At 42.8% G+C, this 72,089-nt stretch overlaps 1 pseudogene; it reads left to right on the top strand.

Annotated features, from left to right (window-relative positions):
- Nucleotides 1-48,272: 48,272 nt before the first annotated feature.
- Nucleotides 48,273-48,390, top strand: LOC124725823 (annotated as a pseudogene).
- The last annotated feature ends 23,699 nt before the right edge of the window (nucleotides 48,391-72,089 follow it).

Genomic DNA, 72,089 nt, shown 5'->3' with positions numbered 1-72,089 from the left:
ATTTTGCCTTCTGGAAGCATTTTAGCGTATTGGCGTCTCAATTTTCAGACTGGATTCATTCCAGTCTGAACTTTTAATCTTTAGGCGTCCGACTATATTTTCGTCACCTGGTCTCACCTGTCAAATACAACACTGACGCCACCACTGCGAGTTAATAATTGCAGACAATATACGCCCAGAGTATGTACAAGAACACTGTGTCGACTGCCGGGTAACATTATATCTGGAGAGAGATCAGCCTCTCATACATGCATATATCATCGGCTCCGTCAAGTGGTGAGATAATTGGTTTATTCTCCCCACCCCTCATTCTTCCCTCCTACGAGCACAATTAGTGAGTCGTGAATATGTCCAATCAAATCGAAGCTGAGATTCATTTGTATTGATAATTTGTTAATAGTAATAATAACTGTAATAAGATATAAACATAGATGTTTCTTTGCTTCATCGAAAAATTTACGTTTTTATTACACTTTTGTACCTAGAATGGGGCCATTTGCATTTCAATTCTTCAATAAAAATTTGTAAGAAATTTTAGCTGTGTATGAATTATAAGAGTCGGTAATTGCCATATGTTACGGTTCAACTAAATTCCGTCGGTTTAAAGGTTTCGTGTGAATCCAAGATGAACTACAAATAATTTCAGAAAGCTTTCGACGAATAATAATTCAGAATTACACTGATCACAGTGAAATTTGTACTGTAACATTGCGAACTTTTACTTTTGGGATTAATATACATTTGAAATCACTGGAGACCGCTGTACAGTTATTTGGGAGGCATGCTAGGTACACGATCATAGCTTTCAATGTTATCACGTTTATCTGTATGTGAACTCTACTCCGAAAGTAAATAGATTCTGATTTTATTAATTAAATTTGAGACTCATAATATGACTGATATATACAACTGAAGCGTGTGTGGAAACTTAGTTTCCTGTATGCTATGTAGATCTGCACACATTTTTAATACTCAGAAGACAATTTAATGATTTAAGGATATTTTCCCTCACATCATTCGATACTTCATGTACCAACACACTGATTTTCTTCAGATACTAAGAAATTAACAAATGTTTCAGTACCAACACTTCTGATATCGAGGCAAAATTATCGATACTTCGTTATGAGGAATATTGGAAGTCCTCATTTGTTATTCCACAGCATACATATCCAAACGTAACATTCATATTTTACAGTACGTATACTTACCGTCTACCTATTGGAAAGACTTCTGAAATGCAACTAAGTTAAGCAGAGAAGCTGTAGGTATCGGTAGGGTAAAGTGTCAGACAGATTAGTTGTCATAAGTTTCAGTTCTCAGTCACTGCTGCTTGCTAGTTGTCTAAAGTAAAACCATAGAATGGCCACAATATTCTTAGCGGGCTATACCCCGTTTCTACTTCCTGGTGATCGTTTACTGAATTTTATAAGTGTTTTTATAAGTGTAAATATTCATTTATTCATATAGTCAACTTTAATTATCCTATCTGCATTCCACAAAGTATATATCGCAACCATATTCCATTATTTCATAAGAATGACACCATGTTGTTCTGTATCAGCGTTGATGTTAGATTCTAGATCTGCTTTCCGAGCTCTGTTTTTGTCTGAATAATCTCTTCGGAATTGGTTGTCTCAAGAATTTTGGTAATGTTTATCACATGTGGCAGGGTTTTTAGTCATTTTTCGGGTAAAGATATAGAGAAATCATAAAAATCACAAACCGAAGAGACGTCGCTACAAACATCATACTTGCAGCACTAAGGAAGGTAAGAAGGGAGGGATTATAAGTAGTTAAAGTTGCAGGTGATTATCAAACGTTATTTTCTAAATATAAAATCGTTTTTCTGATGTCAATGAGTAGGAATTACAGGAGTATGTTTTTCAAGCAGCTGTTGCTTTCAGCATTTTAACCCAAAAAATGGCTCTGAGCGCTATGAGACTTAACATCTCAGGTCATCAGTCCCCTAGAACTCAGAACTACTTAGACCTAACTAAGCTAACGACATCACACACATCCATGCCCGAGGCAGGATTCGAACCTGCGACCGTAGCAGTCGCGCGGTTCCGAACTGAAGTGCCTAGTACCGCTCGGCCACGGCGGCCGGCTTTAACACAAAAAGAAATAAAAATGTTGGCATAAGGTCTTTGACAGGCAAATTCTATTCAGTGCCCCTTTACCTTGGCAGGATAATAGATGTACCAAAGATGACAGCTTGACTGCGTTTTTAAAAAGACACTCATTTCTTTCATTACAAGAAGCAAAGGAGACTATTTTAGCATGTTTTACTAACGTCACCCGAATAAATGTGGAATCATTTTTCAATAATTTGACAACAGATCTCAGAAGAAGAATATTCAACCTCATGAAACTTGGAACATGGACGAAATGGACATTGCTTCTGTGCAGAGGACAGACAGAATTATTGCTAAAACAAAGCTAAAGGAAAAGGGAACCAGTGTGGCGTATAAAAGTGGGGCTCACAAATTATGTGCTACAAGACCAAATAACTTTTGTACATGCAGAAATTGTCAGAGTGCATTCGGAAGTGACTAGGTTGTTATAGGACATTTTCTTAAGTAATTACTTAATTACTATTTTAATGTCTAAATCTATCTTAAATATTTATTAGTGCTTTACGCTTATCGTTGTTTGATTAATCTATTTTGGATAAATATTTCTTTTTTACCATCTAAATGACCTGTGGCAACCAATCCCATTACACCGGTTACCGTGAGATCATCGAAGTTCACTGCTGTCGATCGTGGCCAGTACTTGGATGGGTGACCATCCAGGCCGCCATGCGCTGTTGCCATTTTTCGGGGTGCACTCAGCCTCGTGATGCCAGTTTAGGAGCTACTCGACCGATTAGTAGCGACTTCGGTCAAGAATACCATCATAACGACCGGGAGAGCGGTGTGCTTGCCCCAGGCCCCTCCTATCTGCATCATCCACTGAGGATGACACGGCGGTCGGATGGTCCCGGTAGGCCACTCGTGGGCTGAAGACGGAGTGTGTGTGTGTGTTAAAAAAACCAATCCCATTGTCTGTAAAAATCGACCAGGAGTCGGAACAGCTGTCACAAAATTTTACTGCATCAGAATTTCCTTTTCTGGGAAGCCCAATGATGCTGTGGTCTCACATTTATGGAAAAATATATCCAAGGATGCTGATTATAAGATATTCTAATGACAGAAAGGGAAAATGTAAACACTGGCTCTTCAAAAAGTAAAAATCATAAATTATTGCAACCTGCCCCGATCTCCAGTACAACACCATCGCCATGATTATTTGCGCAAGCTTTGAAGGACGCTGCGACAGCCAGTTCAGCAGGCGAGGCGGCCGTGCAGGTGCCACGGAGGATGCATGCTCGGGGAGGCGGACACCGGCGCTTGGCTAATCCGGCGTGGTCTCGTGGTAATTGCAGGAGGTAATGGTGCGGCCCACGCGCTGCCCCAGGAACCCGGCGGCGGCAGCAGAAGCTGCAGCAGCTCCGTCCACTGTGCGCTTCCAGAGAACAATAGAGACTGTCTCCCTGACAGAGCGACAGCGCACAGACACTCTGTAGAACAGCGGCAGAAGGAAGTGCAGTTGAGCTATTGTGAATTCCTCCAACCGTTGCACCCGTGTTACTGTGTAACGGCGAGTAATACTATGTAGCACGGCGCTTGGTCTTGCAGACAGACTCAGACCTCTGCCTCAGAGGATGTGATACCGTAAACAAATCGATGAAGGCTGCATGAGATACGCAGCACACAGACACAGAGTACGGAAGAGTGGAGGCGCCCTCTCCAAATCGCCGATGCTGTAGGGCTGGTGGCCGTAGGGTTTGAACAGCCAGAAGAGACGAAGCCATATTTTTGGGGAGCCATTGGCTTTGAGACAAATTTTGTCACTCGAGCTCCTTTACTCAGAACTGAGGATAGTGACGTAAAGACGTGGAAGACAGAAATTCTTCTGAAAACACCTTAAAAAGAGGGCATTAACCACAGCCGGCAATAATTTCTCGAAATTGGTGTCTCTCCACTGGCCATCTCCATGTCGTAAATTTTAGGAAAACAGTATTTATACTGGTATATAATAGTGAGACAGCACATCCCACCTCTAATGACAATACATGAGAAAAATAAAATCGATTAGTATCAATCAAGTTGTGCCTCCACAGATGAATAATGCAAATGTTAATGAAAACCATCACAGCTCTATATCAGGCGAGATTATTACCCCAAAACCGGTTCCATTCTAAACGAATATCTTGAGGTGCCCGAAATTCACCGCCAGTCTTCATAATTAAATCTCACAAAGCGGCAGAAATGTGCTGATGTCATAGTACAAAAATATCTAATGTATGGCGGTTACATATTTTTCAGTCATGACACAGGTAAATTTCAGCCAATTTGTGAGAGTTGGTTATGAACTCTGTTGGTAAAAATCGGACAGATGAAGATGTTTATTTAGAACGAAACCGGCTGTGGCGTAATAATTATAACTGAAATACAGGTGTGGTGATTTTTATTAACATTTAAAAAATCGAATATCCACCTATCACTTTATAAGGCATATACGGGGTGTTAAAGAAAGTATTTCATATTTTGAGAGGTTTTAGTCTGGACTAAAACAAGACAAAAATGCCTAGTAAACACGTTCACCAGAACGCATACTTTAAGATACATGAGCATTCGTTCATCTACGCCACTCTGAAACACTTATATTGAAAGCTTTTCGCTATCAGAAATGATCTACAAAAAGCAGTAGACAAATGAGGACACATTGTTACTGTGCATAGATACAGCATGTAGTAGATGTCTGTTAGGGTTACTGTAGACAGAATTCACAGTTCCGGCAAGTGCAGCGCACCCATTAGTTATAATGGAACCAGTTTATGTTGCGATAATTTTGTGATATGTCTTTGTCTTGTAGTTTTGTCTTTGTAACAGCGTTTCACGAATGATATGTTTTATCTTGTAGTTTCGTCTTTGTCACAGCATTTCACAAATAATATGTTGTTATCTTGTAGTTCTGGCTCTGTAACAGCATTTCACAAACTTATCAAAATGAAACCTCGTTCCACCAGAACTAATTTAAGTGCTGAACTGGTCTTGAGTGCGAATCTGGTTCCCAGTAACAACCCTAACAGATGACATAAACGTTTTCTGAGTACGGTAAAAAAAGAAAAAAATACTATACTGGATATCAGAAGAAGGCCACTGTAACCGTGGCCGAAATGCTATTTGTCCAGTACAGTTTTTTACATTCTGATGCTGGATCATATAAAAAAAAAAATAAACGTTTATGTCAACTGACTCTGGCGGCGGAAGCTTACGCAGCTATATTAACCTTAACGGGTGTTCACTGAATGCAGTATCTGTGAACAATAACAGAGGAATTTGTTCTTATTAGTTTGCTGCATTCTGTAGATCGTTCGTAGAAGCAAAGAGGTTGGAGTAGAAGAGATGTGTTGCACATTAGCTGAGATGAACGAGTGATCATAATTCTTTAGGTTTACATATTAATCCATTTTTGCTGTTTTTTTTTTCTGTTTTTGGCCATACTACCATCTCTCGAAACATGGAACACTTTCTTAGTACCTTCTGCAGAGTAAGGATATATTTTGAGTTACTTTACGCCAAGAGACTGGAAGAATCAGGGTAGAGTCACCAGCTATACCAAGTGATTCAGTTTCACTATTTCACTAAACAAGGGCGAAACGAAAATTCGTATCAATTGCTCCTAATTTGACTATTTTAGATTTATAGATGGCATAGGTTTATTTGCTCGAGTACAGAAATTGTGTTATATTGAACTGAATTCAGTGGAGATTGGGAATCATAATATTATGTACTTACTCGAGTAAGGAACTTACACGTAAGATTCTATAAATTTACAATTTCAGGTAAGTGAATAAAATGGACTTATACACATATAGACATGAAAACTTTAAGTCAGGCTTTGCCCAGAAACGAGCAACCGCCACAGCATTTCCTTGTGCCTTGAGCAACACCTCGTCGCAAGAATCAGGGCAACATTTACACAGCTGTTTCGTGGTCTGTACTTCTTCACAATCACTCATTTTTGATCCTTGTAAGTGTGAAAATTTCATTAGATTGTCCTTCAATCTGCTATTGCCCGCTCTCGACCTGTTCAGTGAGCTCCAAGTTGCGTCTGTCTGATAAGCATCCTGATGGCTTGCACCTGCTTGGAGGTGGCTTATTTTGGCTGCATAGAGTTGTTCTCTGGCTTCTTTGGCTGATGGATTTAGTGTAGATGTTGTCTGTAGAATGTTCTACCTGAACATCAACCTAGGTCTTGGTAGACTACGCCCGTGCATTAAGTGTAACTCATTTTCTTCAAGTTTCTTCCTTTCGTCCTTTGCAGCTACTTCCCAGCGTATGTCAAGAGGAGCAATGATACCATGTGCTACAGCACATCAGCACCAGTTGGTTTCAGACATCCAGTAATTTGCCTTGCTGTTTCATTAAGGGCTACATGTACTCCTTTCGTGTTGGCAGACTTCTAGCGCACTGAGATGAAGCAGATTTTTCTCCTACGTCCAAACGAACGTTCTGCAACCAAGAAAGGAATATGGAAGCAGTGGCATGCAGTAGTCAGTCGCAATCCAGTTAGTTTTTATTATGCTTGCAAATCAAGATTTCGGCTATAAACAGCCATCCTCAGTGTATTTTCATTACAATTCAACAGACTCGCGGCAGTTCATGTCACCATATGCTCTTACGGGTGTATAGGCAGAAGACGTCCATCTACCTATACATCTGTAAAATCATATAGTGACATGAGCTGCCGCGAGTTTGTTGATGTGTAACGAAAATGCACTGAGGATGGCTATTTACAACCGAAATCTTGATTTGAAAGCATAATAGAAATGGGATAGCGACTGGCCAGCCGGGGTGGCCGAGCGGTTCTAGGCGCTACAGTCTGGAACCGGCGACCACTACGGTCGTAGGTTCGAATCTTGCCTCGGGCATGGATGTGTGTGATGTCCTTAGGTTAGTTAGGTTTAAGTAGTTCTAAGTTCTAGGGGACTGATGACCTCAGAAGTTAAGTCCCATAGTGCTCAGAGCCATTTGAACCATTTGATTGCGACTGGCGGCTGTGTGCCACTGCGTTCACACAATCTACGGTCGCTGGGCACAACGGTTCCTGATGGAATCAAAAGTGGTTAAAAAAGGAATAAACTTTTAAGTTTTGTTACGAATTGCACAAAGCCGCGATGGAATTTTATACCATCCTGATCACAAACCTCGAGTGAAAAAAATGTATGTACGACTTTATAAAGTATTGTCTGGAGTGATAGAAATCTAGAATGAGATTTTCACTTTGCAGCGGAGTGTGCGCTGATATGAAACTTCCTGGCAGATTAAAACTGTGTGTCGGACCGAGAGTCGAACTCGGGACCATAGCCTTTCGCGGGCAAGTGCTCTACCCAAGCACGACTGACGCCCCGTCCTCACAGTTTTACTTCTGCCAGTACTTCGTCTCCTATCTTCCAAACTTTACAGAACCTTTACAGAAATCTGTTGATCGAGAGCGACGTTCGGGCCGATTGTCCAGAAGCAGAAGAGTAGACAAATCTGAGAAGTAATGACAGATAATGTCGCGAAATAGACGACTCTCAGGGAGATTCGTATCGGAAAATGTGGATTAAGCAAGTACTCTGTTCACGGCGTCATTCGCAAACTTCAATAAGCGGAAGCTCTGCGCACGAATTGTGCAACGTACTGGAAAAAGCCACAGTGATAACACCTACTGGAGATTTAATTGCACGTTGATCGAGATACAACTTTTCCTCAAATCACTGCCGAAGGGACGAACCTAGGTTCCAGGTGATCGGTCCATAGTATGACACACCAACATCGCGATTGCGCTGTGCAGCAGTCTGCCTCACATTTAGGTGGATATCCACAGACGTAATTTTTCGGCGTGTTCAAAAAAGATCTTTCGGTAATACTTTATGGCACATTTATAATAGCTGCCGTAAATGCAGTGCTGTCATTTCAGTTCATTATGAACGCAAATAATCATGTTTTCATTGTGTACCCTGTTTCATTTCGTTTTATCATACTACAAGAAATATTTTCATTTTATTTTTGCTGTTATGATGGAGTTCGCAGGAAATATATTGATGCGTAAAGCTGAAGGTTTTGCGATCGCACAACACCCCGAACAAGATAGCTCACTAGTCAAGAGACTGTGATAGTGGGCTTGAGAAATGTTCGAATCTCGTTTGACACCTTCTGTTTGTACACCTCGTTCTTAATCATATTTGAGTTCTTATTCCTGGGATCAGTCTTTTTTCCGTATGCCACGGACTTTTGGAAACTACTATGGTTCTTGTTAAGAGTAGACAAAGTCTTTCTATTTCTAATTTCCACAGTGTGCAGTGTCATGTGATGTCTCTACGAAAGTTTAATCATATTTGACCCAGTGAATTATTTGAAAAGCGAGTCTGCAATTAATACTAAGGCTTCAGCACGACGATCCAGGAAATGAATTTTGCTAAACATTTGTTCTTTATTCCACAAGCAGGGCTCTTTCCATCAGAGATTTCGGAGGGGATATAGGAAAATGGCGGAATGCACTTGGGGAGAGAACGAAGAGTGAATTGTATTGTACGAAACGAACACTTAAAACAATCAATAACATATTCCGAGCTATTATGCCGTGATCGAATGGATTTAATCTTAAATCCCAACGTTTCGTCCGATCTGCGAAGGACATTTTCAAGGGAGATCTAGCTGCTTTGAATGTCCGATCCACACCCTGATGCGCTACTGACTACAGCAAAATTTCACTTCTGCATGCTTCCGCGCAGTGGCGTGACATAATATGTTTCGAATACGCGAGCACGATTGGTCGTTGTCGACTGCCGTCGTTTGCTGTTGCTGTCGCCCCATGGTGGAAGACTAGTACACACCTTTTTCGGTAACGGAATCCAAACGTCATTCAATTTCACTCCGTCCTCCTACCTATTGAAATTCCTGCGGTGGTTTACCGTGTCTATGGCCTTGTAGCGATGCAAGGGGCACCAAATTTGTTATAAAAGTCAGTAAATTACTCAACGGACGGTACTTTTCAGTACAGGTATTACGTTCATTTCAAGCAAGTGTCGCTTCGTGACGTCATCGTCCAGACACGATCTGACTGTAACCTGAATCCGTTTTAGCAAACTAATAATTTCTCTCAGGAGATAAAATTTTATTATGAAATATAAGTTCTTGAAGTTCATTCAGAATCGGAAATATTTAGTTAGTAATTACATACCATAATTTATTTGTTTAATATAAAGGTGTTCTAAATTTTGTATGCATTAAAAAAAGTGTGAATTTATGTGCGGCTTTAACTCTCAGACGAGTTATCACTTAGAGTGCTAAAAGTGCGCGTGTGCAGTTGACTGACCTAAGTGGTGAATTTTATTTTGTGATCTTGACCCGAATGGAGAGTAAATCGAGTTTAATTTAAACTTTTCGTGAGATAGACACATCATGTTATTACAAAAGAGTCGTTTAGCCCATTAGGGAAAACTGAAAACTGCGCGCTCTATCTGAAGTACGGTACGCGCCAGTACGTGATCGAGCTGTCGAGTTAATAGTGCACATTAGTTACAAATGCGTTTGGACTTAATGCACGAAGTTGGAAATTAATTTTGAGACAGAATAAATATCAGCGCACACTCCGCTGCAGAGTGATAGTCTCATTCTGGAAGCATCCCCCGGGCTGTGGCTAAGCCATGTCTCCGCTATATCCTTTCTTTCAGGAGTGCTAGTTCTGCAAGGTTCGCAGGAGAGCTTCTGTAAAGTTTGGAAGGTAGGAGACGAGATACTGACAGAAGTAAAGGTGTGAGTACCGGCCGTGAGTCGTGCTTCGGTAGCTCAGATGGTAGAGCACTTGCCCGGGAAAGGCAAAGGTCCCGAGTTCGAGTCTCGGTCGGGCACACAGTTTTAATCTGCCAGGAAGTTTCAATTTTGAGACAAGTGCTGATCTTCACAAAAAAAAAGAAAAAAAATGAACCGAAAGTTTATTCAAAATATCTAGGTCCAGTTTTAATTGAGACACGTATCACCTTGTTGATTGCCGGCCGGTGTGGCCGATCGGTTCTAGGCACTTCAGTCTGGATCCGCGCAACCGCTACGGTCGCAGGTTCGAATCCTACCTCGGGCATGGATGCGTGTGATGTCTTTAGGTTAGTTAGGTTTAAGTAGCTCTAAGATCTAGGGGACTGATGATATCAGATGTTAAGTACCATAGTGCTCAGAGCCATTTGAACCATTTTTTAACCTTATTGATTACGTTGCCTAGCAACATTGTAAAGCAGCTTAATTAATTCTTTAGAAGAATTTGCGACGTAGTAAGGCCCATTACACGCACAAAATGTTACACGATGTTTGCTGACCGTATGCGAGGATGAGTGTGTTTTTCTGTTCATAAATGCCAATAAACCGGCAGTTTGTTAACTGCTGTGCAGCCGTTGATTATCCTAAGTATCGTGTCTCTTCACAAGAGATCTCAAGAAGCCGCGATAAACAACAAGAAGAAAAAGACTAAAGAAGAGGGATCGGTATAGCCTCTCTATATAGTCTTTCATGGTATCGGCTTGTGGCTGCCAGAACTTCACTCCTATCAAAATGAATGTGGTGTTCTCCTGGCTGCAAAGCACGTTCCGCAACAGGTAATCTGTCAATATCTCCTCTTCTGGAATTGACCTTGTGCTCTTCTAGTGGTTTCTCGATCGTTCTTTATGTAATACCCACGTACCACAACTACACGGAATCTTGTAAATTCGTACTTTTCCCAGCGGTTGTCGAGTATCCTTGGCCGATTTTAAGTGATCTTCTTCGTGAGTTTGTAGATTACCGTGATGTTCCGCTTTTTCAGGATTTTCACTGTGCGGTCAGCAACTTCCTTAACGAAAGGCAGGAAAACTTTCGATTTCACGGACGCTTGAGCATCGCTATAATTCCTACGCGATGGTCTTAACGCTCCTTTCACATCATCGAACGAATTACCATTGGTTCTCACATTTTTTCTTGCTCTAACCGCTAACGCTTTTATGATGCCTCGCTTCTGTGTGGGTGATTATCGCAGCTCATTCTCTTATATAGTCTACCCCCTCTTAAGCTAACTTAAATCTACTGAGCTCAGATGTATAAACTAAGGGACGAGGCAATGCAGCAGCACAAAACAATTAATACAAACAGCAATGACAAAAAAATGGAAATTGGCAAAGCAAGCAGCAGTAAATGTAATAACTTATATCTGAACATGACAAACCCACAAGCAGAAAAAATAGTACACTAAAGACAATAATGCAGATAAGGGAAATGTGTAATCACATCTTAATGTCTATGTAATTAAAGTGGTGCACCACAAAAACTAATTCTCCAAAAAATTACCAAGTACTTGAAAAGAAAATTATATATGCAGTTACTGTTATTTGTCCCTTCTTATTGTTCTTTCCATTCCAAGAGGTCCTTTTTCGAAGAATGTGGATGATAAAATAATTATTTAATAGATCTGTTGACAGAAAGTGTTCACATTAGCAAATGCATTTAAGTTTATTTTATAAAACCGATGCTGCAACACAGCTGGAAAACAGATATCAAATGAAATAAGCAATTACGCAAACCAAAGCATAAAAACGTCATTCAATAGCTATGTGGCATTTCGTAAGCCAGTAGCTCTCAACTCTCGTAGAAAGACACTTGTCATAATCAGGTTTGCAGATGTAAGAATATTTCCCATCAATTCATAAGGATTTCAGTAAGTAGCACAAAGTACGATATGTTTCCAAGTAATGAGCGTGTCGTATTTGCGATGCTTTCTGCAATGGAATGTCAATAGCGAGGTTAATGGTCTCCTTTTTTTCCACCCAATGGCTTTTTCTCCAGGCAACTCGCAGCCTGATAGGTTTGCAACACATCTAACTTACATGTAACACGATTACGATGTTAACTGACCAAAACTGCTTGCTAAACTGTCGTAGTCTTCCCTTGATTATGATAGTGTATGATAATCTACAGTTGTTTTACAACTCTAGACGAGACTCATTTGATAATTGTTTCAAGAATGATAAATCCTGTTATGTCTTTCATAGCCAGGGGGTACCAAGTGGCATATTACAGCACGATAATGCAAAACTCTCCACTGACGTTCACACCAGAAACGCGTTGCAGAATGTACGGGTTCTTGACGGGCCTGATGGATTCCGTAATTTGTCACGCATATAGCACGTCTAGAGCGCTGTGGGAAGACGTATACTTTCATACCTGCCGTCTGCCAACAACTTTCACGTTCTGACGCAGGTCGCGTTTGAGACATGAAATAATTTCTTTAGGGTGACATTTGGAGTCTGATTCCATGCCACAACGAGTAAAAGAGAATACTCGTGCCCACGGTGGCAAAACATTGTACAGTTGTTGCTTATGGACATCAGTTACGAATGGATTGAACCTAATCATTTAACATCCGTCATGTGATGAACTTCTCCACAAAGTTTGATGAATATCGGTCTGGTATTTCATTGTGTACCATTTACCGATTCCGTCGGTGTAGTTAGTGTAGTTTCCACCCAAATAATAGAGAGAAAATCCTTTTTCCCCTACTAGATTAGAACATTTGTGTGGAAGAGAATTGCTATAGCGTATGTTAGTGACATCGGCCTCTGGTTTAGCACGCAACGCAAGATGCACGTATTTTGAGTTTTCCCGAGACGACGCTAGTTAATAGCGTTGCCCCAGGGTCTTCTTTGAAACGGCTGCTGTGTGCGATACTGGAGGGGATGTGTGCTGTCGACACTGGCGCGCTTTGGCCTCTTTATCTGGTGCTGCCGACCTGGCAGCGACACGGAGTGGACGGACGTACAGCGAAATGAATTTCGTGCTAAGTTTACTGGACTCGCAGGCAGCCGTGGTTCTGTAGAGTTCCGGCGGAATAAAAACAAAGGCAGTCGCCGAGAGCAGAGCGTAGCTCACTCGGCCGCTGAACTTTGTGGGGAGCCTTGTTCCCGTTTGAAGCGCCTCGAAAGAGACTTCATGCGGGGATTCCCAACAAATGGACGTAGAGCCCTGGACAGACATTCAGCACGCTTACTTCTCTGTCCTGGCTGCGGGCAAGGGGAAATGGAATATACAAATTGAGAGAGGGATGAAAACCCAGTCTCGTCTGGAGTCCGTGCATTTCCGTGTGGACGTGTGTGTACCGGTGCATACGGCCCTCGGCGCGCTGCCTCTGTTTACTTATCCGTATATTTTACAATATCGTCGGCAAAATATTACTAGTGTTGTAGAAAGACGGTGCCTACAGACGCTAATGCCGTGTTCTTGGCGCAGACACGTTTTACACGGAAGTCTGCGTAGCTACGTGTCATGTCAATGGGCATACTGTTATGACGCGGCTCACTGGCTGTTCCGCGGCGATAAGAAGGAAAACTTTCTTATTTTTACGCAACTGAGTTATGCTGATGTAAAGTGTAGCATTTTCTTCTCGAATATCAATAATATTCATCTAGAACACCGGTATCCGGCCGGCCGATGTTGCCGTGCGGTTAAAGGCGCTTCAGTCTGGAACCGCGTGACCGCTACGGTCGCAGGTTCGAATCCTGCCTCGGGCATGGATGTGTGTGATGTCCTTAGGTTGGTTACGTTTAATTAGTTCTAAGTTCTAGGCGACTGATGACCTCAGAAGTTGAGTCGCATAGTGCTCAGAGCCATTTGAACACAGGTATCTGCAGAACTCCACGTAAATAAAGGATCTGATAGTTGGCACTATATTTACATTCTTATTTCTGCTGTAACTGATGCAAGACACTGGATGAACCCCTAAATAATTCTTTCTCCTAAGATAAGCTTACAGACTGCGCCTCCGGCCGGGATGGCCGAGCAGTTCTAGGCACTACAGTGTGGAACCCCGTGACCACTACGGTCGTAGGTTCGAATCCTGCCTAGGGCATGGATGTGTGTGATGTCCTTAGGTTAGTTAGGTTTAAGTAGTCCTAAGTTCTCGGGGACTTATGACCACAGATGTTAAGTCCCATAGTGCTCAGAGCCAGCCAGTATAGAGATTGTCTACCGTCCTTCGTAACACCGATACAACCTGATCGACGTTTAATATTATCTGCATCAGAAACAAGAAGGGAGGAACATTATGGTTTAATATCACGTCGAAGACGAGGTTATTATAGACGTAGCACAAAATTGTATTTGGGAAATGTGGAGAGGGAAATCAGGTGTGCACCTTCAAAGAAACTGTCCCAGCGATCTCATTAAGCGATTTAGGAAACTGAGCAAAAGCCTAACAGTGAACGGACAGAAGGGAGTTTGCAACGCCGTTCTTCCTAATATACGAGTGACTCCATGGTCTCATCACCGAGCCTCCTCAGTGGGTATGCGCCGTACTCAAAACAGCACAGATGGGGGGACAGTAACAAATAATTTGCTTAAATATTGGGACAACTTTCACGGTTTTATTCTCAACAGAAGAAGAAGTTACTTCCTTACGATATACCCTTGTTGCATTACAGGGCGTCTTAGAAATAATTTGACCCGTCAACATTAACACTATACTCTTTTGTATGTTCGACAGTTTTTGTGTGTTCTTCTACAGAGCGCTTCAGGAGGAATGTTTAATATTCAGAGATATGATACAAAGGATCATTCGAAGCAAGAAAGTCTAGCAAATATGGGTTCTGAAATGCATACCTCAAGAGCAATGAACACTTTTTTATCTTCGATACTGTGAAATAAATCTCTTCTACTGCAAGCTCTTTGCTTTCCATTTTCTGAGAGATTGCAGTATGGACCAAAACAAGAAAAAAAAATATCCATTGTACAAGGTGGTCAGAGACAGTTTGGAAAGCTTGTTGCCGGCCGCGGTGGTCTATCGGTTCTAGGCGCTCAGTCCGGAACCGCGCGACTGCTACGGTCGCAGGTTCGAATCCTGCCTTGGGCATGGATGTGTGTGATGTCCTTAGGTTAGTTAGGTTTAAGTAGTTCTAAGTTCTAGGAGACTGATGACCATAGATGTTAAGTCCCATAGTGCTCAGAGCCATTTGAACCATTTGAAATCTTGTTACAGTGTTACGGGGTAGGTTGTGCTGAGAAATTACTGTTCAGAAAAAAATTATATACGTTGCTCCGTTTCCGATTTAATTAGCATTGACGTTAGTCAGTCAGGTAGTTTCACGCAAAAATTCAAACACTTGCACTCGCTAAAATGCTGTAATGCAGAGACATCTATGGTTCCGAAAGTTACCATTTGTTCAAATACTCATTATCAGCTAAAATACGCCTTTTCTGAAGTGATAAATTGAAGCTAGGTTAGCAGAAGCTACGTTTGTTCGGTTTAAGAAAAACGAAAGAAGAATGCTTTTGGCGACAGTGTCTCCGGCAAGCTGCGCGTGCAACTACCTGATTCGCTAACTTCAAAGGTAAGTAAATCGGGAACCGTAAAATGCATCGAATTTTTTCTCAACATTTATTTCTGAACACAACGTACTCTGTAACACTCTTACAAGCTTTTCAGGTTATTTCTGACAATTCTGTATATGGGCTCTAAAGTGCATACCTGAAGAGTTTTGAGCATTTATTCATCTTCGCTAATGTGAAACATATCTCTTCAACTGAACAGGTGCTCAGGTATCTTAAGGTATGTACTTTAGAACCCCTATTTACTGCACTTTTTGGTACGAATGTTCCTTCTTGTCATATCCATGAGTATGACCACTGCTGCTGGGACACGTCTTATATCACTCTTCGACATTATATACAAAGTGATCTGTAAGCAGCGGAATACACGCCCGGGTTCCCGGGTTCGATTCCCGGCGGGGTCAGGGATTTTCTCTGCCTCGTGATGACTGGGTGTTGTGTGCTGTCCTTAGGTTAGTTAGGTTTAAGTAGTTCTAAGTTCTAGGGGACTGATGACCATAGATGTTAAGTCCCATAGTGCTCGGAGCCATTTGAACCATTTTTTGAGCAGCGGAATAGGTAAATAACGGAACACTTGAAAAGTATTGCCCACCGATTGACGTCATTTTTTTGAAATGTCGTAACGAATCACCTAACTATTTCCAGAACACTTAAATATTTCACCAACAGTGACTGCTGCAGTTGAATGGGTATTCTGTATAGTTATTTCACAGATGGCTGGTTTTTCACTTAAATTAATTGAAATGCATCGTATTTCTCCCCGTAGGACTCACGCTGCCCAATATCTCTTATTTTTGATATGTATCATCGAGAAGTAGCGTTCTCGCTTCCCGAGCACGGGATCCCGGGTTCGATTCCCAGCCGGGTCAGGGATTTTCACCTGCCCCGAGATGACTGGGTGTTGTTGTTGTCGTCTTCATCATCATCATTCATTCCCGTTCCGGTCGGAGGAAGGCAGCGGCAAACCACCTCCACGTGGGCCGCGGTGCGGGTCTTATCATAGCAGCATCGGGACTGCTACAGCGTCAACATGCGGAGGGGAAATGTAAATGCTAAAGTTGTAAATTATTTCAACAATTACGAAAATGTTCTGTGTGTTGGGGCTTTGCTGTATAAAACACATTGTGCTGCAAAAAATCGTAATTCTCAATAAAATCATATTAGCTAATGTAGAACCACCTGTGTGTTTGAGGTACTACTTAACTGACATATACGTTTGCTTTGTTTCGTGTGCTGTGTGTACTGACTTCTTCTTTGACTCACTAAGTGTACATGAATGTAATAAATAAATGAATAAATAAACCGCTCTTCTTATTAAAGTGTTTGGTACTTAACTCGACTTTCCACCGTGATAGCGCTGTGCGAATATAAGAAAGGCAAAGTACAACTGTGAACTACACTGCCGGTAAAAAAGAACACATCCAAAGATGACGTCTATTTTGATCCGATGACGGCATGTGCCACTTGGGTGATAGTACATCTACTGATAACGGTTTCAACGCGCCTGCCGACAAATAGCATTGTGGCATAGATAACAGAGCGGAGTGCTCACATCCAGAGGGTACAGTGTGGCGCAAACGTGTGAAGCACAGAGACACACTCGTGCTTCCTACAAACATCTGAGCGAATTTGAAAGGCGTCAAGTTTTGGCTTTCCGAATGATGAGAAGGTCGTTTCGAATAACCATCACACAAGTTGGACGTGCTGTATCATGGTCACGTAAACATTCTCACACCCGTAGACCAGCTTCTGAACGTCCACGCAGCACGAACGCGCCCTAGGATCGTCGTACTGTAAGGGCAGTAGTGGCAGATCGTACAGCCACCACACCACGGATAAGAGGGTTTGTGAGCCCAGTCACGTCAGCACGAACTGTTGCAAACCGGTTATTAGGAATATGGAAATACGGGCACGTCGTCCCTAGCCCGTCTTCCACTCGCGCCACACCATCGGCGCGAATGGCTCGACTGATGCCGTCAGAGATAATTTGGAAGACGGAATGATGCGCTGTGATCATCAGCGAGGAAAGCAGATTATGCCTGCACGCAATTGTTGGTCGTTTGAGCGTACGATGTAGACCTAGTGAGCGCTGCCTCGTAGAGTGCATTCGTGGAAAAAACAATGGCCCCACCCCAGACCTTATGGGCTGGAATATGATAAGTTATAGCTCTCATTGACCTTTGGTGTTTGTGGAGGTTTACACCAACCAGAGCTTGTCAGGTACAGAAAGTTGTTTGACTCGTTCTTTTGCCGTTCTTGCAACAGGAAGGTGAGGTGTTGTTCCAGCAGGGTAATGCTCGTGGAACACAACGTGCTCTGCAAGATGAGCAGCAACTTTCCTGGCCGGCACGACCTCCGGACTTATCTCCAATCGAGCACTTGTAGGAATGATGGGACGAGAAGTGACTCCTGATCCTCGTCGGCCAACAACTCTTACAGAACTAAGTGAAAAGATCGAGCAGGAGCGGCAAGACCTACCCTAGGACAGTACTCACCATCTGTACGATCGACTGGATGCCAGACTCAGTGTCTGCACTGTCGTCTGTGGAGATTACACCACGTACTAAAATGGATGTTTCAGCAGGGGTCGGTTTCTGGCACTTCACAACCACTCGTGCTGTAGATCTGTAAATGTAATCATTTCATGTACTCCATATGCACAATTGCAACAATACGTTTTAAGTGCGGTGGTCTAGCGGTTCTAGGCGCTCAGTCCAGAGCCGCGCGACCGCTACGGTCGCAGGTTCGAATCTTGCCTCGGGCATGGATGTGTGTGATGTCCTTAGGTTAGTTAGGTTTAAGTAGTTCTAAGTTCTAGGGGACTGATGACCGTAGATGTTAAGTCCCATAGTGCTCAGAGCCATTTGAACCATCCTATGGAAGACAGCATAGTTAAAGAAAGTAATATCAGTCAGAAGACGTTCAGTGTCGTGGACTGAAATTTTAGGGTAATGGTAGGCTTTCGAAACCACTCACTCTGCTGGTACGGTGCATTTCTATTTCCATAACTTGATTACAACAGTTTTTCTTTAGTTAATATAGTTCAGCAAGATGTTACAAACTGACGTTAATGTGTTTGCTGAACGCACACGGAACTGTGACCTACCGAAACGAGCGTCACAATGAGGAATCTGTCTGGGTAAATGAGGCCGCGATTAAACTTTAACGGCCATGAAACACCGACCACCCTAATGAAATTTGTAGAAAAGTATCAGAAACTGTTTTTTTTGCATCTATATATGTATCCCTAATGCAAATGCTGCTCAGGAAGAAACATTGTTGTAAGCCTCCGTTAAACCTCTAATCCTTAATTTTGCCTTCATCGCATGTTCGAGAATAATACGCAAGAGAAAGAAATATATCGTGGTGCACAACGCCTCCGTTGTAGTATCTGCCATTAGATGTGAATGAGCGACCATGACGCTTTCGCACTTACTAAACGAAGCTGTCACGAAACGCCCCGATCTTTTTCTGATTTTCCTTATTTCGTTACCATTTACATCTGGCATGGCTCCTGGAATGACGAGCTTATCGATTAAGCGTGGGCTTGAAGCTTCCTCCTTCGTGAGTAGATAGCATTTCGTGATGAAAAATTTTTGACAACATGTAAGGAATTGAGCGATCTATTTCTTGGTTTAACAAAAATAATGTTTCGATCGGAAAAGCCTAAGTTGGTGCTTCGCAGTTTACACAACAGTTTTGCTCATGGTCTATGCACGTCACCAATGATGTCATCCACTGCTGTAGGACTGATAACCAAGCAGTTTAGTCACTTTACTCCCCAAACCACCCAACCAAACAACCACTGGTCTGAAGGCGATTTACTAAGACTGAAACCGGCCACCAGTAACGTAGTAACACATCTTTTATGATCAAGGCATTATTTTTATTAAACTTACAGTGAATCTCAGTCCGGCATCTGCCTTGCCTGCGTTAGGTTGTGTGTGTTCGTCCCAGTTTAAACCGCCATATACGCATATTCCCATATAGTTAATGAGTGTGACTGCGTCCAGTGACGGTCTGCAATCGTATAATTATACAATAACGAGCCTTTCTTCCTACTTAGGCGAAGTACGTTACTGTTGTTTGTTTCGGGGGCCAGCTGCAAAGCGTGTACCAAACGCCGAGCGTCTGCAGGAACTTCTGACGTTACCCACTAGGTCATATACACATATTGTGAAAAATAATCATCCTATAACATTCCTTTGACACACGGCCGATGTTAATTGTTCCTCTGAAGATTCCTCTTCGTTAAAAAACCTTGCTGTGCTCCGCCTGCTAGGAACTGCTTAATCCAATCACAAAGCTGATCTGATATTCTGGAGGCTCTTATTTATTCATCAGGCGATAATGCGCAGCTGTATTTAACGGCTCATGGAAACCAAGGAATTCGGCATCAGCCTGTATCCCGGTATCCACTGCTTTCTGAGCCTCATAGACAAATAGAGCGACCTGAGTTTCACGCAGCTGTTGATTCTCGTAATTGTTGATTCCTACAGAGATTTTAAGTCTCAGAAATGCCATAACACGTCAACATAAAGCACCTTCAAAATATCTGCAACAGACAGGCTTCAGAGACATAGGCCTACAGCTCTGTGTGTCAGTTAGATGACAATTCCTGAAAGCGACAAAGACGTGAACATTTTTCTAGTCACCGGGAACACTTTGCTCTTCCAGCTACCTACGGTACACTGATGCTGGAAAATGAGTGAGTTATTTCACGTAGTCTATGTAGAATCGTATAAGTGCACCCCAGGTCCAGTCATTTTTCATTTGTTGAGCTATTTCAGTTGATTTTCTCCCTCCTGCCACACATTTCTGTTTCTGTCATTTTGAAATTTTGCGCAAGTTTAAAAGGGGAAGGGGGCACAATACGATCTTCCCCAGTGAAACAATTTTGCAGAATGGAATTTTGTGTCTCGGCCTTCTCTGCGTCATCCTCCGTTTCGATGGTATTATGGTTATAGTGAGTAACGAGAGATGTCTTTTAGCAGTTTACTGATGCAACATGATACCAAAACGTCTTATACTTTCCTGAGAGTTCATTACATGGAATTTTTCTTTTATTTTGGGCAGTATCTTTTCATATCAAAAATGGCTCTGAGCACTATGCAACTTAACTTCTGAGGTCATCAGTCGCCTAGAACTTAGAACTAATTAAACCTAACTAACCTGAGGACATCACACACATCCATGCCCGAGGCAGGATCCGAACCTGCGGCCGTAGCGGTCGCTCGGTTCCAGATTGTAGCGCCTAGAACCGCACGGCCACTCCGGCCGGCTTTCTTTTCATGTCACTCTGTTTGTTTATGTTCTTTTACGAAGTGCATATAGCATTTTTAAACATTAAACATTATCAATAAACCACACACCTATACCCAAAAATCAAATATAAGCAACAACACATTCTGTGATTAATGACGAAAGTTTGATGACAGTGCTGGTCTAGCATAGTGGTTTCAAAATGCGTATTTGTCATGGCTGTGAATGAACCTTTGTAAGATCTGAATTCCAACTATGAAATGTTTTTGTTAAATGATAAAAGCATATATGCTATTGCAACGGCTATTGTGATGCGGCTGAAGTTTAAATTTAATACTCTGTGAAGCAACGGTGCGTGAGAGGGCGGATGACTAAAACACTCTCCTCTGTTTTGTTTATTAACTACGTGAAATAGCACTTCTGTCTGGAGGGGAAATAAACATGAGCACCAACGCGTGCTGTGTGCCAGCTGAGGTCGTAAAAAGTCAGCAAGTTATAACACGGAATTCGCGGCTGAAGTAACTGTGGAGTTAATTAGTTGATCATCTGAGCAGGAAATTCTACTCACTGGCTGCAAGGGAGCACGAGTTGTGTCCTTTTCCAAGAGAGTCGTGGATCTGACCCAGAGAACCTCCACCGAATTGTGAGATATCATTCGCAGCTGCATTTGTATCCTCGTATTCTACTCTACTGGTCTGCCGGTGTAGCTGGTTGGCCAGAGCGACAGACTGCCGTGCGAGGGATTCGGATTCGTTCTCGATGCTGCCAGAAGTTTTTCCTTGGCGGCAGGAGGCGGCGGACTCAACCTTGTTAGGCCAAGTGAAGAAACCGGACAAAGACCAAGAGTGAGGTGTGTTGACCACATTGTAACGTTTATGGAAGTAATGGGTACCTACTATTTCATAATGTTGTACGATTTATTGCGAGCCTATTGTCACAGTCTGAAATACTCTATTTCAAATTCTGAAGGCGGCAGGGGTCGAATACAAGGAACGAAAAGCTATTTGCAATTTGTACAGAAACCAGATGGCAGTTATAAGAGTCGACGGGCATGGAAGGGAAGCAATGGTTGAGAGGGGAGTGAGACAGGGCTGCAGCCTATCCCCGATGTTATTCAATCTGTATATTGAGCAAGCAGTAAAGGAAATAAAAGAAAAATTTGAAGCAGGAATTGAAATCCATGGAGTAAAAATAAAAATGTTGAGGTTTGCCAACGACGTTGTAATTCTGTCAGAGACAACAAAGGACCTGGAAGAGCAGTTTAATGGAATGGACAGTCTCTTGAAAGAATATAAGATGAACATCAACAAAAGCAAAACGATGGTAATGGTATGCAGTCGAATTAAATAGGGTGATGCTGAGGGAATTAGATCAGGAAATGAGACACTCAAAGTTGTTGTTGTGGTCTTCACTCCTGAGACTGGTTTGATGCAGCTCTCCATGCTACTCTATCCTGTGCAAGCTTCTTCATCTCCCAGTACTTACTGCAACCTACATCCTTCTGAATCTGCTTAGTGTATTCATCTCTTGGTCTCCCTCTACGATTTTTACCCTCCACGCTGCCCTCCAATGCTAAATTTGTGATCCCTTGATGCCTCAGAACATGTCCTACCAACCGGTCCCTTCTTCTAGTCAAGTTGTGCCACAAGCGCCTCTTCTCCCCAATTCTATTCAATACCTCTTCATTAGTTACGTGATCTACCCATCTAATCTTCAGCATTCTTCTGTAGCACCATATTTCGAAAGCTTCTATTCTCTTCTTGTTCAAACTATTTGTCGTCGATGTTTCACTTCCATACATGGCTACACTCCATACAAATACTTTCAGAAAGAACTTCCTGACACTTAAATCTGTAGTCGATGTTAACAAATTTCTCTTCTTCAGAAACGCTTTCCTTGCCAATGCCAGTCTACATTTTATATCCTCTCTACCTCGACCATCATCAGTTATTTTGCTCCCCAAATAGCAAAACTCGTTTACTAATTTAAGTGTTTCATTTCCTAATCTAATTCCCTCAGCATCACCCGACTTAACTCGACTACATTCCATTATCCTCGTTTTGCTTTTGTTGCTGTTCATCTTATACCATCCTTTCAAGACACTGTCCATTCGGTTCAGCTGCTCTTCCAAGTCTTTGGTGTCTCTGACTGAATTACAATGTCATAGGGGATCCTCAAAGTTTTTATTTCTTCTCCATGGATTTTAATACATACTCCGAACTTTCCATTGGCTTCCTTTATTGCTTGCTCAATATACAGATTGAATAACATCGGGGAGAGGCTACAACCCTGTCTCACTCCCTTCCCAACCACAGCTTCCCTTTCATACCCCTCGACTCTTATAACTGCCATCTGCTTTCGTACAAATTGTAAATAGCCTTTCGCTCCCTGTATTTTACCCCTGCCACCTTCAGAATTTGAAAGAGAGTATTCCAATCAACATTGTCAAAAGCTTTCTCTGAGTCTACAAATGCTAGAAAGGTAGGTTTGCCTTTCCTCAATCTTTCTTCTAAGATAAGTCGTAGGTTCAGTATTGCCTCACGTGTTCCAACATTTCTACGGAATCCAAACTGATCCTGCCTGAGGTCGGCTTCTATCTGTTTTTCCATTCGTCTGTAAAGAATTCGCGTTAGTATTCTGCAGCTGTGACTTATTAAACTGATAGTTCGGTAATTTTCACATCTGTCAACACCTGATTTCTTTGGGATTGGAATTATTATATTTTTGTTGAAGTCTGAGGGTATTTTGCCTGTCTCATACATCTTGCTCACCAGATCGTAGAGTTTTGTCAGGACTGGCTCCCCAAGGCTTTCAGTAGTTCTAATGGAATGTTGTCTACTCCCGGGGCCTTGTTTCAACTCAGATCTTTCAGTGCTCTGTCAAACTCTTCATGCAGTATCATATCTCCCACTTCATCTTGATCTACATCCTCTTCCATTTCCATAATATTGTCCTCAAGTACATGGCCCTTGTATAGACCCTCTATATACTCCTTCCACCTTTCTGCTTTCCCTTCTTTGCTTAGAACTGGGTTTCCATCAAAGCTCTTGATATTCATGCAAATGGTTCTCCTTTCTCCGAAGGTCTCTTTAATTTTCCTGTAGGCAGTATCTGTCTTACCCCTAGTGAGATAAGCATCTACATCCTTACATTTGTCCTCTAGCCATCCCTGCTAAGCCGTATTCCACTTCCTGTCGATATCATTCTTGAGACGTTTGTATTCCTTTTTGCCTGCTTCATTAACTGCATTTTTATATTTTCTCCTTTCATCAATTAAATTCAATATTTCTTCTGTTACCCAAGGGTTTCTACTAGCCCTCGTCTTTTTACTCATTTGATACTCTGCTGCCTTCACTATTTCATCTCTCAAAGCTACCCATTCTTCTTCTACTGTATTTCTTTCCCCCATTCCTGTCAATTGTTCCCTTATGCTCTCCCTGACACTCTGTACAACCTCTGGTTCTTTCAGTTTATCCAGGTCCCATCTTCTTAAAGTCCCACCTTTTTGCAGTTTCTTCAGTTTTACAGTTCAAAACCAATAGATTGTGGTCAGAGTCCACATCTGCCCCTGGAAATGTCTTACAATTTAAACTCTGGTTCCTAAATCTCTGTCTTACCATTATATAATCTATCTGATACCTTTTAGTATCGCCAGGGTTCTTCCATGTATACAACCTTCTTTCATGATTCTTGAACCAAGTGTTAGCTATGATTAAGTTATGCTCTGCGCAAAATTCTACCAGGCGGCTTCCTCTTTCATTTGTTAGCCCCAATCCATATTCACCTACTATGTTTCCTTCTCTCCCTTTTCCTACTCTCGAATTCCAGTCACCCATGACTATTAAATTTTCGTCTCCCTTCACTACCTGAATAATTTCTTTTATCTCATAATTTCATCAATTTCTTCGTCATCTGCAGAGCTAGTTGGCATATAAACTTGTACTACTGTAGTAGACGTGGGCTTCGTATCTATCTTGGCCACAATAATGCGTTCACCATGTTGTTTGTAGTAGCTTACCAGTACTCCTATTTTTAATTCATTATTAAACCTACTCCTACATTACCCCTATTTTATTTTGTATTTATAACCCTGTATTCGGCTGACCTAAAGTCTTGTTGCTCCTGCCACCGAACTTCACTAATTCCCACTATATCTAACTTTAACCTATCCATTTCCCTTTTTAAAGTTTCTAACCTACCTGGCCGATTAAGGGATCTGACATTCCACGCTCCGATCTGTAGAACGCTAGTATTCTTTCTCCTGATAACCACGTCCTCTTGAGTAGTCCCCGCCCGGAGATTCGAATGGGGGACTATTTTACCTTGGGAATATTTTACCCAAGAGGACGCCATCACCATTTAATCACACAGTAAAGCTGCATGCCATCGGGAAAAGTTACGGCTTTAGTTTTCCCTTGCTTTCAACCGTTCGCAGTACCACAACAGCAAGGCCATTTTGGTTAGTGTTACAAGGCCAGATCACTCAGTCATCCAGACTGTTGCCCCTGCAACTACTGAAAAGGCTGCTGCCCCTCTTCAGGAACCACACGTTTGTCTGGCCTCTCAACTCCGTTGTGGTTGCACCTACGGTACTGCTATCTGTATCACTGAGGCACGCAAGCCTCCCCACCAACGGCAACGTCCATGGTTCATGGGGGGGTGGGGGGGGGGGGGCGGGGGACGACGACACTCAAAGTAGTAGATGAAATTTGCTATTTGAGGAGGAAAATAACTGATGATGTTCGAAGTAGAGAGGATGTAAGATGTAGACTGGCAATGGCAAGGAAAGCGTTTCTGAAGAAGAGAATTTTTTTAACATAGAGTATAGATTTAAGTGTCAGGAAGTCGTTTCTGAAAGTAATTGCATGGAGTGTAGACACGTGTGGAAGTGAAACATGGACGATAGATAGTTTAGAGAAGAAAAAAATACAAGCTGTCGAAATGTGGTCCTACAGAAGGCCGCTGAAGATTAGATGGGCAGATCACGTAACTGAGGACGTACTGAATAGAACTGGGGAGAAGAGAAATTTGTGGCACAACTTTACTAGAAGAAGAGATCGCTTGGTGGGACATGTTCTGAGGCATCAAGGAATCACCAATTTAGCATCGGAAGGCAGCGTGGAGGGTAAAAATCGTAGAGGGAGACCAAGAGATCAATACACTAAGCAGATGCAGAAGGATGTAGGTTGCAGTAGGCACTGGGAGATGAAGAAGCTTGCGCTGGATAGAGTAGCATGGAGAGCAGCATCAAACCAGTCTATAGACTGAAGACCACAACAACACCATTGTCAAAGAGAGAGGGAAGACAGTTTCAGATACTGTGGAACTTCCAGCATGGCACCTTGGTGATGTGGGTTGGCTTGGCATCAGCTATGCAAGACAACACGACTGGCGGAGCCAGGCCGCAATATATAAACTCATAAAAATTTCCGTGGTATTGATTGTCCGAATGCAGCAAATCCGTATGTACTGTATTGTAGAGGCAGTCACGAGTAGGAGGAAACCACCATGAGCGTACGTGCGTTGGCTGTAGCTCCCATTCATTGCATTAATCATATAAATTCTAATTGAAGATAGAATCGTCATCAGTGGCCTCCTTAGACAACATATAGAAATTGGTTTTCATTGATTACAACCTAGTTGACTACTCATGTTGCATATTAGCAGTCCATGAGTGTTGCGTTTTGGATGTTCATCATACAAGTGCATTTGGGATAATCTGCCGACAGTTACAGAACGGTTATAATGGTTTAATGAAGTGTAAAGCGCAGTGTATGTGACGGCACCACTGGATAAATGAAATTATATGGCATTTCTTTTAAAATAATATTCACTCTTTACTGACTAAACCGGTAGCAGAGAATAACCTTCAAAATTCACCGTTGCAGCTATACATCAGCATCCAGATCCGGCAAGTCCACGATCAGCGCTTCTAATCAGCAAAAGGGACGTCATCCGAAAGATGTACGTTAGCAGATTTCAGATGAAAAGCTGCGAGATGTGACGGACGTACACATCTTCTACGCAGATCTCGCCGTGTACAGTTCTCCTAGTATAATTACAGACTGATACCGGTGTTGCGAACGAAAGAGGTGTGTTGCAACATGCCCTTCCGTGGTCCGCAGCTCGTGGTCGTGCGGTAGCGTTCTCGCTTCCCGAGCCTGGGTTCCCGGGTTCGATACCCGGCGGGGTCATGGATTTTCTCTGCCTCGTGATGACTGGGTGTTGTGTGATGTCCTTAGGTTAGTTAGGTTTAAGTAGTTCTAAGTTCTAGGGGACTGATGACCATAGGTGTTAAGTCCCATAGTGCTCAGAGCCATTTGAACAATTTTTTTGCCCTTCCGTACCGTTGACGCCATTGGCAGAGGATGGCATGGCAATAGATAGTTCCCTATATGCCCGTAAAGGACCAAAACGCGGAACTTTACCTACAGACCTATTCTTCGCTACTGCAGACGCCGGAGTAGGTTTTCGGTATTCGAGGGAGAGGTGTCTTTGTACAGCCTGCAGACGATGGAGCGATCTTTCAGTAATCCTAAATGCGTTTTCGCAGGGGTCTACTATGCTGAATTTAGGACGGGTAAAAGTAAAGTAGTGTAGTGTGGTTGGCTGGGAGATAGTGAGGGGCAGGTTCAACCACATAAATGGAAATATTTTTCTTTCCTTCACGCAAAAGTCACTTTTCCTTCATGAAGTGTATGCGTTATGTGTTAAGTGTATCTGTTGTCTGTAGATGACTTTCAGAGGTATATGTGTATAGTGTGGTGTCACGTTTGTGTTGTATCATGTCGTGACAGGAGAGACGTCGAAACCCGGCGCCAGCACATAGCCTATTCCTCTCAAATAGTCACCAGGTACAGTTTTTCGTTTTGTGAAGTGCAATTTGAAATCTTATTAAGCTCTGAGTGAACATTTATGAAGCTTTTTCCAACCAGTACTTCATAATATATAGCTAAATCATCTGTAAAAAGTTTGAGGTTACAATTGATATTGAAGGTCATTAATATACAACATGAACAGCAAGAGGTCCGTCACACTTCCCTGGAGAACATCCTACATGTGTCGATGACACTCCATCCGAGATAACTTTTTGCGTTGTCCCTACCGACAAATACACAATCCAGGGACGGTTTCCCTGTTGTACATTAATCTTTTCAGCAAACCATTGGTCTCTGGAGAAGAAATGGGCCGACTTGTTTATTCATTTACTTATACGCCTGCTTTCCAGTCTCCGTGTTTCACACGAGAAATCACGAGTGGATGAATATGTGTGTATCTGGAATTTTAGTACTTACGTCAGCAGCTAGAATAACATGCGTAGCGTTTATCCATTGCTAGCTTTACTTGAGAGACAGATTAGCAAATATCGAAGGCTGACAGCAGAGTCAGCGTTATACGTTGAGACAGAACTTCGTTGTGCTACAGTCGGTCGGCCCCAATGGGACCTCTTCATCCTTCCAGTGGTTTCAAACCAGAGCTGTTCTGCGGCAAGTGCCATGGTTCTCATTCGAACTGCGGACGAACACACTCTGATGAAGTGTCTAGTTCAATAGAGCACACAGACGTTTGAATATTTTCGTTTAGCTGCAGACATGTTTAATACATTCTATTTCAGGTTTGTTTAGCCTAGGAAAACAACTCGAAGTTCCTTATTTTGATTATTTTCCTAAATATTCTGCAAGAGATAGTTTGAACTTGAACCATCGTCCCGTGTTCATATACAGTTTTGGTGACTTAAGTATTACAGATTTATCGTTTGTTAAATACGTCTATCATTAACCTGTGCATCAAGTGGAGGATATTATGTGAAGTGTAATACTATTTCAGTGATTGATTCCATGTGCATAGCAGAATAGACTTTTTCATTGGAACTCCACATGTTCATGATCTCACAGCTGCCAGACTGTATTACCTTGTATTTCGTAGTGCATAAAAACCTGTACCGAATGAACACGTGTACGTGTCGTGAAAGATTGTTAGGTGACCATTTTTATGCTTTTTAAAAAAATGTTGGTCATCGCGGATCACAGATGTGACGAAGCCCATAGCTCACTGTGGGCTTTCTCTACTTGCATTATTTGTAATGGAGAGTAGGATGAATCTTTCCGTGCTATTTTCATTATACGAGTGTGTGCGGGAATTATGTGGTTTTTCTTAGGGGTGGAGAATCTTGATGTGTTTCATCCAAGGCTGAGCCGAATCACAATGAACCAAGTATCCAAACAATTCTACTACAACATTAGGTTATAAGACCACTATTCAGTAATTAATTACGACCATTTGCTTCTGTTTGAGCAGCGAATATTGTTTAATGAATGCACTAAAAGATTTGTCGATGGCGATGCTCAGTTTTTACTCGCAGTTGAAAAAATTCTGGCCATTTGCAATGAGAGAAATTTTTCTGGCTACATGTTTACCACCCATAGCGTTACCTTCTCCAGCAACCTAGTAAAAGTTTTACAGTGTGAAGCAATCGGCTAACTCCGAACGTATGCTATTATCAAACAATTCTGAGCTACACTTCCACTACGCAGTTAAGGGTTTCACTTCAGCCAATATGCTTGACTCCACGTGAGAATTTCTCGGAAACGGACACATTGACCTCCCCTATTTTTAAAGATTTACTAACGCGGTGCCCTCTTCTAACTTTTTAGACAGGATGGCATTGACCCCATGTTAACTGTCACCAGAATATCTGCCATTTTTTTTTAATTTTTTTGTCATCCGCCTACTGACTGGTTTCATGTGGTCTGCCACGATTTCCTCTCCTGTGCCAACATTTTCATCTCAGAGTAGCAGTTGCAATCTACATCCTCAGTTACTTCCTGGATGTACCCCAACATCTGTCTTCCTCTACAGCTGTTGCCCTCTACAGCTCCCTCTAGTATCTTGGAAGTTATTCCCTGATGTCTTAACAAATCTCTTATCATCATGTCCCTTATTCTTATAAGTGTTTTCCATGTGTTTCTTCCCTCGCTATTCTGCGGTGAGCCTCCTCATTCCTTACTTTACCAGATCATTTAATTTTCAACATTCTTCTGCAGCACCACATCTCAAACCTTCGATTCTTGTCTGTTCCGCTTTCCCCACAGTCCATGTCTCACTACCATACAATTCTGTGCTCCAACCGCACATTCTCAGAAATTTCTTCCTCAAATTAAGACCTATGTTTGATGCTAGCAGACTTCTCTTGGTCAGAAATGTCCTTTGGCAGAGCTAGTCTGCTTTTTATGTCCTTCTTGTTCCATCCGTCGTGAGTTGTCTCGCTGCCTAGGTAGCAGAATTCCCTAAGGTCGTCTGCTGCGTGGTCCCCAGTTCTGACGTTAAGTTTCGCGTTGTCCTCATTTCTGCTACTTCTCATTACTTTCGGCTTGCTTCAATTTACTCTTAATCCACATTCTGTATACATTAGGCTGTTCATTTTATTCAACAGGTCCTGCAGTTCTTCACTTTCACTGAAGATAACAAAGTTGTCAGGGAATCTTATCATTGATATCCTTTCATTCTGAGTTTTAATTCCACAGTTGAACCTGACTATTGCTTTACAAAGGCGGAAAAGAATTCCTAAACACAGTACAGCTGCGTTGCTTCTCATGGAAAACAGAAATCTACATCTGCGATTGACTTTCCATTCCACAGTGTTCAAGGAAGATGACCCAACAGCGAAAAACAAAATGTTTTTGAAATGTGTTCTGACTGGATGGCAAAACTTATAGAATCTAAGATTCCGCACGTGCACAGCTGCTCGTCACGATACTTCATATGACTTCTTTGGATAGCGACCTGGACCCTATATTGCACAGGGCGCGTTATTAGAAAGCTCCAGCGTTAAATAGTTCATGGCCCGTAGCATGGTACCTGCCACAAGTGGGCACTTCACCTCATCTCCAACTGTCACGTCTGAAAGGCTAACCAAAGCACCCAGTGAGGGCTTCACCGGACACCAAGTCACTGCCCTATGCCTCTCCGACTACCCTGGCTTATCATGGCACCACCGAAATTATAGAGAAGATCATATCCAAAACTGCCACCAGACAAAAGGGGGAATTAATATAGAAAATGGGGGGTTAATCCTGGCAATCACTGACTTTGAAGTAATGTTAAATATGTATTAACTGATAAGGATAGAGTGTGATAAATTTAAATCAGTCACGAATGAAACATGAGACATGCCCGTCCAGCAAACTGTGTACATCAAATATGAGTATTGTAATAACATTTAACATGGGCAAACAAATGTATGAGAACAAGAGGCAGTAGAAAGAAAAACAGAAGAATGATGTTGATATCAGTCATTACCACCACAATAGGGAGGCTGCTACGAAGGTACTCAGAAACTACTACGTTGACTCTACTTGCACCACTGTATCGAAAGACGAAAGTTAAAAGATAAACATCTGGCATCTCGACACTAGTATAAATGTTGGCATGAGGAGTACAAGGAAGGGAAAGGCGCACTAAAAGGAAAGTTACTTTCACGTCTATTCGAGGTTGAAGTCATTAGAGATAAAGTACTAGATAGGATCAAACATCCTTGATGATGGAAGTCAGCTGACGCCACTTCTAAAGTGAAGTCATAGCATTCGCGTCGCGTTATTTACTGAGAAAATCTCAAAATCTCAGCATGGACTGCCAGATGGGGGTTTGAACCTCCCTCATTATTAATGACGGCCAGTTTCTTACTACAAAGTCAAATTGCTCAGAGGGATAGGGACTGAAGTTTCATACATTTCCGAATGTGGTTTGATCATTTCTATCATTTATTAACAGTTCAAAGTACCACCAATAAGGTTTTCGACAAATCTCTTGAGCAGAGAAGTAGATTTTGCTGTGAAACTCTTTCCAAAACAAACCAAAATGTTCCGTTAGTATAAGGAACGGGTTATAACGGACATTATTCAGCCCCCTTCTGTGATAACACAACATAGTTTAACATGTACCAGGAATGTCTTGTAAATTTGTATTTTGCTAGTTTTTAAAATATTCTCAATTTATTTCATACCTTAAAGTATATGAAAATGCAAAGAAAATGTGATACAAATTTGTAATATTACTCTGTCAGTATAATTATATGCAAACTCCGTGCGTTTTGGAGCTTTGTTGTGGCGGGAAACGTTTTTACTATGAAAAAAAACTTGTAAGTGTGGAAGGAACAAGTGGAGGAGTCAGTCTCGGTTTGGACTTGGAAATGCGTGAATGGACATTTGTGGGTGCATAGTTAATAGCGCAAAAATAAATTATTTTGAGGAGTGCAGAATAGTATTAGTAGCGCTGCAAAGTGGAGATGCTTAAGAAGATCACGGAGACAATGTATGGAAATGGAGAATGCAATTATTACATAAAGGTACGAGAAGGATTCAGGACTTTCTAGAAAATTTCGTCTTATTGCTGTTGCCACAACCCATCGAGATTCTGAGAAGACAACGAATTCGACGCCGAAGAGGATTTCGAAGAGTTAAAGAATTTTCAAGAAAAGGAGAGAAACAAGAGTGAAAAATTTCAGGAGAGAAGAATTTTATAAAGATGCAGCACAGAAGTCGTCGAGATGCAGAAGCTAATATTACACTGAACAGCTTAAAATCAGGGGTATCACACAATGACATCGCAAACGTAAAGTGATTGACACAGAGATATTTTCTGTGTAATTTAGAAGACAACAGAGAGTGTGAAACCTGCCGTTTCTGTGGACTGTTTTACGAGTGGAGACTGACATCTATTGTTCAGTGCATCACACTGAAAACTATTTCAGCAGTGAGCTTGAATAGCGTGAGAACCAAAGCTAACGATATTCTGAAGTGAAACTAGTAAAACAGACGCTTTGCAGTTAAACACCTTCGTCTACTGTTAAACTTAAAGGAAATGTGTTGACCATTCCGACATAATCCAATCTCACATCCCGTTAGGAATAGTTCAAAAAGTTGATAATATGATCATCAAAGAGACGAAACGTAGGAGCAGCCACCTACTTTTATTTGAATTTTTTGAATTGGTACGATAGTAACTGCTATTTTGCCATGGCCCAGTGACTATCATAAGAACAGCAGTGCTGCGGCCTCATAGAGATACTGTGCAAAGTCAGACATACAAATGCTCCAGCGACTGCCACACATCACCATCACCTTTTTTTTGGTTACATGTGAAAACAGAATTTTAACATACTATTACGCAAATGTTTATAGAGGTTTGAGAACAGTATTTAGCATTCCAAGCCAAGTATTGAAGAGCATTTCATAACATACCCTTACATTATCAGTACAGAACTCCATCGCAATTAGAATGTGCAATCATAGCATATAATAGGAAACGTTATTATGGAGAATCAGCTATCGTAGATATAGATTGTATATATGCCAGCCATTTTGAGCGGTTATCGTTCGTCGTAGTTATATTTACTTTTAAATCAGTCATTTTAACGATTCTTTGTAACTTCTTATTATAAGTGTCATTTATTTTTTACTGCTGAATTGGTCTGGCGGGGCTACAGTCAAGTAACTAATTAGGTGGAATCCATCAGTTTAGTTAATCAGTACAACTAAAACTGTGTGTACTGCGAAGAGGGAGGAATGTCGGATGAATCGTGCAGTAAAATTAGCTAAATAACTGTCCAGTACATTTCAGTTGATATTTGAATGGTTATCGATGTTCCATGTTACACGCACATATGCTATCAGTAACTATTACAAACATAATTCTCACAGCTGCAGCAGAAAGTATACGAAACTTTGCCACAGCACTGTTAAAAGTGAAATGTGAAAGACGTGCTTTCGCAAGTATGAAATAACATATAAGCTGAATTCTGAAGGTAAAATTCGGGATTAATATTTGGTAAGCTAACATGTAACCCGAAATCTGTAGGCAAAATTCAAAGCTTGATTTCTGGTTTGATTCGCTTAATCCAATAAGTTTAGGACCTTGAAATACAACACATAAATATGCGTAAGGCGATACGTTCGTCTACTCTTATACAATATACTCCACTTGAGGGAAGTGAGAGTGCGCTGATATAGTTTCATGTGAGATCTGAAAAAACTGCAGAATTTCTTCAACTACCATCGAGGTTTTAATTTTTTACGTGAAAGTGACTGGTTACATTTCTCCAGGGCTTCAGTGTGTTGTATATCTCTAACATTTAGCATTGTTGTATACAGAATTGCCGGCCGGAGTGGCCATCGGTTCTAGGCGCTACAGTCTGAAACCGCGCGACCGATACGGTCGCAGGTTCGAATCCTGCTTCGGGCATGGATGTGTGGTGTCCTTAGGTTAATTAGGTTCTAAGTTCTAGGGGACTGATGACCTCAGAAGTTAAGTCCCATACTGCTCAGAGCCATTTGAACCACTTTTTTTTACGCAGAATTCCAGTGGATGAAGGATTAAGCTGTTGATCTCATACAAACAATAGATTTAAACGCCTCAGACGTCATACCTTTTTATTCTGTTCATCTCATTTCGGTATCCAGATTGTGAGACTCTCCGGCATGGATTAGTGAGTAGTACTGATGTGGTGAATACGAATCTGCAGCAAGTTTCCATAAATTTCTCAATAACAGAGTTTGCTGTCCTGAGGATACTTAACGTATCGATTCCATCTGTCTGCTTTGACTTTTCTGTTAAACTTAAATATCACGACAGTGTAACTCTTTCTTTCACATATATGAGGCAGTAATCTGCACCCTTTCCAATTTTCTTAATCTGACGTTGCCACCTACGTGCTTTGACCTAATTTTTTTGTACAATTTGGTATCACGACAGTTAATTGTCTATACATATATAACAGGCTACTTCATGAATGAGACGGATAACCATTTCAGTAAGTTTTGCATACAAAAAGTCCTGAGTCTGGTAATGAGTGCAACTGTCAGAATGTTTTTAAGTGTTACCTAATATGACACAAAATGAACTGACTTGAGCGCTTTCAAAACAAAAAGCCATGTATGGTACAAATATGTTCATGTAATATGCGCAGTTACTATTAATATAAGTAAATCCACATTTGTATTTAAAAGCCACTAACAATTTAAAGTATGTGACCTAACTTATTTTAAACATACCAGTATTCATTCAAAATATGCCTACATGAAATGGTACTACTCCATTGTAAAATTTTCTTGTATAAACCTGAAATGTGCACTGCAATGTAGTAAGTTTTTCAAAGTCAATGGCCTAAGAATAATTAAATAAAAAAATTATCACGAGTAATTATATGTACAAATCGTGAAATCTCTCGTTGTATTTGTCATCGTAATGCCACAAAGCAAAGTATGGCTTGCCAAATTTACAAAAGTACTCTTACGGTAATAAGATATACTTTAGTGAGATTGATCTGTGATGCAGCACTGGCACTTCTTCATCATAATGAGGCCACTAAGCATTAGCGATATTGTATATTTGGAGAAGGTGGTTGATTATTTTCAATCTTTTGGTCACCTAAAATACTCAAATACTCTAGTAAGTGTAAAAATCCCTAGAGATATATTAACATGTTGCATACTCGTTACAGTGCTTCATAGCAGTTTAATTGATGTCCGTACTATGTGTGAGGTGACACAGTGAATGTTTTTGTTCACAGTAATGGCACAAATTATTAAGCATATTTTTTGAGAAAGTTGGAGATGTGCTCTGTCTTGTATCACTGCTGACGTGAGTTCCCTGTACTGCCCCAAAATTGATTAATACAATATATTCCTATAAAAATACTGTGTAGCTGTGTGATTTCTATTTGTTCTATGTAACACATCATCGCCATTTATCGTCCTATGTTCATTAGACAGTAATATCACATCCATGAAGACATACATGACAATATATACTACAACTGGTGAAGGTAATTGTTTCTCAACAAATTACTTAGCAGAGTAGGAAGAAAGGCATTTTAAAATAAAAAATGGTATTTAATACAGAAATATATCTGCAGCATCACGTGTACCTTGACTGTTTCAACAATGTTATGGGCCATTTCAAACTCATTACAGTATTATAAAAAGGAGTAAATGTAGCAAGCATTTCAGAGACTGAGTGCAAACTCTGACTGCATAAGGATGGGGAAGGTACTCGACTATGGCCTGTTCAGGGGCACCATCGCAGCATTTGCCTACAGGAATTTAGGGAAACTACGGGAAACCTAACCAGGATGGTCGAACAGGTGAAGGATCCCAATCCTACTAAATGAAAGTTCAACGCAATAACCACTCTGCAGTTTGCTCAGTAATTTAGCATGTACCACACACATATATTTATTAATTTTTTATTTTATCAAATACAGGAATGGTCACAACAGTACAATAGAAATCAGTGGATCAAAGTATGTGTATACGCTGAATATTTAAAGGATTTCCAAAAGAATAGGACAGGTAGTTAGTTGCCCATGGTCTTGATGATGGAACCATCCTTTTATTTGCCTCAAGGATCCAGGGAAACAGTGGAAAACCCAAACCAGGACGTCCACACAGAGGGAACCCCATCCACCTGAATATGAGGTCAGTATTGCAACAGCTGCACTGTCTCATTTGGCTTGTCCCTATTATACAATATGTTATTTGATTTACACACAAATATCTTCTGATAAATAACAATATGCTCTTTACCGCTACACATCCTAAGGACATAAGAATCTCACAACTATCAAAACAAATGATCAAAGACATAGACAACTACGTATGCAACTACTCTGCAACATTTTTCGTTATCACTTCACACAAACACCCAAACATCACTCAACAATATGAAAATGTCAATATGACTTCAAATTACATCAATCAACATTTCTTCATTTGTAGAGCTTCACTACATTGTCAGACTTGCTTCACAGACTACAGCGTATACGATAGTAGTTATCTTAAACAGAAGAACAGGAAACCAGCAGCAGAAACATCCTTGTCTAAAAATGCTTTACAAGCTATATGTCTACTACAAGAACACAAGAACTGGCAGTAACTACATAAGGGACTGACATTAGTAGTAAATATATTCACTTAAATTGTGAAGTATATTTCTATCAATAAATTTCAAACATTCTTCGAACTCCTTAATGTAAGCTGGTAACATACTATGAAGTAAGATCATAATGTGACTCGCATGTCAGAGGAAACTGGCAGAGTTATGTGAGGTAGCATGCTGATAGTGTGTAAGACATACAGAAATTTATCTTTTGATGAAGGTTCAGATTTGATTAATATTTAAATATCCCCAGATACTTACAGGTTTTTTTTAAGTAAACAAATTATCCAGAAAAGCCTCTGATTTGGTAATAAATGTGATTTATATTACTTTACTCTGTTCCCTGAGACTCTCACAGCTCGTACTTAAAACTGCTTTTCAATACTCAACAATTATGCAGCACATCCCGCTTTATATTAAATACCTGATTTAATAAAGATAACGCTCTTCCATTCTGATATCCTTTCTGGATTACAGACTTGTAAAATTATGACAATCAGATACTTTAATTACAGAGATAACAAAACTTCCGTCTTTTGCAACTATTTTGCTTGAGTACCAGACATGTTCCGTCTATTCATATTTGGCATTTTCATTGGTATTAGTTACTATCTCCTGTTCATGCAACCATTCGCCGTTCTATATGTGCTACATGCACAGTATAGGTTTCTTGCAGTAAATATTTCTTTGCACGTAACCTATATTGCCAAGTTGCAAAAGACGGAAGTTTTCTTATCTTTATGATAAAAAATTGAAGTTACGAACTGAGGAAAATTGTTGGAAATACTAACAATATTATAGAAATTAGTGTTTATACTGCCAGGTCACTGGCCCGTAACACAAATGAAATCAATGTCAGTATCATTTAATGGAACTTCAAATTCAAAGGAACTGTTTATCAGATTAGGTGCTACAGCTAAAAATTTGTAAGACAGAAGAACGTAAAATACTGTTGCACTAACTCTTTGAAGTGTCTACTCGGTCATGTCTTGACACAGGGTACCAATAACCCGTTAGTATTTTGGACCTCTCGTGCCATAGAAATAGTTAATTCGGTTGCAGTATGATCACTGGCACTGGAGAAAATACAGATGCAGCCAATGATGGAAATTTTAGAGCCACTGCTGAAACAAAGCTTTAATTCAGTATATGCCAACATTTAATATACACCACTGGTAATCCATTCAAATGTGTCATAATATTAAATATACACTGCAGATGGACATCCATTGTCAGTGGTAGGTCAACTTTGCAAAACATGTATCCAAACCACTATTACGTTACGTTGTAACTGTGTGACATCTGCAGCTGCTGACAGACTTATGAGAGACATAACTAAAACAAAGTTCTTAGTCAACAAATACTCTTATTTACATACACACCAAAACAATTGCATTTAAATGTGTCATAGCACACATCTATCCGACCTCTATTATCTGTTGTTCACTCCAGTATGTATCCTCTCTGGAAATGTCATCGTCTTCTACGACCTACTGGAGTCCGGAACACTAACTTACAGGTTAGCTGAGTAGTACCTCTTTTAACTAAAAAATTCTATTTTTCAATATAAACTCTTTTCAGTTGACGACCTTAAGCCACATTACTGGGAGGGCCTGTATGCTCGTATGGTGCCACTCCACAGGACAACGTAGGAGTCTAAGTCCTGCTGTATCAATAACCTCCAAATTATTTACGTACTCCTTACTACAGAGTGCATGTCTGAATTCCTAAGAGACCAAACTACTGAGATCATCGGTCTGTAGACTTACGCACTACTTAAACTAACTTATGCTAAAAACAGCACACACACCCATGTCCGAGGGAGGGCTCGTACCTCCTGCGGGAGGGGCCGCGCAGTCCGTGACATGGCGCCTCTAACCGCATGGCCACTCCGCGCGATGACAGGTTTACGGGTCACCTTTGCAATGATGACAGACGCCTCGCCCAATGACGCACAGAGCTTTTACTCCCTGCCAGGTCTTCGTAGACATTTTGCAAACGCCTATGAATATATACGCTTGCTACGGTTTTCTTCCAAAAGACACTCAATTACAGTTATCTTTTTGGAACGTTCCTCCGTTGCAGACGTCAATTTGAAGCCTACCCATAGTGCCACCACCTATCGGAACTTCATGAAATTGTATGGCTGAAGCGAGAATATTCCAGGATATCCCACAGCAAATTATGAATTTTTTCAGCCAAAATTGGCCGAAAAAAAAGTAGCATTAGTTATTGGAGGCCCCTCGCAACTAGATAGCAAGAAAGCGTGATCAACACTTCGATAAACAGTATGCGCATCACCTCACAGTTGCTTCCGTGAGCTGTAGGATACCTCCTGGATAGTCTGTCCCGATCCTCTCTTCATTTATCTGTGGCTACATCTCAGATGGTGCGAAGATGTAGCACCCACTTTGGGAAACAGATGGCGTCACTCACTGTTGACAGTTATTAAAATAAATGAACGGCTATTAAAGTAACCGCTACTTTTCAATAACTGGTCATTACAATCAGTTATTGTTTTCCATCTCTATTTAGACACAGATCTTTCACCAACATTCGGTTAGAGGACCTTCGCAAACTCAATATTCGGCTCTGGGACAGGAGATTACACTACAGTCTAACGTAAAAGGAGCGGCACGAAGTCGGCATTCCAAAACATCCCAAAGGTGTTCTATAGGATTTAAGTCAGCACTCTGTGCAGGACAGTCCATTACAGGGACGTTATTGTCGTGTAACCACTCTGCCACAGGCTGTGCATTATGAACAGGTGATCGATCGTGTTGAATGATGCAGTCGCCATCCCCGAATTGCTCTTCAACAGTGGGAAGCAATGAGGCCTGTTCTGTGATGATGTCACGCAAAATAACAAGGGGTGCAAGCCCTCTACATGAAAAACACGACCGCACCATAACGCTACCGCCTTCGAATTTTACTATTGGCGCCGGCCAGGTGGCCGAGCGGTTCTAGTCGCTACAGTCTGGAACCGCGATACCGCTACGGTCGCAGGTTCGAATCCCGATTCGGGCATGGATGTGTGTGATGTCCTTAGGTTAGTTAGGTGTAAGTAGTTCTAAGTTCTAGGGGACTGATGACCTCAGAAGTCCCGTAGTGCTCAGAGCCATTTGAACCTTTTTACTATTGGCACTACCACGCTGGCAGACGACGTTCACCGGGCATTCGCCATACCCACAACCTGCCATCGGATCGCCACATTGTGTACCGTGATACGTCATTCCACGCAATGTTTTTCCACTGTTAACCATCCAATGTTTACTTTACTTACATCAAGCGAGGCGTCGTTTGGTACTTACCGGCGTGATGTGCGTCTTATTAGCAGCCGCTCGAGCATGAAATCCAAGTTTTCTCAACTACCACCTAACTGTCATAGTACTTTCAGTGGATCCTGATACAGCTTGGAATTCCTGTGTGATGGTCTGGATATAGGTATGCCTATTACACATTACGACCCTCTTCAACTGTCGGCTGTCTCTGTCAGTCAACAGACGAGGTCGGCCTGTACGCTTTGGTGCTGTACGTGTCCCTTCACGTTTCCACTTCACTACCACATCGGAAACACTGAACCTAGGGATGTTTAGAAGTGTGGAAATCTCGCGTTCAGACAAGTGACACCCAATCACCTGACCACGTTCGAAGTCCGTTAGTTCCGCCGAGCGCCCCATTCTGCTCTCTCACGATGTCTAATGACTACTGAGGTCGCTGATATGGAGTATTGTCGTAGATCGCTGCACACTGTACCTAATATGAAAAAGTATGTTTTTGGGGCTGTCCGTATACTTTTGATCACAGTTTATCTTGTAATCTACTTAGGCGAACTACTAAAGTGGCAGAAAAAAACATTCGAAAAAATTAATCCCTCCGAAACCAGAGTCAGTCACGGACTAAATTTCCAGTCTCAAAATGATAATAATAAGAAACAAAAGCCAGAACGTCAGGCAACTAATCCCATCTAAGGTTTATGCGACAGGGAAGTTTCTTCCTTAGCCGCCATTCAACTGCAGGAATTCAGAATGTAGAAGATAAAAATAAGAACGTCTTCCTTCCATCTATCTGCAACAAAACTTATCCAAACAGTACCCGAATTCGTCCGACCGCTGTGGCCGAGTGGTTAAAGGCGTTTCAGTCTGGAACCGCGCGACCGCCACGGTCGCAGGTTTGAATCCTGCCGCGGGCATGGATGTGTGTGATGTCCTTAGGTTAGTTAGGTTTCAGTAGTTCTGAGTTCTAGGGGAGTGATGACCTCATATGTTGAGTCCCATAGTGCTCACAGCCATTTCAACCAGCACCCAAATTCTCCAAAATAAATAGTTCCACCACAGAAAAAACTACAACTGACTGAAAAGGACCATGCTCTCCTGTAGCCCGCTAGCTACCACTGAGATGGAACGAAACGTTAAGAGAAATGTACTACTTCATGTAACTCTCGAATAACGTTTATGGAAGTAACTTCACTACGTATTTTCGAGAGTCGTAAAAGAACGGATCGGCAATAATTTCATCTTAGCAAAATTGCGATTAATGTTAGGACATAACTTGAAAAAAAAAAATTACTTTGTAGAAGCCCTGAATCTTGGACTCTATTCAGGAGAATTTGTCATTAATTGCCGCAAGTACCATTCGATACAACGTTAACTCAACTCTTGTTGATTTTTGCACTTCAGCACACAACCGATTTTGTTATACTTCTTATTTTGTCAATAAATGTGATCTGAATATATTACCAAGTACGTGAATGGCGTCAAATTTCAGCATTGTACATCTGTTCACTTGTTATATGCCCAATACTACATAAAATATAATTCATATACGTAATTTCAATAGTAGACAGTTATCTTTAGTAACTGTCATTGCAATAGACATTCTTGTCTATGTACATACCTCAAAAAATGTTTTTCATCAGCTCGGTTCCGAGAGTTCCGGAACCTGTACATAAAATAGAATAGAGGTCAACATAAACATCATCTCCGCCCTTTTCATTGCTCACAAAAACCACATATTGCATGTTGTACCACCATACAGGGAGACCTTCAGAGATGGTCCAGATTGCTTACACACCGGTACCTCTAATACCCAGTAGCAAATCCTCTTGCACTGATGTATGCCTGTATTCGTCGTGGAATACTGTCCAAAAGTTCATCAAGGCACTGTTGATCCAGATTGTCCCACTCCTCAACCGCGATTCGGCGTAGATTCCCCAGAGTGGTTGGTGGGGCACGTCGTCCATAAACAGCCCTTTTCAATGTCTTCCATGCATGTTCGATAGGCTTCATGTCTGGAGAACAAACTGGGCACTCTAGTCGAGCGATGTCGTTATCCTGAAGGAAGTCATTCACAAGATATGCACGCTGGGTGCGAGAACTGTCGTCCATGAAGACGAATGCCTCGCCAATATGCTGCCGATATGGTTGCACTATCGGTCGGAGGATGGCATTCACGTATCTGACAGCCGTTACGGCGCCTTCCATGACCACCAGCGGTGTACGTCGGCCCCACATAATGCCACCCCAATACATCAGGGAACCTCCACCTTGCTGCACTCGCTGGACAGTGTGTCTAAGGCGTTCAGCCTGACCTGGTTGCTTCCATACACGTCTCCGACGATTGTCTGGTCGAAGGCATATGCGACACACATCGGTGAAGGGAATGTGATGCCAATCCTGAGCGGCCCATGCGGCACGTTGTTGGGCACATCTGTACCGCGCTGCATGGTGTCGTGGTTGCAAAGATGGACATCGCCATGAAGGTCGGGAGTGAAGTTTCGCAACGTGTATCCTGCTACGCACAGTTTTAGTCGTAACACGACGACCTGTGGCTGCAAGGAAAGCATTATTCAACCTGGTGGTATTGCTGTTAGGGTTCCTCCGAACCATAATCCGTAGGCAGCGGTCATCCACTGCTGTAGTAGCTCTTGGGCGGCCTGAACGAGGCATACCGTCGACAGTTCCTGTCTCTCTGCACCTCTTCCATGTCCGAACAACATGGTTTTGGTTCACTCCGAGACGCCTGGACAGTTCCCTTGTTGAGAGCCCTTCCTGGCACGAAGTAACATTACGGACGCGATCGATCCGCGGTGTTGCCCGTCTAGGCATGGTTGAACTACAGACAACATGAGCCGTGTACCTTCTTCCTGGTGGAATGACTGGAACTGATCAGCTGTCGGACCCCCTCCGTCTAATAGGCGCTGCTCGTGCATGGTTGTTTACTTCTTTGGGCGGGTTTAGTGACATCTCTGAACAGTCAAAGGGACTGTGTCTGGGATACAGTATCCATAGTCAACGTCTATCTTCACGAGTCATGGAAACGGGGGTGATGCAAAACTTTTTCTGATGTGTGAATTTATTATGTCGTGAAAGTGCATGCTTGTTTGTGAGAATGTTACTTGACCCATCTCAGAATGACACAAGAGGAAAATTAACCGCGTGACAATTTCATTGGTATATCCATACAAAGTTGAAGTTTCAGGAGTTAATCAGCATCTAAGCGGGCCTAGTATATTGAAATAATTTTTGATCAGGAAGGTTCAGTTGTGATTACGTTGTGCGCTGATGTTCCAAGTGTTCTTGACAGTATGCTGGACACTTACTGTTTGAGTATTATAAACAGTGAGATGAGAATAATAGCTTTGGATATTATAGTCAGTTAGCGTAGGACGTGTTCAGGCGTACGTCAACGAGTTTCAGAGTTAATTAATATTTGTGAGACAGTGGCAATTAGTCCAGCCCTGTATAGTCGTAGTAGCCGTTAACGAAAGACAGTAGTTAGGACCGTTGTAGAATTCGCCTGCTCAATGCTTTATCACCTTTAGTACCAGTATCTCCTGTGTTACCCATGGATTTCTACGTGTTTTTACCTACGTGATGCTCTGATACCTTCCCTATCCCATCTCTCAAAGCTATCCATTCGTCTTATATTGTGTTCCTTTCCCATGTTTCAGTCGAACGTTGCGTACGCCCCTTCTGAAACTCTCGGCAACCTTTGGTTCTTTCAACTTAACTAAACCTCATATACTTAATTTCCTAGCATTTTGCAATTTCCTGAGTTTTAATCTACAGTTCATAACAGTTAAATTATGAACAGAATCCACGGCTGCCCCTGGAAATCACTTGCAGTAAAGAATCTGTTTCCGGAATCTCTATCTTATCATTCTGTAATCAGTATGAAATCTTCCAGTGTCTCCAGGTCTCTTCCAATTACACAAAATTCCTCCATGGTTCTTAAACCAAGTGTTGGCACTGATTAAACTGTGTTCTATGCAAAATTCTACCAATCGGCTCCCTCTTTCATTCATTTCCCCCAGTCCATATTCATCTACATTTTTCCTTGTCTTTCTTTTCCAACTGTCAAATCCCCGTCTCCCATCACAATTACATCTTCCTCTCACTTAAGTGTCTGAATAATTTCCTTTTTGTTCAAAAATGGTTCAAGTGGCTCTGAGCACTATGGGACTCAACTGCTGAGGTCATTAGTCCCCTAGAACTTAGAACTAGTTAAACCTAACTAACCTAAGGACATCACACACATCCATGCCCGAGACAGGATTCGAACCTGCGACCGTAGCGGTCTCGCGGTTCCAGACTGCAGCTCCAGAACCGCGCGGCCACTTCGGCCGGCTTTCCTTTTTGTTATTATACAGCTTTTCAATCCCATAATTATCTGCGGAGCTAGGTGGCACACAAACTTATGCTACAGTGGTGTGTGTCTGACTTGGCTGCGGTAATGCGTCCACTATACTGTTCATTGTTTATATTTATTTTATTATCCATTACTAGATCTAATACTATATTACCGCTATTTGACTTTGTGTTTATAAGCCTGTACTCACCTGATCAGAAGTAGTGTACATATTGCCGTCAGACTTCATTAACCCCACCATAGTTACCTTCAGCCTACTCATTTCCCTGTTTAAATTTTCTAGCCTGCCTGCGCGATCAAAGTATCTGACATTACACTCTGCGTCCAGTAGAGTGCCATGTCTGTTTTTCCTGATGACGACGTCCTTCTGAGTAATCTCCTCCCAGAAATCCGAATATGGTGACTATTTTAACTCGGGATTATTTAACCTCCGGAATATTCCAGCCAAGAGGATTCCATCATACCTTAACCATACAGTAGAGTTGCAAGCCCTAGGGAAAAGTAATGACTGTAGTTTCCCGTTGGTTTCAACAGTTCGCAGTATCAGCATAGCAAGGGCATGTTGGCTGATGTTACAAGGCGAAATCAGTCATTCCTCCAGACTGTTGCTGCCGCATCTTCCGAAAAGGCTGCTGCCCCTCTTTAGTATCCAGTGGTTAGGATAGTCTTACGTCTCCACTGACACAACTCCGTTCTCTTCGTAGCTATGATGCGGATAATTGTATTGTAGAGAATATCAAGCCCGAGCGTCTCCGTGAGGTCCACTGTTCAAAGAGGTCCTTATAAATGTTAAGTAATTATATTCAAAAATCACTTCAGTTCGTTAAAAATTTGTTAATGTTTTATTTCTTTGGTTTATGAAAAACGCACGAGTCTTACTTAACAAGCAAATGATTCACTTCTTGGCGTACTATCAGTAATCTAAAAAGACTGTATGACGGTACAAGACAGTACAGCAGTTTAAGAGTTTAAATTCGATCTACATCGAGGTCATTAGAGAGGCCAATATTAGCGCTGCTATTACTCTTTTGCTGTTACACCAGCACAGTTTAGTTACAGTGTTCCAGTAGTCCTACATTAGTGAAATATTTCGGGACGTCTTCAAATTCAGCCTGAAGAATCACTACAGGTAATTACGGATCGGCAGCGTTCTGCAAAGCTCCAAACGCAGCCAGGCAGCCCCGCAGCTGAAGTGCCGCGTTTAACGACGTGACAGCTCCCGCCCCTGACTGCCGTGTTGGCTGAAATTTTTCCGGAGAGCAAATTTCGCTGGCGCAACGGCCGACTCATTAACGAAGCACTGTTTGGTGGGGGCGACCATCGAAAGCTTATTGACGACACTCTGCCGGTATATTGAAATTTTAATTACGCGTCGATGTTGGCTTCGTTAGCGCTGTCACAAATGGCAAGTGAAGTGGCAGGCACCATCAAATGTTCGTGGCAAAAAAAAGGAGTTTAGAACTCGAGTGCGGAGGAGACCCATTCACAGTGAGCCGGGCATCCCAGTGGGGGATGGCGAAGCGTCTCCCCGTGGAGAACAGCGGCCTGAAACGACTCCTAATAATGAAACAAGGCCCCTGGAACGGTTTTCCGGCTGCGAAATCCGATGCGTAAAGCAATGAACACTGGAACTCCTTCTGTATAAATTGACAACGAGCGAAAGTTGTTTAAAATGGAGGATTATCATCTAGAAGCGTCGTGTGTTCTAAAGTTGAATACTATGAAAAGCTTTAGATGAATTCATTGACATGTAATCAAGTCACCATACTATGGCGGGGAGTGTCAGGTTTCTCTAGGACATGTCCCTCTTCCAGTTGTAAGCTCCAGTATCAAATTTCTCTGGTTTATGGCTCGTCATCTTTCCGCATGATGTACGTATAGGACATTAATACACTTTGTACGTGTGCACACAGTCAGTCTGTAATAAGGCTCGTCAGTAAGTAATTTTACTTATTTTCCGTTTTAATCGGTAAGGATGTAATTTGGTCTTCGTAGCATCGGTGAGCTAGAAACATGCAGGGGTTTTGTACGTAAAGAACATCAACTGCGGGCTCAGCTAGAGCCACTATGCTGCAAACAGTTCCCATATTGTGTGGTGGGTAACGGTGGAGAATCGGCGAATAAGACGCGTGGGGTCGCCTTATCAACACGGTATAATATGAAGATTATAGGTACGTAAGAAATCTTAAAACTAAAACTCTTTTCTCCTTTTTTTCTTATTTTCAAATTTATTGGCTTTCGGAACGCGCCCGTACAACCATGTCAACACTGGAAATGTCCTCCTGCCTTCGGATGACAACCGCTATCCGAGCATGCATATCATATTTCTAAGAGGGAGTTCATGATATTTAATCATTCTGTGCGAATATGTGGTGGATTGTGCAGCAGACGCAGGTATCTGGCGAGCCCAGGATATTTGAATTTCGGATATATAGTATGTGAACAAAAGTATCCGGACATTTGGCTGAAAATGACTTATAAGTTCACTGCGTCCTCCATCGGTAATTCTGGAATTCAATATATTGGCCCACCCTTACCCTTTATGACAACTTCCACTCTCGTAGGCATATTTTCAATCAGCTGCAACCCATTCTTCAGCACTGAAGAGAGATATCGATCGATGTCGGTCAGTGATGCCTGGCACGAGGTCGCAATTCCAAAACATCCAAAAGATGTTCTATAGGATTCAGGTCAGGACTCTGTGCAGGCCGGTCCATTACAGGGCTGTTATTGTCGTGTAACAACTCCGCCACAGGCTGTGCATTACGAACAGGTGCTCGATCGTGCTGAAAGATGCAGTCGCCATCCCCGAATAGCTCTTCAACAGTGGGATGCAAGAAGATGCTTCAAACATAAATGTAGGCCTATGTTGTGATAGTGCCACGCAAAACAGCATGGGGTGCAAGCCCCTCCACGGAAAACACGATCACACCATAACACCACCGCCTCCGAATTTTACTGTTGGCACTACACACGCTGGCAGATGACGTTCACCAGGCATTCGCCATACCCACGCCCTGCCATCGGATCGCCACATTGTGTACGGTGATTCGTCACTCCACACAACGTTTTTACACTGTTCGATCGTCCAATGTTTACGCTCCTTACACCAACACGAAGCGAGACGTCATTTACCGACGTGATATGTGGCTTATGAGCAGCCACTCGACCATGAAATCCAAATTTTCTCACCTCCCGCCTAACTGTCATAGTACTTGCAGTGGATCCTGATGCAGTGGATCCTGCCTATTACATATTACAACCCTCTTCAATTGTCGGCGGTCTCTGTGAGTCAACAGACGAGGTCAGCCTGTACTCTTTTGTGCTGTACGTGTCTCTTAACGTTTCCACTTCAGCACCACATCGGAGACAGTGAACCTAGGGATGTTTAGGAGGGTGGAAACCTCGCGTATAGACGTATGACGCAAGTGACATCCAATCACGTTGAAGAGTATATATATATATATATATATATATATATATATATATATATATATATATATATATATATATATATATATACGAAATAACCACAACTAAAAACTGGTGGAAAAATAATAAATTGGAAATCGACAAATCTGTATTCAAAGGCGCCGCACTCAATCTAAGCACCCCAAAAATAGCAACTTAATGGCTACCTAGAGTAACAAATTAAGAATAGCATGCTTATAGATTGACTAGAATAAAGGAATAAATAACACAAACACGGCTTCTGACGGCCGACAAACTGTGTTGGGCTATTGAGCAGTGATTAATTTAAAATAGCTGCAACATACGCTAAACAGGATAGTGGCGTACTGAAAGACAAGCGTCGAGTAAGGACCATGGTCACCCGGTAATCAAAACTAGCAGGCTTCCCTTACATAGCAGACGTGCCAACACATCCGTTCGTACCCCAGAATCAACTAGTGCAATATACATCATTGACATATTTCAAATAATATTTTAAAACAACATACTTAAATACCTTTGTTTACCACAAGCCTTGGCAACGGCCTTGCCGCAGTGGATGCACCGGTTCCCTTGAGATCACCGAAGTTAAGCACTGTCGGGCGTGGTCGGCACCTGGATGGGTGACCATCCAGGCCGCCATGCGCTGTTGCCATTTTTCGGGGTGCACTCAACCTCGTGATGCCAATTGAGGAGCTACTCGACCGAATAGTAGAGGCTTCGGTCAAGAATACCATCATAACGACTGGGAGAGCGGTGTGCTGACCCCATGTCCCTCCTATCCGCATCATCCTCTGAGGATGACACGGCGGTCGGATGGTCCCGGTAGGCCACTCCTGGCCCGAATCCGGAGTGCTTTTTTTACCACAAGCCTTAATTACACTACTGGCCATTAAAACTGCTACACCACGAAGGTGACGTGCAACAGACGAGAAATGTAACCGACAGGAGAAAGATGCTGTGATATTCAAACGATTAGCTTTTCAGAGCATTCACACAACGTAGGCGCTGGTGGCGACACCTACAACGTGCTGACATGAGGAAAGTTTCCAACCGATTTCCCATACACAAACAGCTGTTGACCGACGTTGCCTGGTGAAACGTTGTTGTGATGCCTCGTGTAAGCAGGAGAAATGCGTACCATCACGTTTCCGACTTTGATAAATGTCGGGTTGTAGCCTATCACGATTGCGGTTCAATGTATCACGACATTGTTGCTCGCGTTGGTCGAGATCCAATGACTGTTAGCACAATATGGAATCGGTGGATTCAGGAGGGTAACACGGAACGCCGTGCTGGATCCCAACGGCCTCGTAACACTAGCACTCGAGACGGCAGGCATCTTATCCGCAGGGCTGTAACGGATCGTGCAGTCACGTCTCGATCCCTGAGTCAACAGATGGGGACGTTTGCAAGACAACAACCATCTGCACGAACAGTTCGACGACCTTTGGAGCAGCATGGACTATCAGCTCGGAGACCATGGCTGCGGTTACCCTTGACGCTGCATCACAGACAGGAGCGCCTGCGATGGAGTACTCAACGACGAACCTGGGTGCACGAATGGCAAAACGTCATTTTTTCGGATGAATCCAGGTTCTGTTTGCTGCATCATCATGGTCTCATCCGTGTCTGGCGACATCGCGGTGAACGCACATTGGAAGCGTGTATTCGTCATGGCCATACTGGCGTATCACCCGGCGTGATGGTATGGAGTGCCGTTGGTTACACGTCTCGGTCACCTCTTGTTCGCATTAACGGCAATTTGAACAGTGGACGTTCCATTTCAGATGTGTTACGACCCGTGGCTCTACCCTTCATTCGATTCCTGCGAAAGCCTAAATTTCAGCAGGATAATGCACGAACGCATGTTGCAGGTCCTGTACGGGCCTTTCTCGATACAGAAAATGTTTGACTGCTGCCCTGGCCAGCACATTCTCCAGATCACTCACCAGTTGAAAACGTCTGCTCAATGGTGGCCGAGCAAGTGGCTCGTCACAATACGCCAGTCATTACTCTTGATGAAGTGTGGTATCGTGTTGAAGCTGAATGAGCAGCTGTACCTGTACACGCCGTCCAGGCACTGTTTGTTTCAATGGCCAGGCGTGTCAAGGCTGTTATTACGGCCAGAGGTGGTTGTTCTGGGTACTGATTTCTCAGGATCTATGCACCCAAATTGCGTGAAAATGTAATCAGTATAATATATTTGTCCAATGAATACCCTTTTATCATCTGCATTTCTTCTTGGTGTAGCAATTTTAATGGTCAGTAGTGTAGTTAACAGGTTGGGCTGTGTTATTGAAGCCACGCAAATGAGGCAGCAAGGTGTACAATTCTACATTGCCATTTAACGCCCGTCGTGACGAGGAAAAGGAAGAATCCAGCTAATTAATTGAAAGTCACTACTTGGATCCAGTATTTGGCGATGCTCTCAAAATCAACAGACAAAGATGAGAGTCAAGTTTACTCTCGCAAACAGCACACGCAGAACACGAGCATAAGGTGAATATTAAATAAACTGCTCCTTGTTCAATCATTTACACACCGATGAAACTAATAATCTTCGCCGAATTACTGTTAACGCCGGAATGCCCAGTTGCTTGCAAATAACACAAAATAATGGTCAAAACGTCTTACTTTAAGTCCGACGACATCCTTAGCATACGAATTTCAATGAACAACCAGTCCTCATCCCCTTTGATCCATCTGCGACCAGGACAGTAACATTGGCTGCTGTCACGGCCTTAACGATGCATCACACCTGGCACGAGTCACACCAAACATCAACAAAAGTGGGTAGCCTCCTGTACGCTCCCAGACGTCCACAATTGGAGTTCCTCCTCCACACTGACGCTCTCCCTGAAACACGGCAGGCAGCCGGCCGCAGCAACGCCACAGCGCCCTCTGGGTAGGGTAAGGAAATAAAAGAGTGCGAAGCGGAAATTTCAAAAGTAAAGGGTGAAATGCAGAGAGGAAACGCAGAGAACAAACCGTGAAATTTCGTCACGGTTCACACCTGACCACGTTTGAAGTCCGTGAGTTCCACAGAGCGACCCATTCTGCTCTCTCACGATGTCTAATGGCTTATGAGGTCACTGGTATGGAGTACTTGGCAGTAGGTGGCAGCAAATTGCACCTAATATGAAAAACGTATGTTTTTTGGGGTGTCAGGATACTTTTGATCATATAGTGTAGCGTAAGAGCTGTTGACTTATTGCGAGACGGGCCAGGCTCTGTCAATGAAATCTGCTAGCGCAGTGCTAAGAGACAGTTCTTGCAGCCTAGACAATGTTTAGACAAACGGGTGTTGCCGGGAAAGTGACTAGAAGCGGAGCGTTGGAGTAATAGGTGCAATTCTATAAATAGCTGTAATTTGGGAAGCAATTTCATTGGCAGTCCTGCAGTTCTACCGGTCCGTTGGGGCTAAGTCAGAAGAGGAGACCATATAGAGCCACCAGTAACCGTCACGAATACGAGTATCAGCGTCCAGCACCAATTCCAGCTTCTGGACTTAACGCCACGGCGCAGCTTCCCAACCCAGGTTCACTTCATCACCAAGTCAGACCGTTGCCTAGAGTGCAGTGGGTCGTTTCCCATGAACGGCAGCCACCTCGTACCATTGCGGTGTGCGTGTCGCGGCGCTAAGCGCCAATGGACGTTGGGACACAGTCATTCATAGCAGAGCTGGCAACCTTGGCAAGATGCCCGACCATCTTTGTGTGCCACTGATGCAACGTGTTTGTAGCGCGACCCACGCAGTGGGGTCAAATACCACACACTTTGCGTAGGCGTCAGCAAAGCTGGACACACGCGATGCTGCCAACTGTCTGGTCACTGGTTGGCATCCCGCCGGTCACCCAGCTATGCTGACTTCTACTGGGGGCGGTACTACTCCGCACCGACGTAACATAAATGTACGAGTAAAATAAGGTATTCATTTGGGCAACCGAGTCTCTTTGGGCCTCCGCTGGCCTACTATCCCATCTCAACCTTCCGCCACCTGCCATCATACATCATAGATTACAGCCATCTGTCCACCGCAGGGGTTGATTATAGAAGCATCGTATTGTACTACTACGTTAAAATCTCAAAAAATCTACTCATTATCAAAATAATTTCACTAAATACGTTCGAGACTTGTAGCAGGAACGGGTCGAATGTAATTTCAGCTTAGATACATAATGAGATGTACTGGGTGATCAAAAAGTCAGTATAAATTTGAAATCTGAATAAATCACGGAATAATGTAGATAGAGATGTACAAATTGACACACATGCTTGGAATGACATGGGGTTTTATAAGAACCAAAAAAATGCAAACGTTCAAAAAATGTCCGACAGATGACGCTTTATCTGATCAGAATAGCAATAATTAGCATAACAAAGTAAGGCAAAGCAAAGATGATATTCTTTACAGGAAATGCTCAATATGTCCACCATCATTCCTCAACAATAGCTGTAGTAGAGGAATAATGTTGTGAACAACACTGTAAAGCATGTCCGGAGTTATGGTGAGGCATTGGCGTCGGATGTTGTTTTTCAGCATCCCTAGAGATGTCAGTCGATCACGATACACTTGCGACTTCAGGTAACCCCAAAGCCAATAATCGCACGGACTGAGGTCTGGGGACCTGGGAGGCCAAGCATGACGAAAGTGGCGGCTGAGCACACGATCATCACCAAATGACGCGCGCAAGAGATCTTTCACGCGTCTAGCAATATGGGGTGTTTTTTTTTTAGGTTCTAATAAAACCCCATGTCATTCTAAGCATGTGTGTCAATTTTTACCTCTCTATCTACATTATTCTGTGGTTTATTAAGTTTTCAAATTTGTACTGACTTTTTGATCACCCAGTATAATAAAAATATAATGTTTACTCTACAGCAAACTTGAATCTTAGACTTGATTCAGAAGTACTTTTGTCATTCATTGCCTTAAGCACTATTCTATACTATGAAAACCCAACTCTCTTTCAGATGGCTCTGAGCACTATGGGACTTAACATCTGTGGTCATCAGTCCCCTAGATCTTAGAACTACTTAAACCTGACTAACCTAAGGACATCACACAACACCCAGTCATCACGAGGCAGAGAAAATCCCCGACCCCGCCGGGAATCGAACCCGGGAACCCGGGCGTGGGAAGCGAGAACGCTACCGCACGACCACGAGCTGCGGACTCAACTCTCTTTCAGCTTTCCACCAATATACACAACCAATTTGTCTCTAGTTCTTATTCTGGCATCAAATCTGAGTCCCTTACCGGTTACCAAGTAGTCGACACACACATGAGTAGGAAGTATACACCTATTCACTTGCTATTTACGTAACGTTTCATGATACGTAATTGATATACTTGACCTCATAGTCGTTTTTCAGTAGGAAACAGAAGAGAAGGAGAATAAACTAGGCGAAGAGTACTGAAGTTTCCGACTTTGGCCGCAGCCAGCGTCATGGTCACAGTTAGAATGCAGTGAGACAGTTCAGTCTTGAGAGTCAATGCGGCTGATTATAGTACGGCAATGTAGAAACATATGACATAGTACTGATGTCCTAAAATCAGGAATAAACATGTTGCACCAATAGAAGAAAGCCATCAATATACGTTGTTACAAGCTGTTTTGTAGGAAATTACTTTCTTGACCAACTTATTTTTTAATATTTGTACGTCCACAACGTTATGATTCAGTGTAGGGCACTAACAAACTTAACTTACAAGCAAGTTCGTGACTACTGCACCCTGAACCACGGAAGTCACTTGTGTATAAACTTCCACTTACACTGCGTCAAAGTAAACCGTGGGTTCGCAAATTGCTTCACCTTCTCTGATGATAATCTATGCCTTCCACTCTCTATCTCTCTCTACGTAGAACAGTAAACATAAGTTGAAAGTTATGCTGCTGATATAATAAACTCAATATAAACGAACCACACAGTTCATTACAAAGAGAACTGAATTAGAATTTAAATACGAACGCAACATGTGTAAAAGCGATCTAGATAGTTTTATAATGTTTCCACGAGTCTCGATCAGAGATGCTAATCGCTATGTGTCGGAATGGACAATGCTCTGGCTGTAGGAGACACCAGCATACAGACATTCCCGCTGCAGCTTACGCAGATGGACGCTACTCCCGGGGTCCCGCACGTTGTCCCACGCGGCCGCTGAGAGTATTTAATTGAGAACTTCCTAGGTCACGCCACATGTTTGATCCCGAACGTTTCTCAAGCCAAGAAGTTATTGTTTAAACCCGGTGAATGAAGGAACTGTCACCTTGAAAGATATGGCCAATGATCCTCCTGTCTCGGTTAAAATAAAAAACAAAAATCCGAGATATGTAACACCTTCACGTACTCTTCTGACGTGAGATACATTCACCTAAACCAAGAGATGTATTTTGGTGTCGTCTTGGTATCCTCACATCACTAAGGAGCCTCGCATATCTACTCAGCATTGAATGTTTATTTAAAACGAACATTACCCGGAAACCCAGAGTTTATGAGGAAACTGACTTCTACGATAGGTCCTGGACATTGTCGATCCGAAGTCAGCAAATAAATGTAAAGTACACTGTAATATTCAGCTACTCGTGTTCGGGGATTTGCAGGAACTAAATCTGGCATGTCTCTGTTACAATCCCAATTTTATCCTCACCGTCTCTTTAAGATTGGTATGTCGATCGAAGGATATTCGTAAAGTCCGCTCTGAAACTATTTGTTGGTCTTTTGTAAGTGGTTTTTCGCTAAGTATTACATGTCTTTTAGTGAACAATTGCCATTTGATGGATCTGTGCGTACAGTGGTGGATTAGAAGTCACATTTGAAAATCGAGCTGTATAGATTCTGTTACGCATACAGGCAACTTTTTGAATTTCGTCCCTTGACCACGTCCTCGCAGTCTTCCTTTTGTAAGCGGTAGGGAAACTAGAAAATCTGAAAAGGGAAATCCAAAGGCTCAATCTAGATATAGTAGGGGTCAGTGAAGTGAAGTGGAAGGAAGACAAGGATTTCTGGTCAGATGAGTATTGGGTAATATCAACAGCAGCAGAAAATGGTATAACAGATGTAGGATTCGTTATGAATAGGAAGGTAGGGAAGAGGGTGTGTTACTGTGAACAGTTCAGTGACCGGGTTGTTGTAATCACAATCGACAGCAGACCAACACCGACAACGATAGTTCAGGTATACATGCCGACGTCGCAAGCTGAAGATGAACAGATAGAGAAAGTGTATGAGGATATTGAAAGGGTAATGCAGTATGTAAAGGGGGACGAAAATCTAATAGTCACGGGCGACTGGAATGCAGTTGTAGGGGAAGGAGTAGAAGAAAATGTTACAGGAGAATATGGGCTTGGGACAAGGAATGAAAGAGGAGAAAGACTAATTGAGTTCTGTAACAAGTTTCAGCTAGTAATTGCGAATACCCTGTTCAAGAATCACAAGAGGAGGAGGTATACTTGGAAAAGGCCGGGAGATACGGGAAGATTTCAATAAGATTACATCATGGTCAGACAGAGATTCCAAAATCAGATACTGGATTGTAAGGCGTACCCAGGAGCAGATATAGACTCAGATCACAATATAGTAGTATTGAAGAGTAGGCTGAAGTTCAAGACATTAGTCAGGAAGAATCAATACGCAAAGAAGTGGGATACGGAAGTACTAACGAATGACGAGATATGTTTGAAGTTCTCTAAAGCTATAGATACAGCAATAAGGAATAGCGCAGTAGGCAGTACAGTTGAAGAGGAATGGACATCTCTAAAAAAGGCCATCACAGAAGTTGGGAAGGAAAACATAGGTACAAAGAAGGTAGCTGCGAAGAAACCATGGGTAACAGAAGAAATACTTCAGTTGAATGATGAAAGGGGGAAGTACAAACATGTTCCGGGAAAATCAGGAATACAGAAATACAAGTCACTGAGGAATGAAATAAATAGGAAGTACAGGGAAGCTAAGACGAAATGGCTGCAAGAAAAATGTGAAGACATGGAAAAAGGTATGATTGTCGGAAGGACAGACTCAGCATACAGGAAAGTCAAAACAACCTTTGGTGACATTAAAAGCAACGGTGGTAACATTGAGAGTGCAACGGGAATTCCACTGTTAAATGCAGAGGAGAGAGCAGATAGGTGGAAAGAATACATTGAAAGCCTCTATGAGGGTGAAGAATTGTCTGATGTGATAGAAGAAGAAACAGGAGTCGATTTAGAAAAGATAGGGGATCCAGTATTAGAATCGGAATTTAAAAGAGCTTTGGAGGACTTACGGTCCAATAAGGCAGAAGGGATAGACAACATTCCATTAGAATTTCTAAAATCATTGGGGGAAGTGGCAACAAAACGACTATTCACGTTGGTGTGTAGAATATATGAGTCTGGCGACATACCATCTGACTTTCGGAAAAGCATCATCCACACGATTCCGAAGACGGCAAGAGCTGACAAGTGCGAGAATTATCGCACAATCAGTTTAACAGCTCATGCATCGAAGCTGCTTACAAGAATAATATACAGAAGAATGGAAAAGAAAATTGAGAATGCGCTAGGTGACGATTAGTTTGGCTTTAGGAAAAGTAAAGGGACGAGACAGGCAATTCTGACGTTACGGCTAATAATGGAAGCAAGGCTAAAGAAAAATCAGGACACTTTCATAGGATTTGTCGACTTAGAAAAAGCGGTCGACAATATAAAATGGTGCAAGCTGCTCGAGATTCTGAAAAAAGTAGGGGTAAGCTATAGGGAGAGACGGGTCATACACAATATATACAATAACCAAGAGGGAATAATAAGAGTGGACGATCAAGAACGAAGTGCTCGTATTAAGAAGGGTGTAAGACAAGGCTGTAGCCTTTCGCCCCTACTCTTCAATCTGTACATAGAGGAAGCAATGATGGAAATAAAAGAAAGGTTCAGGAGTGGAATTAAAATACAAGGTGAAAGGATATCAATGATACGATTGCTATCCTGAGTGAAAGTGAAGAAGAATTAAATGATCTGCTGAACGGAATGAATAGTCTAATGAGTACACAGTATGGTTGGAGAGTAAATCGGAGAAAGACGGAGGTAATGACAAGTAGTAGAAATGAGAACAGCGAGAAACTTAACATCAGGACTGATGGTCACGAAGTCAATGAAGTTAAGGAATTCTGCTGCCTAGGCAGTAAAATAACCAATGACGGACGGAGCAAGGAGGACATCAAAAGTAGACTCGCTATGGCAAAAAAGGCATTTCTGGCCAAGAGAAGTCTACTAATATCAAATATCGGCCTTAATTTGAGGAAGAAATTTCTGAGGATGTACGTCTGGAGTACAGCATTGTATGGTAGTGAAACATGGCCTGTGGGAAAACCGGAACAGAAGAGAATCGAAGCATTTGAGATGTGGTGCTATAGACGAATGTTGAAAATTAGGTGGACTGATAAGGTAAGGAATGAGGAGGTTCTACGCAGAATCGGAGAGGAAAGGAATATGTGGAAAACACTGATAAGGAGAAGGGACAGGATGATAGGACATCTGCTAAGATATGAGGGAATGACTTCCATGGTACTAGAGGGAGCTGTAGAGGGCAAAAACTGTAGAGGAAGACAGAGATTGGAATACGTCAAGCAAATAATTGAGAACGTAGGTTGCAAGTGCTACTCTGAGATGAAGAGGTTAGCACAGGAAAGGAATTCGTGGCGGGCCGCATCAAACCAGTCAGTAGACTGATGACCAAAAAAAGCAGCTCTGTATGTGGGAATAATCCATTATTAGTGACGGCTGGTCATTCAACATGGATTGAGAATATCAGATGCGATTCATTGTCGCTAAGGTTCCTCTCTGTACCCTTGCAGTATTATTTAATTTCACTCAATGAACTGGCACTTACAGGAAACGAAAAGCGTATGTCGCACTGACTGGAAGTATCTCGAAATAATTGTTAATTTGCTTGAGGAGCACGTTACAACAACTACAACAGTTTTGCCTAACACACTATACGTGAAATTCCACTACTGCATTGGCGGAAGGACCAGCGGCTTAAGTTTTGGTTTCTTTATGTCGTGGTTGCCCTCACATTTAAGTTAATAGCTTAGAATGAATTTGTTCATTTCCAAAACATTACCTACGTTAAAAGCAGACCGTTAGTCAAAATCCGCCAACAGACTTACTTCGTTGATTACATCGGTTCTCGTTAGATCGCTGAAGTTAAGCAACTTTGGGCGTGGCCAGTACTTCGATGGTAACCGCCTGGGTACGCCACGTGCTGTCGGCTGCTTTCCCTTTGCCTCTCCGGGAGAGAGGAGGTGGGGGTGTCGGTGTAAAGTTTCTCATCACCAGAATTCGCGCATACGTCCTGGAATAAATTGCAAACCTCTCCACAGTGTCTCAAGAAGTGAGAACATGTGACAGCTGATGGTGATTCGTCCGTTGGATAGTGACGTTAGGGTTGGTGGCCTCTCTGATGTTATTGGGAAGGAGTTGGCTACGTGACGGTACCAGGTTCTAACCCTTTCCCTTCTCTCATAATTATCGAACACAATCATGATGCTACACTACGCATACACGCATTGCTTAAACACACAACTCTCACGATCAGCGAAGGATAGATACCGCTGCGCGGAGGACAGAAAAACATTTCTAATTTAGGCGGCTGATCCTGCCCTTCGGAGCCTCCCAGCCAACAATTCCATACGACTTCACTTTATTTTTATCAGTAAAAATGTAAAATGCCAATATTAAATTACGTAAACAGTTTTTAAGCACTTGATGTTCATGTCACAGTGGTTATAATATACGGAAGTCTTTGTCACGTGGTCAGTGCATAAACGTTATACAGGGAGACCGGCCGAGTGGCCGAGCGGTTCTAGGCGCTTCAGTCCGGAAGCACGTGGCTGCTACAGTCGCAGGTTCGAATCATGCCTCGGTCATGGATGTGTGTGATGTCCTTAAGTTAGTTAGGTTTAAGTAGTTCTTAGTCTAGGGGTCTGATGACCTCAGATGTTAAGTCCCATAGTGCTTAGAGCCAATTATACAGGGAAATTATTTCGTTCATCAAGTGGAAAAGACTGGGGTATGTTGTAACCACTCTTATAAACTAGTGTGATTTCAACATAATGCTAGAAAAGATTCGTATACTTTATACCTATTTCAAATTTAACGTAGGTAATGGTTTGAAACTGAACAAACATATTCGAAAATAGTCGGCATTTGCTCAAATATGAAAGCAATTAATAAGACAGAAAAATACACAAAAAACCTATAATAGATTTTGTGAATACTAAGTTAAGCTGCGACGGATTTCATATCTGTTAAGCTGTTGCTCCAATAACACAGAGTTTACGTACCAACAAGTAATTAGTCAGTATTTTACTTATAAGTCTATCAAGGAAGAATTTCTGAATGTGTGTGAGAAGAACTACTGATTTATTCAGCATAGTGTGTGACCGCTCGAGGAAATGGAGTCTATGGTGTCTGCTGTTACTAAATCTCATTTAGCTGCTACAAATGAAATAAGGTGGCTCTGGGCCTTGTTGTCCACCTGGGATTCTGATTCCAGAACAGCTGTAATTATGCGGGTACAAGCTGTTCGATATTCCCTCGTTAGGGGGGTCGTTAGTGCAGCTTATTACCGGGTGCGGTAGTGCGGTAATATAATACTGGCCACGCGTTTGGACGGTCTCGTTGTTCGACTACCGATTGCGTCTTCGCGACCTAAATCCCACTGCATAGGGCTACATACGTCATTCGTAGCTCGTGCTTCATTTTTTGTAATTAGATTCACCAATAACGTTAAGTTATATTACATTTCTGTTAATAATGAGCTTTGTGTTGAGGAAACTTGGAATGAGAAGGAACACTGTTAATGAACATAAAGAAAAAAGCAACACTGATTATGATTAGCCCCATGAAAAGCAAACACACACACACACACACACACACATACACACACACACACACACACACACACAGAGCTCATTAGGGTTATTAACGTTATTTTCTTGTTGTTAATCACTTACGGATACCTGATCCTTCTGATCTGGTACTATGCCTGAGATGTTCCCTGCCCTCTTCAGCAGCTTGTGACGTTCTAACTAGTAGTCTGAGGCGCAACGTTTCGCATAGTGACGAACAATGTTCTTTAGTTTTATGGAATGTCTTATAAGTAACACTGGAGAGTGTGGTATCGAGGACGAGCAGAATGGAGAACCACTAGCAGCTTCATTTCACGTGAGGCCCTGCTAGTTTCCTAGATATTCGTCTTGCTTTTTGCAGACTGTGCTGATAATTTCCGACCAAAAATTTTCCGCTCAGTGGATTAAGTCGAGGACGGACAGAAACTACGAGGGGGGATGTAATGTACTAGATGTAATGGAACTGCGAACACATCAGTTACTATGTCGACTCTGGAAAGAGCTTTAATAAATTATTGCCGACAGCAAGTTTCATGCCGGCCGGTGTGGCCGAGCGGTTCTAGGCGCTTCAGTCTGGAACCGCGTGACCGCTACGGTCGCAGATTCGAATCCTGCCTCGGGCATAGACGTGCGCGATGTCCTTAGGTTAGTTATGTTTAAGTAGTTTTAAGTTCTAGGGGACTGATAACCGCAGATGTTAAGTCCCATAGTGCTCAGAGCCATTTGAACCATTTGCACCCAGTTCCATCAACGCATTAGGGGCGACTGTCCACGACTGTACGGCTGGTCACTCCTCACTTGAGAGAACGTTTTCAGTGGACACTCCAGTGTCTTGATTGATAGTGTATCACCGGGATACTGTCCTCACCAAGGGTATGTTTATACTGAAGAGTAACTATAACTGCCAACGGCCTTGTCTCGTTGAATACAGCGGTTCTCGTCAAATCAGTGCAGTCAAGAAATATCGGGCGTAGCCAGTGAGTAACCGCCCGACACGACAAAGGTGCGGATGGAAGGTGGCGTAAAATTTCTGATCACCAGGCCTTCCGGCAGTATGACAGTGGCTCCCAACCTGGGAGTAATTACCCTCTGAGAGGCAAAATGAAATTTTATGAGGGTTAAAAAACTAAAGGATTCGATTCTGTTTTCGTCAGGAAACTAAATTATTTTCAAAAGATCATTACTATTATTACAGTTTTGAAAGTTATCAATAATTTCATTTTCTCAATTAGTAGTGGAGGTTACACGTTCCTCACACAGTCCACCCACTACACACATATGCTGTGCTTTGTCCTGTATATCGATGACGAAAAAAGTGAGTCATATACGTTACAAATGCTAAATGCATCAAGAAAATATCTTCTCCAAGTTGTAGATAGTACTTGCAATAGTCCAAAAACTGCTTCATTACTCGCTTCGAAACTGGTAAATGAATTGACAATACGACACAGCAGTAACTCCGCAAGGGCTTTTATAGTACTGTATTATTATTATTATAATTATTACTGTTACTATTAGTGACTGTGGTCAGACACAAAGCATTAATAGCCTGAATTCTTCCAATTTCTGCCAGTTCAGAAGCAGGGTGTGCAGCAGTCAAGTGATTTGCGAGCAGTAAGTACAGTGCATACATTTTAACTTGGTTGATTTTAAATGGGGTTGCGTGTGCAGGTCCAGCAAGTGCCGCAACAGAGAGGAGTAATGCAGAGGAAGTATGTTTTGCAAAAAACATCTACCATCGCTGTGGATAGTGGCTTTTTTATCTGGGAAGTTGTGAGTAACACTTGCGATGCACCATGAATTCCTTCGTCATTCATTCTAACACCTCTCCCCCCGCCTCATTCATCTTTCATCATTTTAAAATAAAAGTGTTTCAAGAAAATCCTTTAATTCGACAGTTTAGTTAGGTGCTAAAGTTGGTGATAAGGTGGGAGGGATGTGTGTGTGTGTGTGGGGGGGGGGGGGGGGGGGGGGAGGGAGAGAATGGCAACAGACCATGGGGAGAGCGGAGGGCGTGTTTATTAGCTAATATCTAACTGCACTCAAACGTAATGGTCGAAGGAAGGTTGCACACCACTGCCCTACGCACTGCCTCAAGAATGATGGTAAGTGATAGTGTTCATGGTGACACGTCCATCGGATAGGGACGTTAAGCTCGGGGGCCCCTTCCATGCTCTCCATGAGGCGTAGGCAGTGTACCAGCATGTCACTTCACCTTCTCCATCATCCAACGTAAACATGAAACTATTTTTACACACACCCATGACAGTCATTGACACTTATCAGGTACACTTAAATACCTAACTCTCACGCTTTGCGAAGAAAAGATGCCATTGTATGCAAAGGGCAGAATAACCCTTCTATTGAGGCGGCTAAACCTGCCCTCGGGATATCCCAGCCAACGGCGCCATACAGCTTTACTTTTTGCTATAGACTAATTTGACACGGTGAGAAATCAGCGCGAATTGCATTCATCGAACATAAGTCGAAAGAGTGACTTTAGTAAGGTAGTGTGTGTGTGTGTGTGTGTTTGTTTGTTGGTGTGTGTGTGTGTGTGTGTGTGTGTGTGTGTGTGTGTGTGTGTGTGTGTGTGTGTGTGAGAGAGAGAGAAGAGGTTGGGGGTGGGAGGAGGGCTACATTTGATGGAATATACAAAGCCCACCATGTCGCTCTCTAGGAACTGAGTTAATCTGTAGGAATGAAACCCTAGATTTTTATATGCATCCTTACGCCTTTGGAGCAGATGATTCATTCCTTTACTCGGCAACACTTAACAACACACAGTTTCTCATGAATATGCATATTCAATAGCAAAAAATTCGCAGCATAAAGTGTTGAGTGAAATCTATCGATCTCTAGCGAATAGTACACGTTCGGGATTCTGTTCACGAGATATCTGCCACGTGCCATGCGTGAAGCTGTTTCGAATCAATGGACTTCTAAGGAGCAGAATTAACAGCTGCGCAAAACGTATTCAAATTACTGGTAGGCACTGTCTTCTCGTGTTACTAACCATACAACTAACCCAACCAACCGGTATGCCCGCCTCAGTAGCTGCGCGGTCGCGCTATAGATTACTGAGTGAAGGGACCCGGGTTCAATTCTCCCGGGTGGTCTGGAGGCCTTGGGGACGGGGTGAAGGTTGTCTTCAGGTCCACATTGTCATAATTGTCATTCTACTATTAAGATGGCTGTATAGGAACGGCCTGAAAACAATATTTAACACTGTTACGTCTCCTTGGCCACAAAGGCCTTCTACTGGGTTTCCCTATGAGGTAGGTTCTCGTCTGCTTCACTGGCATACTACAGCACTTAGGCCTCAATAGACAATAGACGCCTTTGAGTTTCCCTATCTCGTGGGCAATCTGCGCCCTTTTTGGCTTCCGGCCCTGGACGACAGGGTTCGTTTCACAATTCCTGGAGGCTGATTCTTTCGGCTATATATTTAAATGAGAGCGCAATGCTCGTTAACTCACACGGGGGAATATGTGCGCCCAGTGTGGTCCTGTCAACGCAGGAGACCAACACTCACTGTCACATACTCTACCGGAAAAAAACTGCAACGTTAAGAAGTAGCTGTGTGTCAGAAACGAAAGTTGGTAAGCGTGTTTGTGCATCTGAAACATGATATGCTTCCAAATTCCGCGCCTGTCGCATAAGAGCGCCACGTCACAATGGTGATGCAAATCACGTTTCCCTTAAATATACGCTGAAACGGCCGTGAACGTTAGTTTCCTTTGAGATTGGACGCGGTGAGTTGATGTTAGTCAAGACTTCCTTTAAGGTAACAAATACGCCATTATCAACACCTCAGTGAGTTTGAACGAGGCCATGTACTTGAGCTACAGGAAGCTGGGTGTTCCATTTGCAATATGCAGAAAGGCTTTGTAGGAATGTAGCTACTGAACTACTGATGGCAGCGGCGGTCACGAGAAGGGCACGTTCCAAGGCGGGAAACCGTCTTTGTCAGACTATCGCTGCACTGAATTATCCTGTTCTACAGGTGCCCAATGATAGCATTCATTTCACTCCTCACCCCTATGCCCAACTCTCCCCAGAGTTCGAGCGATGTTTGACCTGGCCTGTGCTGCAGGGTTTCACATGAGTTCAACTGCAAAACACTTCACGCCCGCAAAGTTCCAGATGTCTTTTTACTAGCTGTTCAGCCTCTTTGCAACAACAGTATGTCCGCTGTTCACTGTGCAGTTACAGTTTTACTTAATTGTCCAATCACTGTGCAGTGCATAAAAAATCTACGCGTTCTATTCAGTCTGTGTTTGATGCTAACAGGTTCTTTGGTTGACGTTCAGAGCTCGCGTAGAGATAAGTGGGTTTTTGTGTAGCAACTATTAATTAAGGCAATATTCTATCATAAATAAGTAAATTAGTACCTATTGTAAGCCATCAATTGAAGGTTTCGTTTTTATTTGCGTATTCTTTGGAAAAAGAAAATATTTCATAGATGTGAACTTTGGCCTAAGATTTGTTTACATTTTCGATATACTGCCAGTTACCGGATTGTTTGAGTAAAGTGCAGTTTGCTCAAATGGTTCAAATGGCTCTGAGCACTATGGGACTTAACTGCTGAGGTCATCAGTCCCGTAGAACTTAGAACTACTTAAACCTAACTAACCTAAGGACATCACACACATCCATGCCCGAGGCAGTATTCGAACCTGCGACCGTAGCGGTAGCGCGGCTCCAGACTGTAGTGCCTAAAACCGCTCGACCACTCCGGTCAGCCAGTGCAGTTTGTGTTGTTAGTCCAGCTCAGAAATAAGTGAAAAGTTCATCTAGTGTAGACGCAGTTTGTGGTGTCACCGCCAGACACCACACTTGCTAGGTGGTAGCTTTAAATCGGCCGCGGTCCATTATCACATGTCGGACCCGCGTGTCGCCACTTTCAGTGATAGCAGACCGAGCGCCACCACATGGCAGGTCTCGAGAGACGTACTAGCACTCGCCCCAGTTGTATGGACGACGTAGCTAGCGATGCACACTGACGAAGCCTCGCTCATTTGCAGAGCAGATAGAATAGCCTTCAGCTAAGTCAATGGCTACGACCTAGCAAGGCGCCATTAGCCTTACATAGCTTGTATCTAAGAGCGATGTACCAAAAGGATGGATTAAAGTTAAGTATTCCAGGAGCTACGTACTTTTCTTTATAGCATTCATTACGTATCCTGTTACAGACCTATCTCTTGCCTGCGTGAGCTAAACGCGTGCCTTTCGGCTTCCTCTCATTGTGTCTAGGCTGTCTTGTCTAGACACATCATTTTGGCGACGAGGCTCACAAGAGGATTTCGCGTTCGTATTGCTCTAATTTACTTGTCATGGCTTCGCCACAATCTCCAGATGTACTGTCCGAATTTTATCGCTTGCAGAATCAGCAGACGCAGGCCTTATTGGATGCCCTTGGACAGCTCGTCCAGGGTCAACGTGCACTGCAAACCGATGCGGCCGCCGCCGCTTCATCGCTACCGCAGCCACAACACGCAGTTGCACCCCCATTCCGTAATTTTCAAGCGGACGTGGAAACATGGACGGAGTGGTCACGCCAATTTGGATTTCATCTCGCCGCCTACAGAATTCAAGGTAACGAGCGGCAGCCTCATTTATTGGCGTGTGTAGGAGTGCAAACGTACCGTGTGATAGTGAAATTGTTTCCCCGACGCGACGTAGCGACTCTGTCCTACGAAGAAATTTTGTCGGCGTTAGATGCCTATTTCAAAGAAACAGTCAATGTAGTTGCAAAAAGGTATACGTTCTTTCGTACAAAACGTACGGCCGGTCAGACTAACAGGGAGTGGATTGCCACATTGCAAGGTCTTACTAGGGATTGTGCTTTTGAGTGTGAATGTGGACTCCCTTATTCAGATACAATGGTGCGTGATGCAATTGCACAGAACGTTTCTGATGTTCGCATACGGGAACAGATTTTGAAACTAGTCAATCCCTCCCTTCAACAAGTGATAGACATATTAGATAGGCAAGACACACTTGACTTTGCACAGGAATCATTTGATACTTCGCCGGCCGTGTGTCATATTACCCGGCCCGCCGGGCGCGCTGCACGGAACGATAAATAGCCCTCGCGCTCGTCCGCGCAGCTGCCGCCTAGCTCTCCACGTGTGCCGCGTAAGCGAGCAAATGCAGTGCAATCATGCCCGCGGTGTGCGACTAGACATTCGTGTGAACATTGCCTGTCACGCCGAGCTATTTGCTTTTACTGTAATAAGAAAGGATATGTTCAAAGTGTTTGCCAGAAAAAGCTCCGATCGGCCAATCACAACCATTCCAGGCCCTTTGCTTCGCGCCGGAATCGAACCAAGAATAATCAGGCTCGTGAACCTTCGCCCATGGACATTCATGTAGTTAATTCCACTCCGTCCAGTGTCCCTTTCTCTAACAGTGACTGTGTTCGTCCCACAAAACGTGTGCGTCGACGTCGAGGGAAATCCCGTGAGGTCGCAAGTGCTTCTGTACCTGTATCAGTTCAAATTGCACGAGACAGTCGCTCTTGTCGTCAGCAGGACATTAAACTTTTTGTAGACTTGGACTCTGAAGGCAAAGTGATACCATTCCAGCTCGATACCGGAGCTGCAGTTTCATTGATCAATCACGACACGTACAAACAACTGGGCACACCTCCATTGCATTCCGCAAATGTTAAGTTAACTACATATTCAGGACAGAATATCCCTGTGTTAGGACAGTGCAGCCTTCTTGCCACATACAAGGGACAAACAAAACTTGTGTCATTTTACGTTCTTCGTTCTTCTACTGCAGTGAACTTGTTTGGTTTAGATTTATTTCAATTGTTTAACATGTCTATAGTCAATCAGGTACTATCAGTGAACGAGACTGTGCCTTCAGCCAGTGTTTCTAGTCTATGTGAAGAATTTGCAAACATTTTTGCACTGGGCCTTGGTTGCGCTAAGAACTATGAAGCACATTTGGAACTGAAAGTAAAAACGCAACCGAAATTTTTCAGAGTGCGCAATGTTCCCCACGCATTGCGTGATGAGGTAGCAAGAACATTACACGATTTAGAATCACAAGGTGTGATTGAACGTGTGCAGGCTTCTCTCTGGGCATCACCCTTAGTGATTTTGCCAAAACCTTCCGGAAAATTGAGACTTTGCATGGACTTCAAGGCAACAGTGAATCCACAACTAGTGATTGCCACCATCAAAGCGTTGTCTGCTATTTTTTGCATTGAAGGTCTTCCACAGACTATTGTTTCCGACAATGGCCCACAATTCATGTCCGCAGAATTTCAGTCATTCTGCAAGGCCAATGGTATTCAAAATCTGACTTCCGCGCCGTTTTCGCCTCAGTCGAACGGTGCCGCTGAAAGATTGGTCCGGACTTTTAAGTCACAGATGTTGAAGTTGAAAGAGTCGCATTCGCGGGAGGACGCGTTGTTGCTCTTTCTGTCTTCGTATCGCTCTCAGCCCCGAGATGGTCGCTCGCCGGCTGAGTGGCTCCACGGTCGTCCTCATCGAACCTTGATGTCTTTGCTGCATCCGCCGCATCAGGTTCCTGTGCAGCTGCAGCCACCTGCTTTGGCTCCAGGCGACGTTGTATTCTATCGCAACTATCGAGGTTCACGGCGTTGGCTCGCAGGGCGCATTCTTCGCTGCCTCGGCCGCGCGATGTATTTGGTTTTGGGGGCCTCTGGTGAGGTGCGTCGGCATCTCACTCAGCTGCGCCTCTGTCGTCGCACGGGTTCTGCCGCTCCCCGTCTGCTTTCAGCGACGGTGCCGTCCGGTCAGCGCCCTGGGGACCCATCTACTGGCTCGCCTCATCCCCAAGTGTTAACGACGCTGTCTTCCATTTTGCCCCATGGCGACGCGCCGCCGCCGCCGCCTGTTCTCCCGCCGGCGCCGCCCGCAGTGGACGCGTCGCTGCAACCGCCTGGCGCCTCCCTGCGTCACGCGGCGCCGATCGCTTCCCGTGACCAGATGTCCTCCGCCATGGAACTTTTGCCCACTCCGGACCAGATGTCGTCTTCGCCCGTCGGGTGCCCCGACGCAATGGAGGTCGACCCTTCGGGCCCTCCTGTATCTCTAAGGGCGCATACACCGTATGTTGACGTGCACCCTGGACTAGGTTTTCAGGCGTTTCCTAGCTCCTCTCGGACCGAATGGCAGGGTGCGGGTGGTAAAGCCTCGCCTGTTGTTAGGCTCCCCACCTCATCGCATACGTCAACATGGGGTCCTCCCCACGGCGGGCGGAAGCCTTATAACACGACCGTTCGCCGATTTGCGGGGGAGGAATGTGGTGTCACCGCCAGACACCACACTTGCTAGGTGGTAGCTTTAAATCGGCCGCGGTCCATTAGTACATGTCGGACCCGCGTGTCGCCACTTTCAGTGATAGCAGACCGAGCGCCACCACACGGCATGTCTCGAGAGACGTACTAGCACTCGCCCCAGTTGTACGGACGACGCAGCTAGCGATGCACACTGACGAAGCCTCGCTCATTTGCGGAGCAGATAGTTAGAATAGCCTTCAGCTAAGTCAATGGCTACGACCTAGCAAGGCGCCATTAGCCTTACATAGCTTGCATCTAAAGAGTCTCACTTGTCTCGTCAAGAGCGATGTACCAAATGGATGGATTAAAGTTAAGTATTCCAGGAGCTACGTACTTTTCTTTATAGCATTCATTACGTATCCTGTTACAGACCTATCTCTTGCCTGCGTGAGCTAAACGCGTGCCTTTCGGCTTCCTCTCATTGTGTGTAGGCTGTCTTGTCTAGACACAAAACAGTTCTTTGTTTTAGTTTGTCTCGTCACATAAACTGTGCAAAATTATTTTATTTAGAAACTTTCGAAGTAGTCTTTTGTTTACATACAGTGTGCGTACAGTAAAGTACATTCGGTTATGATTAAGTTATTTGACCGATACTGAATTTAGGTGAGTGCTATTTTCGTGCTGTAAGTGAAATTAAATAATTTTCTACGTTTTATAAAACACCTGAAGCGTTAAACGGTAGGTCCAATTTTGCTGTTCATAAATAATGAACATTCGCGTCGTGTGAAGCGTGTTAAGTGATTTAATTCTGTCTTTAAGCGTGTATTCTGTCTTGCAAAGCGTGATAAGTGTGGATGTTGCCGTAAGATAGCCAGAGAGGAGCTGGTATGTGTAGATTGTGTAGATTGTGCGATGGAATTTCACTGTGGTAATTGTAGTGGGGAACTGAATGGAAAGCTCAATGAGGCTCTCCCATGGAACTGTAGACTCTGCAAAAAAGACAAGAGAATATCTGATCAGGATTTGTGTCCTTCAGGCTGAATCAGATCACGCGAAATTGGAATTAGATAGACAGAAGGGGGAAAAAGATCGTGGGAACTAGATAAATATAAAAAGTAATGGTCGAAAAGGGAACAGCTCGTCAACCTCTTCTACATTCAAGCTATCAATATCGAATAAATTTGGCTTGTTATCTAAAGTAGGAGGGGAATAGCGTCATACAGCCGTAGATTACAGCAGGGTGCAGCAGGCTTGTAGCCAAGAAACTCAGTGTAGGTCGGTACCAAAAGAGAGTGGGAAGAAAAGATTTTTGCCGCTAGGTAGTAGCCACGGGAGGGGTGGAGGCCAGATGGTGCCGGAAAAGATAGGAGCAGCGTACCAGGTCACAAGTATTGTGAAGCCAAGTAACAGAGGACACAGGAAAACTGTGCAAATTTTTGGCAAAGATAATCAGGATATTATAGTTGGTGGAGTAGGAAATAGCCTCGCTGAGAACAGTAATTACAGCATTAGGGGTGACCTGGATAAAATACTAGTAACAACTACACACACAAATGTGAGCTGGTGGAGGTCCTGCAGCACCATGACCAGCCCTGAGTTAATACTGCTGAAAGCTGAGTTGAGCACCTTGCTGCGACTAAAATTAGTTCTCATATGATTGCAGTGTCCGTTGCTACAATTGGGGGATGGGGTTATACTATACATGGGCTGCACCTGAATAGGAGAGGGAAAGATAGGTTGGCTGAACTTTTTCCAGGATATATGCTACATCCCGGTGGTTACTGGTGTCAGAGGGGCACCTTTTTCTTTTTTAGATTAGAATCAAGTTTCAGGCACCCTGTTTTGAAAGAAGTCACTACAACAGAAGATCCCCACAAGAATGTACAGAAAAGTAAGGTTAACTTATTCCACCTTATTCCTTATTGAGTAATAAGGTAGAAGAGCTACTTGCCTACTTGCAAAATTTAGAGAGTTATATTAGAAGTGTATGAGAGCCAAACAATCGGCGAAGTGAGGAATCAGAAAAAGAAATGTCGGATACGGCCTTTCTGCCATACATTCCCAGAGTGACGGACAGAATCGGCCGTATATTGCGCAAACACGGCGTAAAGACGGTTTTCAAACCGACGAGGAAGATCAAAGAGCTCCTTAGATCGACAAAGGAGGAAAGAGACCTACTTGCAATGTCGGGAATATACCATATACCATGCACATGCGGAAAAGTTTATGTCGCAATGACTGGACGATCAATCAACACCAGGATCAAAGAACATAAACGAAATTGCAGGTTGGGGCAGGTGGAGAAATCGGCCGTGGCAGAGCACACAGTGAGTGAGACCGACCACGTAATAAAATTCGCCGACACGGAAGTTCTGGCTGCAGAGAAGCACTATCACACGCGCTTGTTCAGAGAAGCTGTAGAAATACAGAAACACGCGAACAGTTTACACAAGAAAGAGGGAAACCTTAAGGTAAACGGATCCTGGCTTCCCGTACTGCAGCGAACGACCGTCATACGTAGCAAGAGGAGAACCGCACCGGAAATGACCGAGGAGAAGCCCTCGGACGTTGGTGCGCCAGGTACATACAGTCTGCGGCCGCGAGCTCGGCTCCCGTTCACCACCGGCAATGGAGGGTGAAGCTTTGACAATACCAGCCACTCGTGCTGACGAAACGTCAGTAAAATCAATAGATGAACGTCGGCCGAAGAACTCGAGACAGAAGCCAATAGGCAGTCAACAAGTGGCCACAAAAGCCTTAACAATTTTGTTTTAGATGAAAAAATAGACATCCTGTGCCTGTCTGAGCACCACATAACCACAGGGCTAGATAAGTTACATATAAAAGATTACAGTCTAGCAGCTTACTCATGCAGAACTAATATGGGAAAAGGAGTTGTTGCATATAATGAGACAGAACACAAGTTCAAAAGCATTGACACAAGTAGATTTTGTGGTGATTAGCACATAGAAGTGTGTGCTCGCGAAATAATGTTGAAAAACAGTTAACTTTTAATTGTAACAGTATATAGATCCCCACTGGGATTTTGAATATTTATGAGGAACCTGGATTCCTTACTGTGCTGTCTGTCAGATATCAGCAAGCAGTCTGTGGTGACTTTAATGTAGATTTTCTAAAGTATTCTGATAGGAAAAATGATCTGAAATCTTATTTTGATCCTACAATTTGCTCTCAGTAGTTAACTTTCCAACACGGGTGGACAACGACAGTAGGTCCCTAACTGATAATGTTTTCTTTACCCAATAACAAATGCTCTCTCTGATCATGATGCACAGATATTCAGGATAAATTACATAGTGCCTTACAGTGTGGATACACCTCAGTGGAAGTCAGTCAGAATCATTAATGATTACAGGGCAAATGTTTTTAAGATTGGTTTACAGGAAGCAACCTGGGATGAAATTCATAAAGAACCAAATGCCAAAATAAAATGTAATCTATTCCATGATAAATTCATACCAGTATTTGAAAATAGCTTTCCGCATAAGGTAATCAGAAGGGATATTTAACAGCCATGTAAAAAAACCATGGATCACTAAGGGGATTAAACTATCTTGTGAAAGGAAAAGGAAACGTATCTTCTGGCGAGAACAAGTAGAGACCCTGCAGTAGTTGTGCACTACAAGAACTACTCAAAATTACTGAGAAAGGTTATTAAAAAATCAAGAAACATGCACATAATGTCAGAAATCAGTACATCTGACAACAGCATTAAGGCAATATGGAATACAGTGAAGCAAGAGACAGGAATACCAACCACAGAAGAGGATAACGTTACTAGTGAATTGAATGGAAGGGTTGTAAGTTACAAGTCACAAGTAGCAATTGTACTTAATAATCATTTCTTAAACATAGTAGAAAGCATAGGGGCCAACAGTTCAAGAGAAAGAGCAGTGTTGAACAAGTGACTCTCATAAAATTACATCATATGAATGTACTGCCAACTTTGACTTCTTAAATTAAGAGGGTCGTACATTCTCTCAAGAATAAAATCTCTTCTGGTTTTGATGGTGTTTCCAATAGAGTACTAAAGATTTGTCACCATATAATAAGTCCGACATTGTCCGATATACATAACACATCATTAACTCAGGGCATTTTTCCAGAGAGGCTAAAACATACAACTGTTAAACCCCTCTTTCAGAAAGGTGATAAGAGAGACTTCATAACTATCGACATA

Source organism: Schistocerca piceifrons, chromosome 1, assembly GCF_021461385.2.
Source record: "Schistocerca piceifrons isolate TAMUIC-IGC-003096 chromosome 1, iqSchPice1.1, whole genome shotgun sequence".
Classification (NCBI taxonomy): Eukaryota; Metazoa; Arthropoda; class Insecta; order Orthoptera; family Acrididae; genus Schistocerca; species Schistocerca piceifrons.
This window is presented reverse-complemented; position numbering and strand designations above follow the sequence as displayed.